General features: G+C 43.5%; 1 protein-coding gene and 1 pseudogene across 1 annotated transcript; one reads left to right on the forward strand and one right to left on the reverse strand.

The window, feature by feature from the left end:
* Positions 1-8473: 8473 nt before the first annotated feature.
* Positions 8474-8653, reverse strand: LOC144498097 (U2 spliceosomal RNA; annotated as a pseudogene).
* Positions 8654-12862: 4209 nt separating this feature from the next.
* On the forward strand, positions 12863-37494 carry LOC144497943 (protein shisa-like-2A). The gene is made up of 3 exons (XM_078219405.1): positions 12863-13691; positions 25130-25269; positions 36293-37494. Exons 1-3 carry the CDS (start codon positions 13510-13512, stop codon positions 36463-36465), a joined length of 495 nt encoding a protein of 164 aa, XP_078075531.1. The 5' UTR covers positions 12863-13509; the 3' UTR covers positions 36466-37494.
* The last annotated feature ends 18154 nt before the right edge of the window (positions 37495-55648 follow it).

Consider the following 55648-nt stretch of genomic DNA (forward strand, 5'->3'; position numbering starts at 1 on the left):
GATTTGGCCCTATCCTCATTGGTGTTCAGAAGAATGAGAGGTGATCTTATGTAGGCGCTGAGAGAATGTTTTCCCTTGTGGGGGAAACTAGAACTGGGAGGTCCAGTTTCAAAATAAGAGGTCTCCCATTAAAATGGGGAGGAGGAGCAATGTTTTCTCTCAGTAGGCCACTAATCTTTGGAATTCTGCACACCTGGAGAGCAATGGATCATTGAATTTATTCAAGACTGAGTTGGACAGATTTTGATGTACAAAGGAGTCAAGAGTTATCGTGGGCAGATGGCCGAGTGGAATTGAGGCCACCATTAGACCAACATCATCGTGTCGAGTGGTGGAGCAGGCTTGAAGGCGAAATGGCCTACTTCTGCTGCTAGTCATTATGTTTTTATGCATTCTGTGAAAAGTTCCAGTAGAATTACGAGGTACCCAGCAAGAATGTTTAGTGTTAAATATTTAACAAACCTAAAATAGAAAAAATAAATGCCTGTGTTGGACTTAAAAACCTAAGTCCTGTCATTGACAAGTGAGGAAAGATGAAACATTTTGTCAATGAGTTAAAGATGACCAAATAAATTCCAATCTTGCAGTAATTTGGAATAATGAATATATTGCTTTCTGATCAGGCAGCATTGTTTTTATTTTGACTCTTGTTATCTTTCCATTTTGTTCATTTATTAACGAAGATGTAGCTGATTGTGAATTCATTACAATTTTCATCCTTTCACTTTATTTTCTGATGTACACCTCATCAAAATGAAAGATTTCTGGTTAACCAATAACATATATTTTTATTAACAACTAATTTGAATGAATACACCACCTTCAACGTAGGGTTTATTTGCTTTGCAGCAAAACCTACTGCTGGGAGAAGTGTGCCACAAGATCATTATGTATAATCTTGTGATGCCCTCTTAATTTGTCCAACCAGAGAAATCCTAATGTCTCCCCATTGTAGATGTGATATTAGAAGACATTAGTTGCTCAAATTATTCCAGCTTTGTGCCTCCATTACTCAACACATAAGCTTATTTCATTCAGTCATTATTAACCTTTGTGTGAAGAATTTGCTGACACAATTCCTGAAATTACCTTTGACAAGTTTGAGCCTAATGCCCTAATTCTATTTCCATGGCTTAAAGTCAACTTTTTCTATTCCCTTAATGATCTTGCACACCTCTTTAAGGTCACTTCTCTGGCTTCTCATAGGTTGGAGGGGTCAAATCTCACCATCCTTTGCTCGTAGCTCAGACTCCTGATGCCGGGGATGGTTTCAAGGTCCTTCTCTAACTTGCCTGTAGCACTCGACTGTCTTGTTCAATTAACTGGTTATTGATTTAATTCACCACGGTGGACCATTTAAATTTTAAACCCCCTCCACCAGCCTTGATGAAGCTGGACACAAGTAAAATGATGGTGTCGTCCGAGGAGCCAATGCTACTAAGGTGGTAAATGTGGAAAATGTGACGTATGTCTCTGCGTCATTACTGCCTTACTGGGAATATCTGACTTTACTTGGGTATGTACTTTCAATGCCCAATGGAAGCAATTCTCGAAGATTAGTATGGACACAGAAATAGTGGAAGCTTGGTGGCATTGACTTAAGTGCACTTTTTCTGTCCTTACCTGAAAAAGTAATGACCTGGATGTTGCAGTTGTAATTATGGTGAAACTGTCAGAATTTGTTCACATTATTCCTCTGAAACTGACTGCAGTTTTTGGAGTCGGCTTGTGTGCAGTTAAATGCAGAAATCCAGTTGCTGTCAGTGATTCTATGTTTTTCACTGTTGAAATCCCTGCAGAGTGCAATCGAATAAAAATGGTTGAACTGATGAGAGCTTGCTCTTTTACACTGTTAGTCTTGCTTTAAAAACCCTTGAAAAAGTTACACCTTGTTGAATGATGGATAATCTTGGCTACGATTAATAGTTTTGCTCTCATCACAACTGCAAAATTTGGGCCAATTTTAAAAAAAAATATTTGTTTATGGATATTTCAACTTCCACCTTAATCTTGTGCATCTCTTAATCATGAATTTCACTCTCTGTAAAATATAGTTCAAAAAAATCTAATATTGTTTGTACTTGTATTTAACATCTAGGTTAGGTTGATTGGCTATGCTAAATTTACCCAAGTGTCAGGGGGATTAGCAGAGTAAATATGTGGGGTTATGGGAATAGGGCCTGGGTGGGACTGTGGTCATGCAGTCTCAATGGGCTGAATGTCTCATTCTGCACTGTAGGGATTCTATTCTATGATTCTATTTAACTGCAAGTACTGTTTAATTTCTAAGCCTCATCCAGGAGCCACAGTAGGGGGAGAGAAGCTATTTACTGGCAGCAGCTGAAAGAGCTAATTAATGAAGGAAACTAGCTTGAACTGTCTCTGCTGTACCTGGACTCATCTAGTTCCTTTGTTCAGAACATAGACATTCAGACATTCTCTATGCAACTAGCCCGAAGTGTACTTCAAACGGAGTGTGGAAGTTTGGTGAGAAGAGGGAGGTACTCCTTTGCTTTTTCTAACTTTTTCACCCTGTAGGAATTGGTCTCTGCTGTACTTCACTCGGTTGATCCCGGGTATGGAGAGATTTTCTTATTTATTACTGTCATAAGTAGACTTATATTAACACTGCAATGAAGTTACTGTGAAAATCCCCTAGTCGCCACACTCCGGCGCCTGTTAGGGTACACTGAGGGAGAATTTAGCACGGCCAATGCATCTCACCAGTACATCTTTTGGACTGTAGGAGGAAACCGGTGCACCCGGAGGAAACCCATGCAGACATGGGAGAACGTGCAGACTCTGCATAGGCAGTAAGCCAAGCTGGCAATCGAACCCAGGTCCATGGCGCCTTGAAGTGGCAGTGCTAACCACTGTGCCACCGTGCCGCCCAATGAGCAGAGGTTTAACACTTCAAAGACACTCAAGCTCTCCTCGAAGTGCAGCAGCAATGACATTAATGATTGGGAGCAGTTTGCTATCAATCATTCAAAATGGTGACAACTTTCCATCAAGCTGCATCACACTTTTGAATCACAATGTCTTAATGAAGAGGCAGAGAAGAAAAGGAAGTAAATCATAATTCCAGATCCCACTACCTTGTGGGACATCTTGCCCATGTGCCCAAAGTTGTGTGAATTGAGAATCAGTCTGTTCACTCACATGAAGTCCCATGGCAACACCTTGTGATCCTGAGTGGATGTCAACAATAATGAATGGTGCGTGAAGAGGAAAGGAATTGTTGCAATTGGTTCACTTGAATGTTCAAGGTCCTGCATGCACACTCATAAAATGCTATGGATTATATATAACCATTGTGACCAATATACACAGGATTTCCTTTATTCTTTCTGCCTCACAGAAATCTTCCCCTTTATCTTTATTAAACAAAACCAAACTAATTTTTTAAAAAATCACATGCCGCATTGCAACTGAAGTCTGTGCCATCCTGATACACTTTCCAGTAAAAAAAAATCAGAAAATACTGGGAACCTACATCAGATCTGGAAGCATCTGCAAAGCAAAATGAAAGATTAATATTTTTATTTAGAATTCCAACATTGGTAGGTTTCATTTTTTAAGAATCTGTATAACACCATTTATCAATCACTTTATAAATCTTGCTTAAGATGCAAAATGTTTTGCTTCTTCTTCCTTCAATAAAGCATCTTATTCTGTTATTTAAATTCTGAAGTATATTTTTGCTCTATCTCCTACAATTGCCTTACGCCCATTTATTTCTCAAGATAAATTTTTATTTCTGACTTATTCTATCACTGACGTCCAACTGAGTGTTTTTAATAATCAGGGCCTGGTTGGTTGATCGCAAAATCAAACCAACTGCAAAATCTCAGTTTAGTATCAAAATGCTTCATAAACTATCTGCTGTGTGCTGAGAGCAGCCATTCATCCCTCTTGAGGAACACAAAAAATATAATGGCACAATTGCAATGGGGACTCAGAAAGTATTTTGCGGGTATGTGTTATGTTACAGGCATGGAGAAAGGACCTCAGGAGTTTTCTGACCTCTTCTCATTTTCCTAAAAATGCTAAGTTCTGCTAAGCAGATTGGTTTATGTGGCAAGCAATGGAAACATCAACTTAAAACCATAGATACGACTGCTCTCATAAGAAAGAAACACCAGTAGTTCTGGTTGCAAAGAATTTGTTACTGCACCTTTTTCTCTGAGGTTAATGCAGGTACTTAGAAATTCCCCAAAGAGGAGCACTGAACATTGTGTTCTAGGAGCTAATTCAAAATAATGTTACCACTTCTGGCTCTAAGTAGCCAGTACCATCTGTCAGATCAATGTGAGAAAACAGAAGATGCTGGAAAATCTCGGCATGTCGGGCAGCATCTTGGGAGAGAGAATCATTTCAAGTCTGGATGACTCTTCATCAGAGCACCAACTTCATAATGGTTACACTATGGGCCCTATTTTACCATTTTGATTCTAAGTGCTGGGCGGACTTGAAACTGGGAGTGTTTCAGATCTGACTTTTCGACCCATTCTCAGGTCCCCATATGCACTCTGCCTGCAGAAAGATCAGCAATTCTAAATCATGCTGCAGAAGCCTGTGGACAGGGCTTAACACGCCCAAAGCTCTGATCGGTGCCTCCCACTGTGCATGAAAAAAAATGATAGAATGCGGCTCCTCTGCCACATCGCTCCTGGGCCGGATAATGCCTCCCCCTGGGCCCCACAGACATTGCCCCACCCCCACAACATTACTGACCCCCTTATCCCCCCACCCCCTCCGCCACCCAGACTGATCACGGGCTCCTTCCCCCTTACCCTCCCACCGATCTCAGGCAGAGTGGCAGTGGATCCCCCCTTTCCTCTCACTGATCTCAGGCAGAGTGGCAGCAGACCCCATCTTCCCCCTCACTGATCTCAGGTAGCGTGGCAGCAGAACCCCCTTCCCTCCACCGATCTCAGACAGAATGGCAGCAGATCCCCCCTTCTCCCCACTGATCTCAGGCAGAGTGGCAGCGGACCCCCCCCCCCCCCCCCACTGATCTCAAGCAAAGAGCCGTCAACACTTGGCACTTACCTCCTCACTAACTGGAGCACCCGAATTGGACTTTTGTAAAGCATATCTGTTTCGTGCCGATTCTGGATGGGCAAACACGGTGGTAAAGGGGGATGTACCGGTAAGGTTGGGCGTGCAGCCCATTAAGTCAATTTAAATGCATGCAAATGCATTTGAATGGCCATCGCGCCTGTTTTGGGCGCTGTCCCGATTGTGGCCATTTTCGGGCCTTGGTAAAGGGGAAACCGGCAAGGACGCGAGCGCAGATCACGCTACTTGCATCACGCCCGACTTTACCAAGTTTTCACGCCCAAAAACGGGCGCAACTTGATGGTAAAATTGGGCCCTGTAAGTACAAGATATGTCTATCAGCATTCATAATGTATTGCGCTGAAACGATTCTTTGATTCTGTAATTTTATCAATTGAGAATCAATAAGCTATTAGCTCGCACCATCTCCTGATCTGAGTCAACCGCTTTTTTTGTCTCTCAAACTCACTGCCCAAAAGAGGGGTTGAGGCAAAAACCCTAAGGGCATTTTATAAACACTTGTATATGCACCTGAAGTGTGGCGAGCTAACAAGACAATGGACCAAGTGCTGGAAGGTGAGGTAAAGCCGGATAGCTTTATCGGCTACAGAAACAGAAAATATTGGAAAACCTCAACAGGTCTGACAGCATCTGTGGAGAGGGGGTAGAGCCAATGTTTCGAGTCTGGACGACTCTTTGTATAATGGCTACATTACTTTAAGTACAAGATATGACCTTCAGCACTCATAATGTATTGTGCTGATAAGTATATATATGCTGCTGGAGCTGAAGAGATGTGGGAGTCATGGAATCATAAGATAGTTAAGGTGCAGAAGAAGGCTATTTGACCCACTCCCCTTCCATTCCCCATGGCCCTGCAAGTTTTTTTTCCTCCTCAGATATTTATCCAATTCACTTTTGAAAGCAACAATTGATTCTGCCTGCAGTACACTGCAAACACGAGGAGAAAGTGCAGACAACCACACAGTTACCCAAACCGGGAATCGAACCTGGGTCCCTGGCATTGTGAGGCAGCAGTACTAACCACCGTGCCACTGACATTTATGTTTGGAGTCAACCGATAGAGCGTTGGAGAAGTTGCGGACTCAAAGTAATAAAGACAGAAATGAAATCTTCCTTGGCAATGAGATGAGATGGGCAGATAGTTAATATTTTGGAAAACTAAACATTACTGAACTGATCATGATCATTCTTGTCAGTATAAGTACCGTAACCAGCACTTAATTTGCAGTGACCCTGTGAGCGAACATTTACATTAGACAGGGACTCATTGTGTGTTAAGCAGCAAAGTATGATGCTCCTGAAAAGAAAATTGGCGCATTAGGCATGGGTTCGCTCAGCAACAATGGAATTTAAATCATCACTTATCAAATTGGAGATTCTCAAGGTTTAAAGATCCGAGGAAAATCTATCAGACTGAAACAGAATTGCAAATTAATTAGGTTGCATACTTTCTGATGTGGAATCACCAAGGAGAGAAATCAGAAAGTCAGGATTCACTAAGTTTATTGAAGGTTTCTGACAGGTTTTCTGTTATTTTAATAAGAATCATAGAAAGTTACAGCATGGAAAGTGGCCAATCTTTCAGCCATGGCACAGTAATGGCTTTAATATCATTCTCCCATCTATCCATTTGAAATAACTAACAGAAAAACAGCACAGAATGCACAACCCAGCAACCGAATGGAATATCTGCATTTGTTCTTCCAAGGATTGTAATCAGTTCAATCTCCCACTATTGATTTCAAACCACAGACAGCCCAGCAGAATTGAATCAGGGGCAAGATTTAAAACCAACAAGAGTCCCAAACACTGACCAAATGCCACTAAGGAATAATTATAATGTTGGGAACTGCACAGCGGGTGCTTCAGTAGTATTGATGCGTCATTGGTTTAGAGCAATTGAAACCACTAATAAAAATCCAGTATACTTGGCTCATGTGTAGTTAAATAAAGGTCCAGGATCATGCTACGTTAGTATGCCATTCTCTTTGTTTAATACCGAGGTGTATTTTCTTTTCTGAATTATTGGTATATTCATGGAGTTATTGCTAAACATGAACATTTCTGAATCACAGAAGCACAGAAATGTTACAGCGCAGAGGGAGGTCATTTGGCCCATTGTGTCTGCATCAGCTCTCCGAATGAACCGTTCACACAGTGCCATTCTCCTGTTTTCTCCCCATAACCCTGCACATTCTTCCTTTTCAATTAACAGTCTATGTTCCCTTTTGAATGATTTGATTGAACCTTCTTCCACCACTCTCAAGCAATGCTGTCTAAACTCTAACCACTTGCTGTGTGAAAAAAGTTTTTTCTCATATTACTTTTACTTCTCTTGCTAATTACTTTAAATTGGTGCCCTCCTGTTTCTCCATCCTTTCGCCAGTGGGAACAATTTCTCCCTATGGTTGGCTTCATAGCTCAATGTTCAGAGCACTGGTGATGTTTAAACCAGTGATCGTGAGTTCAATTCTCGCTAGAGGTGAAATTTTAGGTGGGGGGCACGGTGGCACAGTGGTCAGCACTGCTGCCTCACAGCACCAGGGACGTGGGTTCAATTCCCGGCTTGGGTCACTGTCTGCATGGAGTTTGCATGTTCTCCCCATCTCTGCGAAGGTTTCCTCCAGGTGCCCCATTGTCTGAAAGGCGTGCTGGTTAGGTGCATTGACCCGAACAGGCACCAGAGTGTGGTGACTAGGGGAATTTCACAGTAAATTCATTGCAGTGTTAATGTAAGCCTTACTTGTGACATAAATAAATAAACTTAATATCTACTTTGTCAAGATCATGATTTTGAATATCTCTATCTAAACCTCCACGGAGCCTTCTCTTTGCCAAGGAAAACAGTCCCAATTTCTCCAATCTATCTTCATAACTGAAATTCCTCGTCCCTGGAACCAGTCTTGTGAATCTATTCTCCACTCTCTCCAATATCTTCACATCCTTCCTGAATTGCGGTTGCAGCCATTTCTTATTCGGTTCTGCAATTTTTCCTCACAAAACATACTTTATTGATAACATTTATAAAAACACTTAAAAACTATTCGACTTTGCCACTACAAAGTGCAATACAGAACATTTAAAAAAAAAATCAGCACATGCCCTGCCTCATTACACTTGTCATTTTTTAACTTGTCATTGCATGTTGTATTTCCAACTGTTCGCGCAATCTCGATCATCTTTTGTGCCATCAGACAGAGAGGTTCTTCAGAGAGGCTCTTATTTCGATAGTAGTTTTTTTTAATACTTTTCCAATTCAATCAAATCAAATCCAATTCAGAGTCTCAACAAGTTGAGACATTTCAGATCCAGGTTGACAAGACAGGACGGGAGACCAAAACCACCCTGTCCTGGGCCTGATCTACATGAGTCAAGCTGATTGGAGAAGGGGGAGGATCCTCCTCCAAGACTTGAGCTCATTTGCATCTTAGCCAAAAGGCCGAGATGCCGCTTTTAAAAATTGCTTCATATGAAACACATGAAGCCTCAGTGTAACCTAATGACCTCAACCAAGTGCAGGTGATCCATACTACACTTGATCTTAGCCAAAAGGCCGAGAAGCGATAGTAGTGCCACACATTAGAAGCTACTGGATGGATGCCGGGTGACTGCCTGAGGGGTGGGAAATTCCCAGAGGCTTATGTGTCACTCTCGCTGGTGAAAGCTGGGATGGAACATTTGAATTGTCAGAGGGGCAGAGTGCATATTCATCAACTCCATTTCTCTGCCACTGTGGTGTTCAAATGGTGACTTGCACTCCCGACCTCTGACCTCAGCTTTAGCAGAATGGATATAGGAAGGAAGGGGGGTTCCGAAAAGACAAGGAACCTAAAGTAGAGTTGGGAGAAAGAGTTTCCGTTTCATAACAGCGATGGAAGAGCAAGGATAGAAATGTTAAGGAAATATCATAGAATGGAATCATAGAATCCCTACAGTGCAGAAGGAGGCCATTCAGCCCATCGAGCCTGCACTGACAAGAATCCCACCCAGGCCCTGTCCCTGTGACCCCACGTATTTACTCTGTTACTCTTCCTGACACTAATGGTCAATTTATCATGGCTAACCAACCTAACCCATGCATCTTTGGATTGTGGGAGGAAACTGGAGCGCCTGGAGGAAACCCACGCAGACACGGGGAGAATGTGCAAACTCCACACAGACAGTCATCCGAGATCGGAATCGAACCCGGGTCCCTGGCGCTGTGAGGAAGCAGAACTAACCACTGTACCACCGTGTCACCCTAAATATGAAAAACAACAGAAAATATAATTTTTTTAAGAAGCAGAAAATGCTGGAAATACTTATCAGGTTCAGCAGCACATGTGAAAGGGGAACAAGAATTATGTTTCAGGTTGATGCCCTTTCATCAGAAAGTTGACGCCACCAACACATCCATTGACTTGACACCAGACATCCTCTAGTGAACAGAGAAAATCACAGCACAGAGATCCCCAGATCTGGGTGGAAATCTTTCCTTGAAGTCAGCAGCAAGCGACAATATTAGACTAAATAAATCATAGGAGACTTGCCTCCTTTTTTTATGCCATGTGGAGTTTCCTAGAACTTTGGAGCCAATTCATTTAAATTGTCAAAGGACTATCGAGACTTACCCTCTGTCACTCATTAACATTATGACCAATGCTGTGCAAAAAAAATGACTTTCCTGAATTTACTCTAGTTGGGTGCAGCAAGTCTCAAAAGTCATATTTCTGACAGTGTTTTAAGAACTTGTTACCTTTTTATTTCCATGTCTACACTGTATTTTCTGTATTTCAATGGGTTTTTATGGCTTCAGAATGTTACATCAGGAAGTTAAAAGTCTCTATTACCTGATTTTTAAAACATGCTGTGCCTATATTGTGCATAAAGTATGATTTGATGGCTTGTAACTTTACTTTCATATATAAAAGAATGAATGTATCATACATCATGTATTTTTCTCAACTGTCAATTGCTTAACTCTGATTTCTTTCTCTTTTGCATCGATTTTCAAGTTTTAGTGAATGCCAATAAGATGCTCGGAAACCTCGATGTAAATTACCGACAGAAAGATTGACACATAAAAAGACAAATTTTGTCGTCACTTTTAGAAATTCCGAGCCAGTTGCCGAATGCATATGTCTAACTTCTGTATCTTTACCATAGATCTGCCTGGTGTGACGTGATGTTCATTTAACGTGATGTTCATTTAACATGAGTTCAGGTGAGCCACAGAAGATAAACAATTAAAAAAACTGGGATACAAAGACTTTGAGCTGAAATAGACAAGTTGAGTTGCTTGTAACCTGTTGTTCTATATATTAATGCTGGCATTTAATTCTCGTCTCATTCCACAGGCACTGTTATGGACCTGTATCTGGTACTTCTGTAATTCAGAGTCTGGGCCTCTGAATTACAGAAACACAAACTGTTACAGCACAGAAGGAGGCTTTCTGAATGAGCAATTCATTTAGTGGCATCCCTCTACCTTTCCTGTGCAACCCTCCACATTCCTCCTTTTCAGATAATGGTCACATTTATATTTGAATGCCTCCATTGAACTGGCCTCCACCACACTCTCTGGCAGTGCTTTCCAGATGTTTTAACCTGCTCCTTCTCGCCCCTTTCACGAGTGTGAACAGTTTATCTCTATCTACTCTGTCCAGACCCCTCATGATTTGAATACCTCTATCAAATCTCCTCTCAGCCTTTTCTTCTCCAAGGAAATCAGTTCCAACTTCTCCAATCTATCTATCCAACTGAAGTACATTATCCCTTTGCCCATTCTCATGAATCTTTTACTGCACTCTCATTAATGCCTTCACATCTTTCCTAAAGTATGGCCCAGAGCTGAACCCAATAATCCAGTTGTGGCCAAACCAATGTTTTATATAAATTTAACATAGCCTCCTTGCTCTTTCACTCCATAAATAAAGCCTAGGATACCGTATGCTTTATTAACTGCACTCTCAACCTGCCCTGCCACTTTCAATGACTTATGCAAACTTACACCCAGGTCCCTCTGCTCCTGCACTTGCTTTAGATTTGTCTCTTCATTATATATCATCCATCTGTGTTCTTCATACCAAAATGAATCACTTCACATTCCTCCACATTGAACTTCATCTGCCATTTGTCTGTCCATTTCGCCAACTTTTCTATATATTTTTGAAGTTATACATCATCCTCCTAATATTTCACAAGGCTTCCAAATTTCTTATCATCCATAAATGTTGAAATTATCCCCTGTACACTAAGGTCTATATAATTAATATATTTTAGGAAGAGCAAGCATTCCAACGTTGACCCCTGGGGAACTTCACTACAAACCTTCCTCCAGTCACAAAAACATTAATTAACCACTACTCTCTGTGTCCTATCACTCAGCTAATTTCATACTCATGTTGCTGCTGTCCTTTTTATTCCATGAGCCATAACTTTCCTCACACATCTATTGTGTGGCACTGTATCAAATGCATTTGAGAGTCTACGTATATCACATCAACAGCATTGCCCTCATCAACCCTCTCAATTATCACTTTGTGGAACTCCAGCATGTTAGTTAAACACCATTTTCCCTTAACAAATCTGTGCTGCCTTTCCTTAATTAACCCATATTTGTCCATGTGACTATTAATTTTATCCCAAATTATTGTTTCTCATAGCTTCCCCACTACCAAAGTTAAAATGACTGATCTGTAGTTGCTGGGCTTCTAACCTTTATAAGCTTTTATTGAACAAAGGTGCAATTCTTCTGTCCTCTGTCACCACTCCTGAGTCTAAAGAAGATCGAAACTTTAGGTACAGAAAGTCTGTTCAATAGCTCCTCCTTTTCAATTTTACATCTTTTCTAGTGCATAATCACCTCCTCTTTCAGTTGCGTAGCACCAAACAAAAAGATGCAAAATATTAATTGAATGCCTCCCCTGAGTGGCACAGTGGCACGGTGGTTAGCACTGCTGCTTCACAGCGCCAGGGATCCAGGTTCGATTCCCGGTTTGGGTCACTGTCTGTACTGAGTCTGCACGTTCTCCCCGTGTCTGCGTGGGTTTTCTCCGGGTGCTCCGATTTCCTTCCACAGTATGAAAGACATGCTGGTGCATTGGCCATGCTAAATTCTCCCTCAGTGTACCTGAACAGGCGCTGGAGTGTGGTGACTAGGGGATTTTCATAGAATCCTACAGTGCAGAAGGAGGCCATTCGGCCCATCGAGTCTGCACCAATCACAATTCCACCCAGACCCTATTCCCATAACCCCATGCATTTACCTTAACTAGTCCCCCTGACACTAAGGGGCAACTTAGCATGGCCAATCCACCTAACCCGCACGTCTTTGGACTGTGGGAGGAAACTGGAATACCCGGAGGAAATCCACACAGACACGGGGAGATAGTGACCCAAGCTGGGAATTGAACCCGGGTCCCTGGTGCTGTGAGGCAGCAGTGTGCCACCGTACTGCCCCATTTTCACAGCAACTTCATTACTGAATGTAAGCCTACTTGTGACACTAATAAATAAACTATGCCCCCTGCCTCCACGCACAAATCCTCTTTTTCGATCCCTACTTTTACCTCCCATTTCCTATGTATATGCTTATTGAAGACTTTGGGATTTCTTTTTGCTGGTCCAGTAACATTACCATTTTGCTGCCATTAAGATTCTGTCCTGTTGGCTACTGAGGGTCAGGAGGAACAGTATCTTATTTACATTACAGCACCACTGCTGACGTTACTTGGCGGAAGGAGTGTCAAGAAGCCATTAAGGTTGTGCTGTCATGATCACTAATTCTGGCTTCAGGAGTAATCCATTACAACCAAGAAAAGTGCAGGAGACAGAGAAAAACGGACAGGGAAGGGTCAGAGTGAAAGTGTTCTTACTTATTTAGTGGACTCTTGCTTTACTAGCGTTTACTGAGTGGACTCTTATTCTACTTATTATGTTAGCATTTTATTTTACTTATAGAATGCACTTGTTCCACGAATGAGCTGTAAACACAGTTGGGGAGATTTTAGTTTGGACCTTCAGTCAGCTCACTCCAGTGAAGCCATTTCTGGGCTCCCACTGTGAAAGAAGTGGGACACTGTGCTGTGAGGGAGTTAGTTGTTTGGGACAGATAACACTAATAGCTGCCAGACAGTGAGCTGTGGATCTGTGCTGAAGATCTCTCAGTCTGCGGATAGTTCGATGTATGTCGCGCGTCAGCGGGAACCAAGACAGCCTTACTACCTAAAGGCAGGTTTTTAACCAGTTCTCCAGCCACTTTTTGGTTTTGATCATTTTTAGCGGCGATGAGCCGGAGCGGCACTTTCTCTGACTTGGTTTGGGGTCAATGACCGGCTCCCTCCTGAAGCTTTCTCGAACTTCACTCGACTCAAATCTTTCCAGCTTTTGTTTTTGGGACCATCTCCGGGTTTTCGTCGACCTTTCATTCCTGGTCCAGCCATGAGTGCGGACTGCAGCGGCTATTATAACGCCGAAAACGCCTTCGTTCCCAACTTCACCTGTCCCAAACCGGACAGCCAGCTGAGCGCAATCTTCTGCTGTGGTTTCAACGATATCAAATACTGCTGCGATGACCCCAACAGCTTCTTCCCTTACCAATACAGCTACATGTGGTGGTTAAGGTAAGCAAAGTCATCCCTTGTGCTTTAGAATGCCATCGACAAAGGGATACCTTTTCTTATATATAGCAGCAATATTTAATAAACCCTCACTAAGCACATCCTCTATGAGACCAGGGCAAGTGAAGACCAACTCGGTTTTAGTGTTGTTAACACTCCTAAAATAGAGGGTGAATTCAAAGTGAATCAAGCAAAAGGGTGGCACGGTGGCGCAGTGGTTAGCACTGCTGCTTTCACAGCTCCAGGGACCTGGGTTCAATTCCCGGCTTGGCTCACTGTCTGTAAGGAGGTTGCTCCCTGTATCTGCGTGGGTTTCCTCCAGGTGCTCTGGTTTCCTCCCACAGTCCAAAAATGTACGGGTTGGGCGCATTGGCCATGCTAAATTGTCCCTTTGTGTCCTTGGATATATAGGTTAGAGGGAGTAGCAGGGTAAATATGTGGGGTTACAGGGATAGGGGCTGGGTGGGATTGTGGTCGGTGCAGACTTGATGGGCCAAATAGTCTCCTTCTGCACCGTAGGATTCTATGAAATCTGCTGTTATGAGCGTCACAACAGCCACATTTGTGATTTAATTCAAACAAGAGCCAGTGAGAATAAGTCAGTGCCAAAACACAACTGTAACACTGAATCCACTCCATTACTCTCAGAGTGGTGTCAGATTATTTTTACCTGTAAGTTAGAAACTAAGTGTGAACCCCGCAGAAAAACGGCCCATACCCTATGAGCGGCAATGTAAACTCTTGTGAGCTTTGGGAGAAGATGCAGCGTGGAAACGCAGTTTTAGGTTGTCAGTGCCACTCTTGGTGGGTATCTGTAGCTGCCGTCGGCACTCCCACTCTCGCTTGAAGTCACAGCAGTTATTTTACATCGTACGAGACTCACTGCAGGGATTTCCTAGAATTGTGGCTTTCCAAAGGTTTTCTGGAAAAGGACGCACTGTTTTCTTTGGGTCGTTCAATCGGAGCATCGCTGTGAGACATTACTCTGCACTCCAGGTGGTTCCCAGGAACGCATGACTCTTGGACAATTGGCTGCAAGCCCAGAGTAAATTTACCTGGAATCATGCAACTGGCAATAGAAGTTGGGGGAAAGGGGCTTAGCGGGGGTTTATAGCTCAATCAGTCTTACTGAGTCTAGGCAGAGCTCCAAAGCCACATGCATTTCAAGGAAACATGAGTTTTGTAAAAGAGATATATAATACGCACTCCTGTATTTCGACCCAGCCACAAATAAATACAAATGTTCAGGCACATAAATATCCACCTCCACTGAAAACAACTAAACAAATGCACACAATATTCTGCTGGCTTTATTTATGCTCCCCCCCCCCCCCCCCGCAATACATCAGTTGGGAAGGTTCAGTTGTATTATAATATCGAACCACTTTCAAGAAGTAAAAACAGAAAATGTTGGAAAATCTCAGCAGCTCTGACAGCATCTGTGGAGCGAGAATAGAGCCAATAGACGGGATTTTATGGCCTCGCTCATCCCAAAACCATAAAATCCAGCCCGAGGTCAACGGACCTTCCCATTGTCCGCCCCCTTGCCCACTCAGATTTCCCGGGACGGTAAAATTCCGGCCAATGTTTCGAGTCTGGATGAACCTTCGTCAGAGCTGAAGACAATGGAAAATAGAATAAGATTTATACTGTTAAAATGTGGGGATTGACAAAGATGTCATGGACAAAAAGACAAAGGGAATGTAAATGGTGGTGATTATGGCTAAGAAGGGTGCTGATAACGGCCATAAAGAGATCAGAATGTGTAAATCACAGAACAAAGGTAAGCAGAGTGTCAAAGGACAACCAGAGACATGTAGCAGTTGGCCCTCGTGTGGTGGCGGCAGGGGAGACCCTGGTGGGGAAAAGAGATGGAAGGTGAGTTTTTTTTAAAAGTCTAAAAATGCAACAATGGAATTTTTAAAATAAAAAATGTTTTAAAAAATATTTTTAAAAATAATCTTGTCCTATTTTCTATCGTCTTCAGCTCTGACAAAGGGTCATCCAGTCTCGAAATGTTGGCTCTATTCTCTCTCCACGGATGCTATCAGACCTGCTGAGATTTTCCAGCATTTTCTGTTTTTGTTTCGGATTCCAGCATCTGCAGTATTTTGCTTTTATCTTAGTGTTCAACTCACTGCCACTTCTCTTCAGGGATGCCTTCCCTGAAGAAGTACTGCTCTGCTTTCCGACAGAATTTCCAGTTGTCTCTTTCACCCCTGTTCACCTTCATCGCTTTCTATTTCTGTCCTGGTGTTTGGCAAGGTGTTTACCAGAACTTGTTTTCACAGGCATATTTCTGTCTCAGTGACTGTCTCCATTTCTGATTTACCCCACATGGATTCCAATTGAAGTTCCACCCCTCACGTTTCCAATTCACGAGGATTACAGGTGTCTCCAGGGCATACGAAAATTCTCGGACTGCTGTCCTCGTCACAGCCTGAGATCCACACTCAGTGACATGAGTCACCACATGCACACACTCGATATCTCAAATGGTGCTTCGAAAGGTTAATCATGGCACGGTTCAATTCCGGCCTCCCAGATTGCCTGGATCCACTACAGTTTACCTATCACCGCAACAGTTCCACAGCGGATACCATCTCCCTGGCCCTTCACTCAACACTGGAACATCGGGATAACAAAGTCAATTATGTCAGGCTTTATTGACTACAGCTCAGCCTTCAACACCTACAAAACTCATCTCCAAACTATGTAGCCTAGGGCTCAGCTCCTTCCTCTGCAACTGGATCCTAGACTTCCTAACCTATAGACTGCAATCAGTAAGGCAAGGCAACAACACCTCCTCCATGATCATCCTCAACACTGGTGCCCTGCAAGACTATGTCCTCAGCTCCTTACTATACTCCTTTACACCTATGACTGTGTGGCCAAATAACAAAGAACAAAGAACAATACAGCACAGGGACAGGCCCTTCGGCCCTCCAAGCCCGCGCCGCTCCCCGGTCCAGGATTGAATCCTGAATCCAGGATCCCCGCCCAATTTTCCAACCTATCTACATCCTAATATCCTATCCACCGAGCTGTCCCTCACAGCTACGATACTTTGTTCATCACAACCTATTAACTCACCCCCACCCCCCCATTCCAGACCATGTGATCTCCAGGGAGAGGCAAAAACCCAGAGTGAAAACCCCAGGGCCAATATGGGGAAAAAAAAATCTGGGAAATTCCTCTCCGACCCCCTGTGGCGATCGAAACGAGTCCAGGAGATCACACTGGCCCTGATCAGAAAATGCTTCCCAACCCTATTCATTTTCACTTCTGCTTTACGAACACCATCTGAATTCCCTGCCCTCGAGACAAGTTCCCAACTATCCGCAGTCTCGCTCTGTACTGGCACCAGCAAGATGATCATAGAATGAAGCCTTGAAACGAGAAACAAAGAACAATTAGCCCGCGCCGCTCCCTGGTCCAAACTAGACCACTCTTTTGTATCTCTCCATTCCCACTCCGTTCATATAGCTGTCTAGATAAGTCTTAAACGTTCCCAGTGTGTCCGCCTCCACCACCTTGCCCGGCAACACATTCCAGGCCCCCACGACCCTCTGTGTAAAATATGTCTTTCTGATATCTGTGTTAAACCTCCCCCCCTTCACCTTGAACCTATGACCCCTCGTGAACGTCACCACCGACCCGGGGAAAAGCTTCCCACCGTTCACCCTATCTATGCCTTTCATAATTTTATACACCTCTATTAAGTCTCCCCTCATCCTCCGTCTTTCCAAGGAGAACAACCCCAGTTTCCCCAATCTCTCCTCATAACCAAGCCCCTCCATACCAGGCAACATCCTGGTAAACCTCCTCTGTACTCTCTCCAAAGCCTCCACGTCCTTCTGGTAGTGTGGCGACCAGAACTGGATGCAGTATTCCAAATGCGGCCGAACCAACGTTCTATACATCTGCAACATCAGACCCCAACTTTTATACTCTATGCCCCGTCCTATAAAGGCAAGCATGCCATATGCCTTCTTCACCACCTTCTCCACCTGTGACGTCACCTTCAAGGATCTGTGGACTTGCACACCCAGGTCCCTCTGCGTCTCTACACCCTTTATGGTTCTTCCATTTATCGTGTAGCTCCTCCCTACATTATTCCCACCAAAATGCATCACTTCGCATTTATCAGGATTGAACTCCATCTGCCATTTCTTTGCCCAAATTTCCAGCCTATCTATATCCTTCTGTAGCCTCTGACAATGTTCCTCACTATCTGCAAGTCCTGCCAGTTTTGTGTCGTCCGCAAACTTACTGATCACCCCAGTTACTCCTTCTTCCAGATCATTTATATAAATCACAAACAGCAGAGGTCCCAATACAGAGCCCTGCGGAACACCACTAGTCACAGGCCTCCAGCCGGAAAAAGAACCTTCCACTACCACCCTCTGTCTTCTATGACCAAGCCAGTTCTCCACCCATCTAGCCACCTCCCCCTTTATCCCATGAGATCCAACCTTTTTCACTAGCCTACCATGAGGGACTTTGTCAAACGCTTTACTAAAGTCCATATAGACAACATCCACGGCCCTTCCTTCGTCAACCATTTTGGTCACTTCTTCAAAAAACACCACCAGGTTAGTGAGGCATGACCTCCCTCTCACAAAACCATGCTGACTATCGTTAATGAGTTTATTCCTTTCTAAATGCGCATACATCCTATCTCTAAGAATCTTCTCCAACAACTTCCCCACCACGGACGTCAAGCTCACCGGCCTATAATTACCTGGGTTATCCTTCCTACCCTTCTTAAATAACGGGACCACATTAGCTATCCTCCAATCCTCTGGGACCTCACCTGCGTCCAGTGACGAGACAAAGATTTGCGTCAGAGGCCCAACGATTTCACCTCTCGTCTCCCTGAGCAGCCTTGGATAGATTCCATCAGGCCCTGGGGATTTGTCAGTCTTTATATTCTCTAACAAACCTAACACTTCCTCCTTTGTAATGGAGATTTTCTCCAACGGTTCAACACTCCCTTCCGAGACACTCCCAGTCAACACATCCCTCTCCTTTGTGAATACCGACGCAAAGTATTCATTTAGGATCTCCCCTACTTCTTTGGGCTCCAAGCATAAGTCCCCACTTTTGTCCCTGAGAGGTCCGATTTTTTCCCTAACAACCCTTTTGTTCCTAACGTATGAATAAAATGCCTTGGGATTCTCCTTAATCCTGTCTGCCAAGAACATTTCGTGACCCCTTTTTGCTCTTCTAATTCCCCGTTTGAGTACTTTCCTACTTTCTTTGTACTCCTCCAGAGCTCCCTCCGTTTTTAGCTGCTTGGACCTAACATACGCCTCTCTTTTCTTTTTGACCAGTCCCTCAATTTCCCTGGTTATCCACGGTTCTCTAATCCTACCCTTCCTATCCTTCTTTTTACAGGCACATGCTTGTCCTGTAGCCCTAACAACCGTTCCTTAAAAGACTGCCACATACCAGATGTGGATTTACCCTCAAACAGCCTCTCCCAATCAAGAGCTGCCAATTTCTGCCTGATCCCACTAAAGTTAGCCTTCCCCCAATCCAACACCTTACCCTTGGGACACCACTCATCCTTTTCCATCACTATCCTAAAGCTAACAGAATTGTGGTCACTATTTGCCACATGTTCCCCTACCAAAACTTTGAAGACCTGACCGGGCTCATTCCCCAGTACCAGGTCCAGTATAGCCCCCTCTCTAGTCGGGCTGTCTACATATTGTTCCAACGAACCCTCCTGTACACATTTTACAAATTCCTCCCCATCCAGAGTCCCTGCCCTCAGCGATTTCCAGTCTATACCAGGGAAATTGAAGTCTCCCACTACAATAACCCTATTTTTCCTGCACCTATCCAGTATCTCCTGACATATCCATTCTTCCACTTCCCTTGGGCTGTTGAGGGGCCTGTAGTACACCCCCAACATAGTGACTGCGCCTTTCCTGTTTCTAAGCTCCACCCAGAGTGACTCGTTACACGACCCCTCTGAATTGTCCTCCCTCTGCACCGCTGTAATATGCTCTCCAACTAATACCGCTACTTCCCCACCTCTTTTGGCCCCTCCTCTGTCTCGCCTAAAACACTTGTACCCTGGAATATTCAGCTGCCAGTCCTGTCCCTCTTTCAACCAAGTCTCTGTCACCGCAACCACATCCAAATTCCTCGTGCGCATTAAGGCCCCAAGTTCGTCTGTCTTACCTGCTACGCTCCTTGCATTGAAGTATAAGCACTCCAGACCTCCAGGCCCAGTGAGGTCGTCCTCCCCCAGAGTGCTCTTCTTCTTTGCCAGCCTTGTCCCAGCCCCAAGCTCATCCCCGCCTCCACACTTGTAGACCTAATATTTTGATCCCCACCCCCCTGCCATACTAGTTTAAACCCCCCCGAACTGCACTAGCAAAGCTCCCAGCCAGGATATTTGTGCCCTTCCAACTTAGTTGTGACCCCTCCCTCTTGTACAGGTGCCATCCTCTCCTGAAAACTTCCCATTGATCTATGAAAATGAAGCCCTCCCTCCTGGACCAGTCCTTTAGCCAGGCATTCATTTGTACCAACTCCCTATTCTTAGCCTCACTGGCACGAGGCATTGGGAGCAGCCCAATTTGCTGATGACACCACCATAGTGGGTGGGATCTCAAACAATGATGAGATGGAATACAAGAAAGAGGTAGAGAATCTGGTGAATTGGTGCGATGGCAATAATCTCTCCCTCCATATCAGTAAAATGAAGGAGATAGTTATCAACTTCAGGAAGCATAGTGGAGGATGTGCCCCTGTCTACATCAACGGGGATGAAGTGGAAATGGTCAAAGGTTTCTAGTTTCTAGGTGTTCGGATCACCAACAATCTGTCCTTATCCCTTCACGCCGACACTATAGTTAAGAAAGCCCACCAATGCCTCTACTTTCTCAGGAGGCTAAGGAAATTCAGCATGTCCGCTATGACTCTCACCAACTTTTACAGATGCACCATAGAAAGCATTCTTTGTTTGTATCACAGCTTGGTATGGCTCCTGCTCTGTCCAAGACGGCAAGAAACGACAAAGGCTAATGAAGCCCAGCCCATCACGCAAACCAGCCTCTCGTCCATTGACTCTGTCTACACTTCCCGCTGCCTCAGAAAAGCAGCCAGCATAATCAAGGACCCCATGCACCCCGGGTATACTCTCTGCCACCTTCTTCCATCAGGAAAAAGATACAAAAGTCTGAGGTCACATACCAACCTACTCACGAATAGTTTCTTTCCTGCTGCCATCAGACTTTTGAATGGACCTACCTCGTATCAAGTTGAACTTTCTCTACACCCTAGCTATAACTGTAACACTGCATTCTGCACCTTCTTTTTTCCTTCTCTATGACCGGTATCCTTTGTCTGTGTAGCATGCAAGAAACAATACTTTTCACTGTATGCTAATACATGTGACAATAATAAATCAAATCAAATCAAAATCTGTCTCCAGCAGCATTGACTCACCCTATCTCACCTTATTCCCAGTTTCAATTCATTCTTTGTCTCATTCGACGCCTTAATAAGAAAGATTTTCTCTTCCTTTTGGGTGCTAAGGAATGCAAGTTCATTGATACCATTGCCCAACTTGGAAAAATGGTCAGCTTTGCTGAAGCGTCATCCAAACTCAAAACGTTGGCTCTATTCTCTCTCCACAAATGCTGTCCGATTCCAGCATTTTCTGTTTTTGTTTCAGATTCCAGCATCCGCAGTAATTTGCTTTTCACTTTTATGGTGTTTTTTTATGACTATCTGAGTCATGTGGATCTACATTATTATGTATTATGAGCATGGATTCCAAAAAAGCCGGGGCAGCAGCAAGACAACCACACAGTTCACATCTTAATTTCTGGCCTTCAGCTATATGTGTCAGTATTTGACAGAGGTTGAGAGTGGGGGCTGGGGGCTGTTGATAACCATATCATGTCTCAGTATAACAGGTCAACAAGTGAAAAGAAATGTTTTGCAGGCTTGGAAGGGCAGCCAGTAAAGATATTCGCCATCAATGTTAATATTGGCTGACAGGACACTTCTAGAGTCACTGACAGTTTTTTCCCCCCAAAAAATAGACTTTGTTCATAACATTTATAAAAAATACATTACAACCCAAACAACCTGAAAATTATAGAAAGTGCCTGCCTCTGTACAATATGTTTCACTCTTAAGTTCCGCTATACAAATTGTGGTTCTTCTGGTATTTTCAATATGCATTCCACGCCAGACATGCAGCTTGGGAACTAAACATTTCAAATTGAAAAATTACATAAAGTACAATAGAATTCAGCTTTCCTTCATACAACATGTTCCTACCCGACTTGCTTCAATAGAATTTCAATACTTTTGCTTTCATATTCAGTGTTAGGCGTACAGCCCCTCAGTACACTATGGCTGAAAGGCCTTGGACAGCAACCTTTTCCCATTGTGCCTCCACAATGGCTGCCCAAGCTTTAGTGTGTCACTCAGTCTGCAGTCATGAACCTCGGAAGGTGTCAGTCTGCAACACTCGGTTGAGGACAGACCAAGTTTCGGGCAGACCAAAGTAGCAACTTTTTAGGTGGGGCTTGGATTTTTTTAAAGGCACGACACTAGTGCCAATAAAGATTATTTACTCCTTAACAGTGCTGTTGAGACTGGCCTGGCATTATCAAAGGGACCAGTTGAGATATGTTGGTAAAAGTTGCCATATTACGGAGGAGTCACGGGAAGTAACTGTTTCATCATCCATGTTGTATTATAAAGATGGTCATGAATTTATCTCATGTTGTAATATGGAAATAGTAATTAATTATTCTCCTCATTGCAATATATACATGACAATTAATTAGTTTGCCCTGCCTTTTTCTCCAATTTTATATATATATATATATATATATATATATGCAAGTGGGTTTACTTCATTGATAGATGTTTTGTATATGTTAGATGATTGTGTATTTTTTTTGTGTTGTAAGATAGATGGTAGTTAATAACACCCATGTTGTAGCATACAGATGGTAGTGAAGTGTTTTCAGTGCTGTAGTACTTAAACTATAGCAACTAACCCCCCCAGAGTTTTAATATTTAGATGGGGATATGTTTTTCTCCATGTAGTCCACTATCAAAAGTCGCCTATTAAATTTGCACCAACAAATTAATAAGCCTTGAAGTAAAGTTCATTTATTTCTTACAAGTAGGCTTACATTCACACTGCAGTGAAGACACTGTGAAAATCCCTTAGTCGCCACACTCCAGCACCTGTTCGGGTACACTGAGGAAGAATTTAGTATGACCAATTCACCTAACCTGCACATCTTTGGACTATGGGGGGGAAACTGGAGCACCCGGAGGAAACCCACACAGCCACGGGGAGAACATGCAAACTTCACACAGACAGTGACCCAAGCCGGGAATTGAACCCGGGTCCCTGGCACTATGAGGCAGCAGTGCTAACCACTGTGCCACTGAGCCGCCCCTGAAGTCCTGCAATGCAAATTGATGTTTAAAGTGTACCTGACTTCAGTTACACAAACAGGAAAAATGCATCTGACAAGAATAAAGCTACAGCCACAGATTATATTCTAAAAAACATCTCGCTAAATTTAAAGCATTTTTGTCACAACAAGCACTGCATATTTTACCATGCCGGAAATATGTCCTTTGGATCAAAATCCTGAAGCTGTTGAGTACAATTGCTTCATTTCTGTTTTTTCAAATCTGCTCCCAGATGGTTTTCTCAGAGATAATGTTCATGCTTGATAACAAATGACCAGGAACATTTTCTGTATTAGCATCTTTTCATGTTTGTTGTCTTCTATGTATTTCTGGTTCCCTCTCTTTATGTTTTTTGTTTGGCCGTATTCTTCCATTTTCTTGTCTGTGACCACATTATTCCCCTTGTCCTGATCCTCACTGTTTGTGTTATATCTGAAGTTCCCTTTTCCTTTCTTTATGGCCCACTTTCTCCATACATAGAATCATAGAATCCCTACAGTGCAGAAGGCAGCCATTTGGTCCATTTGCACCAACAACAATTCCACCCAGGCCCTATCCCCGTAACCCCATGTATTTACCCTGGTAATGACACTAAGGGGCAATTTAGTATAGCCAATCAACCTATCCACACATCTTTGGACTGTGGGAGGAAACCCACGCAGACAGGCAGAACGTGCAAACTCCACCCAATGCCAGAATTGAACCCGGGTCCCTGGCGCAGTGAGGCAGCAGTACTAACCACTTTGCCACCATGCCACCTATTTGCTCTCAAAAAAGTGGTGGTTGGTCGCTTCTTAAACCGCTGCAGTTCATGTGGCCTAAGTGCATCCACACAGGAGTTAGGGAGGCAGTTCCAGTATTTTGATGCAGGCACAGTCAAGGACTGGCATCAGGTCAGGATATGCAGGGTGGTGTTCTAAGCACCTCCTAACCTTGTCCTTCTGGATGATACAGGTCATGGGTTTGGAAGGTGCTGTCCAAGTTGCCTTGGTGAGTCTATGATCTATGAGTAAATGCTCTATGGCTCTCTCTATCTGTCACCGTGTTTTTCTGTGTTTCTCTTTCTTGGTTCATGTCCCTGTATTTATTTGTGTCTCGCTGTCCCAACTGGGAAGGTCCTGACTGTTATGATGTAATTTTGGTGGGCTAGGCTGTGAAAAAAATTTAGTGGTGTTGAAAGAACTGTATGTCAAGGACTTCTGCATTCTTCCATAACTTGGTCATTGATTCTTTCACTTCTGTTTTCTGAAATCCATCTCCAAGGCTGTTGAATTCAGGAAGACTTCTCGGGTGTGGATGGCAATCTTTCAGAACTATTAGTGGGTCTATTTTTAAATGATCCTGGAACTGTGCATGGTACTCCAATGTCTGAAGTCTCCCATGATACTTTATACAACTGGATGGCATTTTGCAGACCAGTGAATCATTGCCCAGCTGTAAGTCAGTTGTTGACATTATGTTTTAAATTGAGGGTGCCAGTGATTGCTGTGCTTGTTCGTGTTCCTGATGGTGGCTGGCTCCATGAGCTTGGAAGATTAAAGTGACTCAGCTATGCCATGCTTGCACTCAAGTGTAAACTGTGCTCAACCACCACTCCTGGTTCTTACTGTTACAAAACTCAAAATACCTATCTAAATCAGCAGTTGCAGTTTGGGAACTCTGGTTCCCAGTGGGCCTTGGGCCTTTTGCACATTCACCAGCCAGGAAATGGCCACACATTTGCAGTTCGTGTTATTTCTATGTAGTTTGAGATTTTCATGGATGTGCTGATCAGGAAAGGATGTATGCTTGGTCAAATATTTATATTTCATGTTTTCGCATGATCCTATATGTGGAGGAATGTATTTAAATGCAGAGGAGTCTTGACTCAAATTAATCATTTGCTCTTTTTTCAGTATTTTTAACTGCAACATGTATGTAACCTAACATCAAACTTAAAAACAAAACTCTTCTTGTACAATCTGTTTCAGTATTGGGGCTCTGGTGGGACTGTCTATAGCAGCAGTGGTTCTCCTAACCTTTGTCATCACAGTTTGTGTGCTGTGCTATCTTTTCATCTGCACTAAACCACAGTCCAGGCTGGATACTGGGTTAGATTTGCAGACACCAGGTAAGTTAACTTTATTTGAAATTGGTTTTATATATGTTTGACATTGTATGTGCTACTAATATGCTTAGTAGGTGATTATATAACAATCTTACCGGGTCTTTGAAAACCCTTTGAAATGTGGTGGCAATAGGCACCAGTTGATAAATTGTAAATCTGGTAGAATGACATAGCACTCTTTTTTAAATTCATTCATCAGAGGTGAGTGCCGCTGGAAAGGTCAGTGTTTGCTGCCCATTTTCATTGCATTTGAGATGGTGGTGGTGAGCTGCCTTCATGCACTATTGTAGTCATTGTGGTATGCCCACAGTGCTGTGAGGAAGGAAGTTTCAGGATTTTGACCCAATGAAAGTGAAGGAACAGCGATATATTTCAAAGTCAGGATGATGTGTGCCTTGGAGAAGAACTTGCAGGTGGTGGTGTTCCATGCATTTGCTGCCCTTGTCCTTCTAGGTGGTATAAATTGTAGGTTTGGAAGGTGCTGTCGGAGTAGCCTTGGCGAGTTCCTGCTGTGCTTCTTATAGATGGTACACAAGGGTTGCCATTGTGAGCTGATGGTGGAGGGAGTGAATATTCAAGCTGCTGGGTGCTGTGCCAATCAAGCAGGCCGCTTTGTCTTAAATGGTACCAAGTTTCTTGAGTGTTGTTGGAGTTACATTCATCTAGGCAAGCAGAGAGTATTCCATCACACTCCTGATTTGTGCCTTGTCGATGGTAGACATGCTTTGTGGAGTCGGGCAGTGAGTTACTCACCATAGAATTCTCAGCCTTTGACCTGTTCTTGAATCCATTGTATTTATATGTCTGGCCCAGTTCAGTTTCTGGCCAATAATGACCCCAATGTGTTGATGGTGGGAGATTTGGTGAATGTCAAGAGGAGATGGTTAGCTTCTCTCTTGGTGAAGATGGTCATTGCCGGACATGTGTGTTATTTGTCAGAGCTGCCAGCCTGCCAAAACTGCAGACCCACTGATTGGACCGGGCCAAGAAGCCACTGCATAGAAGGTTGCACAGACAGGCAGGTCTCAAAAAACCTCACCACCGGGATATGTATTTGTCCCCAGTGGAAGACGATTTTCAAAGCTGGTAAGGTTCTGCCTAAACCTGAATTTTGGCAAGTCTTGTCACATATGCAAGGTGTGAATTAGATATGAGGAGGTGTTTCTTTTATAGTGAATACTGGACCTGCGGAACAGGCTGTGGTGAACACTGATGCACTGAATTCATCCAAATGAGAACTGGACATAGTTCTAGCCGGACAGGGAACACGTCAAACAATAGGTAGGTAGGTATAGCACTAATCAGGACAAAAGCTGTCTCTAGGATAGTTTCAACCACCTAAAGGGGTACGAGAAGAATTTTCAGGGTTTTTTTTCTAATTGACCTGAGTTTTGATCTGTATTTTTGCCTCACCGATGTTATTTGGCTTTTAATTTAAACAACTTCCAAGCACTCCAGTTTAATGAGACCAACAAGAACAGTTGTTGACTCTTTAATTCATTCAACAATTTCTTTCTTTATTTAACCACTTCAGGTGCCAACTCAAACTTAAGCAATTGCAACTCATTAACTCTTTTACTGAACTTTAACTCTTAACTGAACATCAACTTTAATTGAACCTTAACTTTAATTGTTTAACTGAAAATAGATACTACTGAGTTTAGGAAAACCTTGGCCAAGAAATAGTTCCAATGTAGAATCTATCTTCTCTGAGGAAAATTCCTTCTGGGCATGCTTCTTACATACAATGGTTAATCTCTATTTGTTGTCTTTGGCAAACAAAGGAATGCAATGCCTTTTATCCACAAATTCTTCACATGCTTCCAGAAGACTCTTTGTCATCCAGTCGACCCCAGGTAACCAGAAACCAATCACATGGCTCAAACATCCAACAACATTACTTGTGAACAACATCATTATGCTTACTTCACATGACATGTCCCACACATAACGCCAATAAAATTTGAGGCCATTATATCTGTTCGAAGGTAAACAACTTCCTCATTTAGTAAACACAGGAGGCTTCAGGCCATAGTTCCCAGACCAGAACCCTGAGTCAGTAACTTTATGACCTGCATCTGGTTTTAATTATAAGTTGACCAAAAATCCCAGCATGCTTAACTGTCAGGCAGAACAGCCATTGTAAAGCCATTATTGTTATTATATAATTGTTGTATAATTCTTTCTCCATCTACACTGAGGAGAGAGGCTTTGTGGTAGAGAGAGTTTTAATTGTGATGTACCAACACTGCACCAAATAAATGACAGAATCTTATAAGATCTGTGGAGATGGGTCTGGAGGCAGAACCAGGAGGGAACTAGGAACTGATTTGACGCTCTGCAGCCTCTGGATGATTTTGCCAGAGGTAGGGTCATGCTGGTAATGGCTCCCCGGCCAGCATTGCTGCGTAGCCAATAAATATTGATTAGGAAACTCATTAGAAAGGTCAGTAAGGGCTCAGCTGGAAGTTTCCTGGTATCGGAGGGGCCTCTCACTGAGTGCTGAGCCTGGTAGCAGCCTCCAGGTGGGGTAGCTAATGGGGACAGAGACCACACTTCATTGATGGAGCCGCAAAGAGGAAGCTCCAGACCTGCCACCCTGACACTTCTCTCCACCAGGGATTCTGTCTGCTCCGAGCGGCCAGCTACCAGCCTTGGACCGGTACATCATTTTAAAATTGGACGCCTGCCTCTGGAGTTGTCTCCATATTGACATGCCCTCACGCTCTTTGCTGCCTCAGCAGCACCCACTGACCCCGGTAGAGTTGTTGACCTGTCAAAGCTGCAGACCCACTGAGTGAACTGGGCATTGGAGGCAGCCTCATGAAGATTGCACAGGTAGACGGGTCTCAAAAATGTTCATGAGCAACATAACATGTATTTGTCACTGATGGAAATATATTTTCAAAGGTGGTGAGATTCTGCCCAAAGCAACCGTTGAATATTTGTGGGGTAGGATGTACCAGACCGTCATGGTACTGAGATGGTCAGTATACCCACTTCTAAAATAATTATCTTAGTTTTTAAAAATTAATTCATGCGATGTTTATTCATTCACATGATGTGGACCAGCATTTACTGACCATCCCTGAGGTCATTTAAGAGTCAACCACATTGCTGTGTGGCAGGAGTGACATCTATGCCAGACCAGGTCATTTCATGGTCATCATTAGACTTTTAATTCCAGGTTTTTTTTAAATTCGAAGTTCTGCATCTGCCATGGTGGACTTCAAGCACAGGTGCCCAGAGCAGTACCCTGGGTCACTGGATTACTAGTCTCGCGACAATACCACTACACTGCTTCCTCTTAACTGTACATTAATGCTGCTGCTAAGCTTTTAGCTTGTGCCAGAGAAGTACAAACAGCAACTCCATAAAGAAGTACATCAAATCTAATCGCCTTTTCTATTGCTTAAACATTATGTGAGAAGGTGCACATGCACTTATCATGAGTGGGAGGTAGTCAGCTGGACTGATATTGATTTTGAATGCACAATTTAATGGGTATTTAATTCTTAACAGCAATTAAATTCAGTATGACATTTTTGCATGACAAATCCTTTTGCAGTAATTTATTAGTTGTGAAGCGATCGCAGCATTGCCGTTGTACTCTTCTTCTTCTTCAGTGATCACTTACTAACAAGTATGATTGTTAATTGAAGCAACTCCATGTCACTGGTCATGGGTTCAGTGGGTCCTTGCGTGGCTGATCCTAGAGCCATCTCTCAGACTGCACACTTGGCAGGTGTTTTGAGGAGGTGGAATTGGTCCTTGTACTCAAGATTGCTAGCATTCCTTTCTCAGGCAGCTTTTCTGGACCTCTTCTTGTTCTCGAAGAATTGTGTCCCTTCAGTTAGGAGGTGCCTCCAGGTAGGTTTCTCCTGAGCAAGAGTCTCTCAGGAGTTGACATCGGTTGTATTTGAAGTGCTTCCTTTGTCCTCCTCTTGTTTAGGTGCCTTCCTAAGCTGGGTGAAGAAGATTTGCTTTGGCAGTCTGGACTTTGGCATCCTAAGCATATAGCTGTCCCAAAAGAGTTGGTTTCGGATGATCATGGCCTTGATGCTGGTCTTGGCTCCTTCAAGGGTGCTGATGTTAGTACGCCTATCCTCCCAGCTGATGCAGAGATGCAATCTCAGTAGCGTTGATGGTATCTGTCCAGGGCCTTCAGGTGGCGCTTGAACATAGTCCAAATTTCTGAGCTGTAGAAAAGAGTTGGGAGAACAACTGCCTTGTGCACAAGGATCTTAATGCCAGCCTAGATGTCATTGCCGTCAAAGACTCTCGCTCTTGGGCGTCCAAAGGTGGCACTTGTGGATTGAATACGATGTTGGATCTCTGTGACAATATCAGCCTTAGATGAGGGGTAGCTCCCCAGGTAGGGGAAATTTTGCATGTTTGGGAGGGTCATTCTAATAACCTTATGATAGTTATCAATTCTGGTGCAATTTATACCCCTAAGTTACAAGTATATGTAATTTAGTTATATACTATTGCCTTTTGTTGAGTGTGTGCAAGTGTACATTTAATGTGCATTGACTGCCAGTTACTGAAAACTGGATATTATTAATTGAACTAATTTTCACATGCTGAAAAATAGAAGAGTCATTGCAACTGAAGGAGGCAGCTTGGAAATTACAAAACAAGCTGGATAACTGGGAAGAAAGAAAGCAGATGACTTTTAATGCACACAAGCACTGCCGTTACAACGCGGAGATTGACCCTCTTTTGAGAAGTAATGCCGAATTCCCCAAAGAGGAATACCTCGTCTTGTAATTTGTTAAAAGTGTGTGGGAAGTTGTGAAATATTCTTCAGTAACATTTAATGGTTAACTAACAGAAATACCTGACACTCACCTTAAGATGAACACTTAACAGCTTACTTATTTAACTAACAGGGAATTTTAACTAAACAAGTAACATACCAAATAAAAGAAGATTTGACTGGAATGCTGTTCAAATAAGTACAATATCCATTCATTAACCAAAAAAAAAGTAATAACAGAATTTAGTCACTCTCAAAAAAATAACCAACCAGGTTTTGTGTCTTTCAGAACCTTTTGGAGTTTCTTGGTTGATTTTTCTGTCTATAAGTTCTTTTCGATTTTTGATAACTTTTGCTGGTTAGATGGTGCGTTCTCTTAAGACGTGTATAAAGCTGGCAGAGTGGAGAGCTGCTCGCTCCCTCTCAAGACTGGAGAGGTGGCAGTTGTTATCCTGTTTGTCCTTCTTGCACTCTTTTGTACCTGTGATGACCTATCAATTTTCTTACAAAGGATTGGTCTGATTTTTTTCAACATTATCAAATTCAAATCTTATAGGTTCTTGGTAGCTGAGTGTCTGCTTTAAATTGATTGGGCAAAATTCAAACAACAACAGGATGTTTTTGTCAAGACTACTGCTTAACTTTTTGATACAAATGTTTCAGCTTGGATTTTGGATGTACTTTGCATTTTAAACCTCCAAGCACTGAAAACAAAACAGCTTTTAAAGGAACTGCACAATGTTTTTTTCCACTAGCATTTTTACAATTTTTTACATCTTTAGCAACATCACATTTCAACTCCACAAACTCAACATTGCACATTGGAAGGGAAACTGGAAAACACATACCTGCTATCAACAGAGGACAGTACAGTTAGGAAGATAGACAGTCTTCTCTGCAGATGAGAGTGTGACTGCCAAAGACTGATGTGTTACCTGCACGATGCCAGGGTTCAGGACAGATGCTCAGGGCTGGAAGGGAACTTTCAGTGGGAGGGAAAGAATTCAGTTGTCACGATCCATGTTGGTAATAATGACAGGTCTAGGAAACAGGTTCGCCTTAGGCATTATGAGCAGTTACAGATTAAGTTTAAAAAGCAGAACCACAAAGGTAATAAACTCTGTTTTACTACCTGAGCCATGAGTAAATTTGCACAGGTTACATAAGATTGGATGTTCACCAGGTTGATACCGGAGATGAGGGGTTTGGATTATGAGGAGAGGCTGAGGAGATTGGGTTTGTACTCGTTGGAGTTTAGAAGGATGAGGGGGGATCTTATGGAGACTTATAAGATAATGCGGGGGCTGGATAGGGTGGAGGCGGAGAGATTCTTTCCACTTAGTAAGGAAGTTAAAACTAGAGGACACAGCCTCAAAATAAAGGGGGGTCGGTTTAAGACAGAGTTGAGGAGGAACTTCTTCTCCCAGAGGGTGGTGAATCTCTGGAATTCTCTGCCCACTGAGGTGGTGGAGGCTACCTCGCTGAATATGTTTAAAGCGCGGATGGATGGATTCCTGAGCGGTAAGGGAATTAAGGGTTATGGGGATCAGGCGGGTAAGTGGTACTGATCCACGTCAGATCAGCCATGATCTTATTGAATGGCGGGGCAGGCTCGAGAGGCTAGATGGCCTACTCCTGCTCCTATTTCTTATCTTATGTATGGTTCAAATATTAGAGGGAGAAATGGGTTTTAATTCATTGGCATTGGCACCAGAATTGGGGAAAGAAGGAGCTGTACCATTGGGGACAGCCTTCAGCTGAACTGTGTTGGGACCAATATCCTGGTATAACTCGGGTTGTAGAGGGGGCTTAAAATAAATGGTGGGGAGGGATCACGTAAGGAGAGATTTGATAAGTTTAAAAGTAAGGACAAGGCAATAGTGCAGAGTAAGGATACAGATAATAATAATCAGGATATGACAGGAAGGGACAAAGTGTACAACCTTGAGAGTGCACCAGCATTTAAGGTCAGAGTGTGAAAGAACAGTAAAAAGGTAGAATTAAAAGCTCTGCAACTGAATGCAAATACCATTCATAAGATGTACAAATTGATATCACAACTAGAAATAAATAAGCATGACCAGATAGCCATTACATAGATATGGTTGCAAGCTGACCAAACCTGGGACCTGAATATTCAAAGGCATTTGCCATTTTGGAAGGACAGGAAGAAAATGATGGGGTAGATCTGTTAATAAAGGATGAAATTAATACACTAGTGAGAGATGACATTGGTTCAGAAGAGCAAAATGTATAATTGACTTGGGTGGAGATCAGAAATAGCAAAGGAAATAATAAGTCAACTGTGGAAGTAGTTTATAGGCCCCTTAACAGTCTTGTTGTTATTAGTGTATCTTCACATCCATACTGTTTTCTTTACCCTTTGGGGAATAGTGGGGGAAGTGCTGGAAGGATTTCAGAGCTGATTATCAGGTCCCTCCGTGGCCAACAAGTGCTGGCACTGAATTTGAACCTGGAGATTCTGGTCCAATGGTAGGGGTGCTACCGCTACCACTGCACCACAAGGTCTCCTTACCATAAACTTGCACAGCGGGACAGAGCATACACAAAAATAATAGGGGCTGACTTGTAAGAAAAGTATAACAATAATCATCGACGATTTTAATTTTCACATAGATTGGACAAATCAAATTGGCAAAGGTGGCAGATGAGTTCATAAAGTGTGTTCAGAGCAATTTCTTAGAGCAACACACTCTACAACCATCCAGGGACCAGATTATTTTAGACTTGGTAATGTGTAATAGAATCATAGAATCCCTATAGTGTAGAAGGAGGTTATTCAGCCTATTGAATCAACACCAACTCTCCAACAGAGCATCTTACCCAAGTCCACCCCCCCCCCCCCCATCCTATCCCTGTAACCACATGCATTTACCCCACTGATCCCCCTAACCTACATGTCTTGGGACACGAAGGGGTAATTTAGCATAGCCAATCCACCTGACCTGCACATCTTTGGACTGTGGGAAGAAACCAGAGCACCTGGAGGACACAAATGCAGAGAGGGGGAGAACGTGCAAACTCCACACAGACAGTCACCCAAAGCTGGAGTTGAACTCGGGACCCTAGTGCTGTGAGGCAGCAATGCTTATCACTGTGCCACTGAGACAGGATTAACTAATGACCTCATAGTAAAGGAGCCTCTAGGCAATAATGATCATAACATGATAGAATTTCACATTCAGTTTGAGGGTGAAAAATACAGGTCTAAGACAAGTGTTTTAAACATAAATAAAGGCAATTACAAGGATATGAAGACAGAGTTGGCTGAAACAGACAGAGAAAATAGGTTAAAATTTAGCATGGCAGAGAAGCAATGGCAGAAATTTAAGGAGATAGAAATCATAGAAACCCTACAGTGCAGAAGGAGGCCATTCAGCCCATCGAGTCTGCACCGACCACAATCCCACCCAGTCCCTACCCCCACATATTTACCCGCTAATCCCTCTAATCTACGCATCTCAGGACTCTAAGGGGCAATTTTTAACCTGGCCAAACAACCTAACCCGCACATCTTTGGACTGTGGTAGGAAACCGGAGCACCCGGAGGAAACCCACGCAGACATGAGGAGAATGTGCAAACTCCACACAGACAGACCTAGTGTTTGATGTGGAGAAGTACCCGGGAATCGAACCCGGGTCCCTGGAGCTGTGAAGCAGCAGTGCTAACCACTGTGCTACAGTGCTGCCCCAATATTTCATTACTTTCCAATATTTATTTTATTTAGATATTTTATTACTCTCAAAAAAGTGGTATTCCATTGAAAAAGAAAGACTATGAGAAGGATGCCAATTCTGTGGCTAATTCTGGAAGTTAAGGATGGTATCAAATCAAAATGCATACAATACTGTGAAGATTAAAACTAGGTCAGAAGATTGGGCATTTAAAAAGAGAAAGCTAGCTAAAAGTATAAAAACAGTTTCTACCAAAAAAAGGAAAAAAATAGTGAAAGTGAATATTGGACCCTTAGAGGATGATTCTGAGGAATTAATCATGGGAGATTAGGAAATAACGGAAGCATTGAACAGGTATTTTGTATCACTCTTCACTGTAAATGGGTAATCAGCAATAGTCCACAAGGGACCATAGTTAGCTCTCTCTTTAAGAGAGAGAGGCAGATGGTTATAAAGCTTGAAGAGTACTTCTCCACATCAAACACTAGGGCAAGTGAGGAGCCAGGTCCCAAGTCTATTTAGGCCAGAACAGGAAATGAACCTGTGCTATGGATAATATTTTGAATAACAGGCTAGCCAGCTGGCTGATACAGCTAACCAGCCCTCAGGCTTCAGGCTAGAAGAGAGAAAAAGCATCTTAAAAATAGTTGAAAGTCAAGAGGGAAAGGAAGGAGGAATTTAAAACAATCATGAACACTTGGGAACAGGTACTAGGGAAATTACTGGGACTAAAGGATGACAAGTATCCTGAATCTTGTGGCCTGCATTCTTAGGTCTTAAAAGAGGAGGCTGTAGGGATTGTGGATGCATTGCTTGCAATCTTCCAAAATTCCCTGGATTCTGGAAAGACCCCAATGGATTGAAAAGCCACAAATAATGCCTTTATTCAAGAAACAAGGGAGACAGAAAGCAGGAAACTATAGGCCAGTTGGTCCATCATAGGGAAAATGCTGGAATTCATTATTAAGGAGTTAAGAGTAGAAAATCATAATACAATCCAGAAGAGTCAACGTGATTTTGGGAAAGGGAAATTGTGTTTGAATAATTTATTGAAGGCCTTTAAAGAAGTAACAGAACTTGGTGGATGAGTTTGGCATTTGATAAGGTGCCACATAAAAGGTACTACACTCATGGTGTTGGGGATAATATTTAAGCATGGATAGAGGTTTGGTTAGCTAATAGGAAGAAGTCTCACAACACCAGGTTAAAGTCCAACAGGTTTATTTGGGAGCAAATACCATAAGCTTTCGGAGCACTGCTCCTTCGTCAGATGGAACTCCATCTGACAAAGGAGCAGTGCTCCGAAAGCTTATGGTATTTGCTACCAAATAAACCTGTTGGACTTTAACCTGGTGTTGTGAGACTTCTTACTGTGTTCACCCCAGTCCAACGCCGGCATCTCCACATAGGAAGCTAATAGGAAGCAGACAGTCAGGATAAGTAGGTAATTTTCGGGTTAGCAAGCCTATGTGCCACAGGGATCAATGCTGTGGCCTCAACTATTTGCAATCCATATTAATGATTTGGATAAATGGACTAAATGTATGGTAACTAAATTTTCTGACAATATGAAGGTGGAGTGTAAAACAAGTTGTGAAAAGGATACAAGGAGTTTGCAAACAGGCAGAGATGGGTTAAGTAACTGGGCAAAAAACTGATAGATACTGGGGGAGATTTTCCCAGCCTGCTGCCCTGCTCGATTGGCACAGTGGGCCGGTAGACACAGCCTCCACGCATCTCCAGGACCAAGTTTGTCAGCATCATCAGCTCCGCACTGGAAATATGATTAGCCAACCCGGGACTGAAGTCTCCAAGCCTGCTAGTGTCTCCCACCTACCGGGAGTGGTTCCCTCCAGCGGGATTTACTCCTGCATCACACTAATGGGGAACAGGCAGCCCGACCCCACTGGAGGGAACAGAGGCTATTGAGGCTGCCCCAGGAGGTCAGTTTGGCTTTCAGATCGGCGCATGTGCAGTGGCCCGCTCAACTCAATGCTGCCGGCCTCTCCAGCGGGATGCGGCCCCGCTCCCCACTTATTGCTGTGAATCCCCCTGAGGCACTCAGTGGAGCACAGCGTGCCGGAGATTTGTGTAACTAAGTACGCCCAAAAAACGGATGGGAAGATCTCCTGTTTCCCTGCCTGTTGGGACTTAGTTTTTGTTGGGGAGAATCCCGACCATTAAGTCTAGATTCTGGTGTCGGTCCACATCTCCTATTGCTTACACTGCTGTCATTCCTTACTGATCATACTCTTTGAGCGGAATTTTATCATCCCACCTGCCATGGGAATTGTAGCGGCTGGGACACGGACCATGCAAGGATCCATTGATCTCAGGAGAGATTTTCCGACCTTGGGGCGAGCGCGGCCGGAATTCCCGCCATTTGTCTCAGCACCTAGGTGTCAGGAAAACTCGTTATTATGAAAGGCAAACCTCTCAAAATGCCCGATTATTGTCTTGACTAATAACTACTGTGTCAACTCCGTAACTTGACACAGAGCTCGTATTGGTCTTCAGGAACAGCTCAAACTATTTAACCATTTATATGGCTGTTTTATTTCTCTGCAGGTGCTGAACACATTTTAGAAATCTCAAATCAGTCCAGTGGGCCAAGTACAATTAGAAAGCAGTTTCAGAGTCGGAAATTAGATTGCGACAATCAGCCACCCGAACCTGACAAACTGTTCCAGAGATGTTTCATGGCTACCGTCACAACCATTAACATACAAGACTCCTCCTGAAGTTCGAATCCAGTTTGAAATTTTCCAAAATAACCCAGTTGTACAAATTGTGTATGTTCAATTGTCTCACAATACAAAACTGTTTCCGACTGTGGTTACAAACAACCTTATTAAAACGTTTTTGAGATTGACTGCTACAGGATTTATGGTTTTATGAGATAGTGGGCTTTAGGCATGAAAGGAAGATGAGGGAGGAGAGACGTCATTTACAGCCCCCAGTTTTCCACTAGCAACTCTCATGGTCCAAGAGTAAAATATTAAAGAGCAGGATAGTAGTTTCTGATTTATAATTTCAGTTATTTACATTTTTCTTTAATTCCCTGCAAAGTTGGCCAAAAGTTCAGATCGGCGTGGGAGCAGGGTGGGCCAAATTCTGATTAAATCTGGAATTTTGTGTCACAATTCCGAACATTAAGAAGTCTATTTTTTAATACTGATTTCTAAAAAAATCTTTCGATTTTTGTTATGACCGAGGGCAGTATTTGAAATATGCCAGACATGATGCATGGCTTTCACATTCATTCAATAGACAGAATATTCTTTATTCTTTTCATGCAAATAGGCTTGAAGGTCACATGTAGTTCCATTGATGGCCATGTCGCAGAATGTCTTGCCTTGTTTTATTAAAGGTCCACGGTGACGCAGGGATTTTGCAGTTAATTAGCAAATGATTTTTGAACCTGATGCCATTGCTCTTTTAAGAGTATAGTCTCTGGAACTTCAGATATTCTGTGTAATTATTTATATGCAGGGTTGAGATATTGAAAAATGTACTGTGATTTACTGTATTTCTGGCTGAATTTACAAAAGATAATAGGGTATAGCTCAGGCAGCACACTCACATTTCATCAATTCTTCTGTGGTTATAAAAAGAAAGCTGGGTCTATTAATAAGAATTATTAATAACAGGTTGTATCTGTGTTAAGTGCTTGTTTTTGTAGAATACCTCAGTAAAATACTGTAATCTGCTGTATTGTATGTTCCAATGCTTACCTATTATTAATAAACCCTTTCCTTAGTTTGTAAGTTAAGCTATGGTCTAATAGAACCTTTCTTCCATCACATTTCCTGGTCCAGGAGGTCACAAGAGAGATTATGACAGATCCATTGAGCTAAATACAATGACAAGAATTTCTAATGGATGCCTGAGATCTCTACATTTTCAGGTATCAGGCATAAAATAGGTCTATAGGCAGTGAGGGCTGATCATTGACATTAAGCATGAGCAAAATATCTAAACCAAAACCTAAAGTTACAACAGTATGAAATCAGCAAATCAAAATCATACAACACGAGGCTACTGAAGCTTCTAAATGTAAAATACATAGTCATCATGAATAGCATTGTTTAGAATGAGTACAAAATATTCATATACAATCTAAGGCTTAGTAGCAATGAAAAGGAACAAATGAAGTATTTATTACTTAGAAATAATTACATTGGATATAGTGAAGGAACAACTGAAAGGACAATAAAACATGCAAGCTTTTAGTTGATGGAAAGCTGCATTGCTGCAAGGTAAGCGTGTAGCCTGATGGGTATTCATATAGACACCAACAAAGTGATGACACCAGCAAAGCCTGATGGTTAAAAGGGGTAACTCTGTATCAGGCTAAGGACTGTGGGAGCAGTAAAGAATAGAATGTGCAGCTATGGAACAAACACGGGAATTGATTGGACAGTGACTATTGGTATGCTTTGAACTGACAGTGATTGAACACAGATCCCTGTGTGTCATGTTCCCAATAGAATTACAACCTCTGGCAGAGTCCAACTCTTCAGCATTCGTGACCAAAAAGACAGTGATTAATTAGTGCCTGTCCTGTGAGTACGAGATAGGAAGCATGGTCAGTGCCACCAGGATCTCTATAAGAAGAAGAGACAAAGAGACATCAGCAACAGTGATGCGCGATTAAATCACTCGGGAGGCTAGATTGTACCCGGGAAATAAAGGCTTTTATTACTGACAAGAATGGAGCACACTATATACAATACAATCCCAGACTAAAGGGTCACCAGGCAGTGCAGTGACCTTTATACTTCCCCTGGTAGGCAGAGCCAACTGGAGTGTCCCACAGAACAATATCAACAGGTAGAACAGCCCAACCCTAACACCAACAGTGACAACAGTAATCATATCTACAAACCCCCATAGTGCTGACCATCCATGGCTCAGCACTCATAGTGGTAACCAACTATGGTTCACCACATTCACCCCTCCTTTAAAACAAAGGCTGGCGGGGCAAAAAAAAACAGAACAACTGTTCATATATTCACAAGTTCAGTCGTATTGGAGGACCGCACCGTCTCTGCGACCTCCTCAACACTGGCGGTAACGCCGGTTCTGGTAACCGTGGTGACCTTCTCTCCAAGGCGGTGTCCAGTGACTCCTCCAGTTCCTCACGGACAGGTGGACCACGAGGTGGTGACAATCTGCTGGACTCGAGCACGCCTCGAGGTGGTGACAATCTCCTGGACTCAGGCAAGCTGTACACGGGAGTAAGAGGATTAAGTGGTGGTCCCGATACTGCCCGCGCCGTGTCAGGAGGGGAGATAAGGGTCGGGGGGTCCCTAACTAGGGGTGTGGAAGCGACTGGGGTTTCCAAGTCCCCTGCAGGCGCCAGATCTCTAATAGAGACCGTGTCCTCTCGCCCGTCAGGATATGCCACATAGGCATATTGAGGGTTGGTGTGGAGGAGATGGACCTGTTCAACCAAAGGGTCGGACTTGCGGGTCCTAACATGCCGTCGCAGGAGGACAGGTCCTGAGTGCGTCAACCAAGATGGTAATGAGGTCCCAGAGGAAGACTTCCTAGGGAAGGAAAACATCCTCTCATGAGGAGTAGCGTTGATTGCCGTACACAGGAGTGAGCGGATAGAATGGAGCGCATCAGAGAGTACCTCTTGCCAACGGGAGACTGGAAGACCTTTAGACCTCAACGCCAGTAAGACAGCCTCCCAGACAGTAGCATTTTCTCGTTCAACCTGTCCGTTACCCCTAGGGTTGTAACTCGTAGTTCTACTTGAGGCAATCCCTTTTGAGAGCAGGTATTGCCTCAAGTCGCCACTCATGAATGACGAGCTCCTATCACTGTGGATATAGCTGGGGTAACCGAACAGGGTGAAAAGATCCCGTAATGCTTTGATAACCGTGGCAGTGGTCGTATCAGAACAGGGAATGACAAAAGGGAATCGTGAGTACTCGTCAATCACATTGAGGAAGTACACGTCCCGACCTGTCGAAGGGAGGGGGCCCTTGAAGTCCACACTCAGTCTTTCGAAAGGGCGAGTGGCTTTAATGAGGTGTGCCCTGTCAGGTCGGTAGAAGTGCGGTTTGCATTCAGCACATACCTGGCAGCTTCGGGTTATGGACCTGACATCCTCCACTGAGTAGGGTAGATTCCGGGCCTTTACGAAATGGAAGAGCCGAGTGACCCCTGGATGGCAGAGATCATTGTGGAGGGCCTGTAATCGATTCTCCTGCACACTTGCACATGTTCCACGTGACAGGGCGTCTGAGGGCTCATTGAGCTTCCCTGGACGGTACATGATATAATTGTAGGTGGAGAGTTCGATTCTCCACCTCAAGATTTTATCATTTTTGATCTTACCCCGTAACGTGTTGTTGAACATGAACGCCACGGACCGCTGGTCCGTGAGCAGGGTGAATCGTTTTCCCGCCAAGTAATGGCGCCAATACCGAACGGCCTCCACAATGGCCTGGGCCTTCTTTTCCACCGCAGAGTGCCGAATTTCGGGGCCTTGGAGGGTGCGAGAGAAAAAGGCGACGGGCCTGCCCGCCTGGTTAAGTGTGGCGGCCAGGGCGAAATCAGATGCATCACTCTCCACCTGAAAAGAGATGGACTCATCAACGGCGTGCATCATGGCTTTCGTGATGTCGGCTTTTATCCCTTCAAAGGCTAAGCGAGCCTCTGTTGCTAGGGGAAAGGAGGTAGACTTGATGAGCGGACGGGCTTTGTCCGCACAATTGGGAACCCACTGTGCGTAGTATGAGAAGAAGCCTAAGCATCTTCTCAGTGCTTTGATGCTAGTGGGCAGGGGAAGTTCCAGGAGGGGACGCATACGGTCTGGATCAGGGCCAAGGACCCCGTTTTCCACCACGTATCCGAGAATTGCTAGGCGGCGCTTGCGAAATATGAACTTCTCCCTGTTGTAGGTCAGATTCAGGCGAGACGCAGTGCGTACAAATCTAAGGATGTTGGCATCGTGGTCCTGCTGATCATGGCCGCAGATAATGACGTTATCCAGGTACGGGAAGGTAGCCCGCAGCCCGTTCTGGTCCACCATTCGGTCCATTGCACGCTGGAAGACTGAGACCCCATTCGTGACACCAAAGGGAACCCTTAAAAAGTGATAAAGACGACCATCCGCCTCAAAGGCCGTGTATTTCCGGTCCTCTGGGCAAATGGGGAGCTGGTGGTAAGCTGACTTCAAGTCAATGGTGGAGAACACCCGGTACTGCGCAATCTGGTTGACCATGTCAGATATGCGCGGGAGAGGATACGCATCCAGCTGCGTATATCTATTAATGGTCTGACTATAGTCTATGACCATCCGGGGTTTGTTTCCAGTTTTAACCACCACTACTTGCGCTCTCCATGGACTAGAGCTAGGTTGGATGATCCCTTCCCTGAGGAGCCGCTGAACTTCAGATCGAATAAAGATCCGATCCTCAGCGCTGTAACGCCTGCTCTTGGTTGCGATGGGCTTGCAGCCTGGCGTGAGATTCTCGAATAAAGATGGTGGGGTGATTCTGAGTGTCGAGAGGCTACACGTGGAGCGCGCTGGGCAATTTGGAGGCTGCTGTGCTCCCACTGAAAGTGGAGGGAGTGGCCCATCGTACTGCAGGGTACACTCCTCAGGTGGACCATAAAGTCTAGTCCCAGGAGCATCGGAGCGCAAAGGTGCAGTAACACAAGGAGCCTGAAGTTCTCGTAAACTGTGCCCCACACTGTCAGGTTGACCACGCAGCTCCCCAGCACGGTAACAGACCGGGACCTCGACGCCATCGAAATTGTCTGTCTGACAGTCCGTACTCGGAGACTGCACCGTTTCACGGTGTCAGGGTGAATGAAGTTCTCCGTGCTCCCGCTGTCAAACAAACAATGAATTTGGCGTCCATTTACCTCTATGCCCATCATGGACTTGTTGAGTCTGTGAGGCTTGGCCTGGTCCAGGATGATTGACGCCACCGTTGGGTCTTGGGTGCCACTGCAGGCAGCTGAGATGGTTGATGATGATGACCCCTGCTGGTCATCTGCGGTCGGTGCTGACCAAAATGGCTGTGCCCATGGATCGCACATGGTCGGTGGCGCTAAAAGTGGCGGCCCCTGCAGGTTGCACGTGTCTTGCGTCTCCGTCGTCAGGAATGGCGGCGCTCTGGAATCGCACGTGGTGGAAGACCTCGAAGACGCTGGAGACAAGGAGACAGGCTCAGGAGAATCACACGCCGCACTGCTATGTTTGGAGAGTGGTTTGGTCCTGCAGACTTTGGCATAATGCCCTTTCTTTCCACACGCGGAGCACAATACCGTTCTAGCTGGACATCGCTGCCGAGGGTGTTTCGCCAATCCACAGAAGTAACACCGTGGGCCTCCTGGAGCTGCCGCCGTCGTCAGGTCCGAGGTTGGAAACACAATCGTGCAGTTTTTCGGAGCCGCTGAATAAAGTAGAGTTGGTGGCTGTACTTGCCACGATGTTTCCACGTGGTCGGTGGGGTACGTTTCTAGACTTCTGGAGGCCGTCTCCATAGCGTCGGCCAATTCTACTGTCTTAGCAAGGTCTAGATTACCTTGCTCTAGCAGCCGAAGGCGAATGTACGACGAGCCGATTCCCGCCACGAACGCATCGCGAATCAAGTCGTTCGTATACTGGGCCGCCGACACTAGCTTGCAGTTGCAGGCTCTGGCTAGCTGCTGGAGTTCACACAGGTACTGTTCTGTTGTTTCGCCGGGCTGCCGCCGTCGAGTGGCTAGAAGGTGTCGAGCATGGATCTCGTTTGGCGGTTTGTTGTACCGTTTATTAAGTAGTTCGATGGCCCCTTTGTAGTCTTGGGCATCGCGGATTGATGAGTATACGGTGTCGCTTACCCTCGCATGGAGGACCCGCAGTCTATCGGCGTCGTTTTGAATGGCTGTTGAGGCATCGATGTAGTCTTGAAAACACTTTAACCAATGGTCGAAAGTGTTCGATGCTCCTCCCGCACGTGGATCTAAAGTAAGCCGATCGGGTTTCAACATTTGTTCCATGGTTTTAAAAAATTTTTGTCAGTAATAAAATTGATGCGTGATTAAATCACTCGGGAGGCTAGATTGTACCCGGGAAATAAAGGCTTTTATTACTGACAAGAATGGAGCACACTATATACAATACAATCCCAGACTAAAGGGTCACCAGGCAGTGCAGTGACCTTTATACTTCCCCTGGTAGGCGGAGCCAACTGGAGTGTACCACAGAACAATATCAACAGGTAGAACAGCCCAACCCTAACACCAACAGTAACTACAGTAACATATCTACAAACACCCATAGTGCTGACCATCCATGGCTCAGCACTCATAGTGGTAACCAACTATGGTTCACCACAAACAGTAACCTGGGATCAATCACTGTAGAAGAAGTAGCAAGACCCCGAGACTGAGACTGAGAGACATTGGAACTAAACCCATCAGGAGGGAATCTGATCAGTTCACCTCACCATGGATAGTTTCTCTAAATCCAAATCCTGAGTCTGGATATTTTGTGAAGTTTTGATACCTTTTAGTTATTTTGTGTATAACAAAGTAAATTTGATTTGCAAAAGATTTACAATTTTAAGAGTATATAAAAAGTCTAGCACATACACTTAACACTTCAAGGAGTCAAGTTTTTTTTTTAAGTAGCCTTCCCTTGGTAACCAGGTCTCTCCCCAAGAATCAAATCTGATTGTAATATTTAATGACATGGATGAAATTTTAGTATTTGAATTTAAAAGGGGATATGAAACTTGGACAGGATGTTGGATCTATCCGATGGAAAAACTATTAGACCTAAAAACTGGCCAGTTGGCCTGCATCCTAGGGTCTTAAAAGAAGTTGCTGGAGAGATAGTGGTGCATCTGATATAATCTTCTGAAATTCCTTAGATCCAGGAAGAGTCTGAGTAGATTGAAAAACTTTGTTCAACAAAAGAAGGGAGACAGAAAGCAGGAATCTAAAGACCAATTAGCTGAACATCTATCATAGGGAAATTGCTAGAGTCCATTAAGTAGGTTATACCAGGATACTTAGAAAATCATGATGTGATCAGGCAAAGTCAACATGGATTTGTGAAAGAAAAATTGTGCTTAACTAATTTATTAGAGAAAGTAACAAACAAGATAGATAAAGGGGACCCTGTAGATGTAGTATACTTGGGATTTCCAGAAGGCAATTTTTAAGGTGCCACATCAAAAGGTACTGCACAAAATAAGATTACATGGTATTGTGGGTAACATACTAACATTGGCAAGGTAACATCGCCATAGCCCCAGATGACCATAGGCTGCTTTCCCTTTTGAAGGGGAGAGTTGACTGGTGGTGATTTAACCTGAGGATCACAACACCTCAGGCAAGGGGCAAAGCTAAGAAGGCAGACCTTCTCAGACTTTAGCCAATACAGGAATTTAATCTGTGCTGTTGGCATCACTGTATCACCAACCAGCCATCTGAACTAAATCAACCCCCTACTAATATTGATAAAGAATTGGTTAGCTAATGGAAAGCAGAGAGTAAGGATTTTTTTTGGATTGGCAAACTGCAATAAGTGGAGTGCCACAGGGATCAGCACTGCTGCATCAACTATTTACAATCTACATCAATTAATTTGATGAAGGAACCAAACGTATGATAACTAAATTTGCTGGTGACATGAAGATAGGTAGAAAATAGTTGTAAAGAGGCGACAGAGTCTACGGATAAGTGACAGGTTAAGTGATTGGGCATAAACTTGACAGTATAATTTGGGAAAATGTGAAATTGTCCACTTCAGCAGAAAGAATAAAAAAGTAGCATACTATTTAAATGGAGAGAGATTGCAGAACTCAGTGGTATGGCGGTATCAGGAGTGTTCAGGTACATGATTCACAAAAAATTAATATGTAGGTACAGCAAGTGTTTAGGAAGGCTAATAGAATTTTGGTATTTATTGCAAGGAGAATGGAATATAAAAGTAGGGATGTTTTAATGCAGCTGTGCAGGGCCTCGATGAGACCACATCTGGAATATTGTGTACAGTTTTGATCTCCTTGTTTGAAAAAAAAAGCATACAATTGCTTTAGAAACAGTTCAGAGAAGGTTGACTTGATTCATTGCTGGGATAAGTGGCTTATTTTATAAAGAAAAGTTGAACATATTGGGCCTATACTTGGTGCTTAGAAGAATCAGAGGTGGTCTTATTGAAACGTATAAGACACTGAGGTGACTTGATAGGAGAGATTCCATGAGGCTGTTTCAACTTGTGAGGGAGATTTCAACCAGGGACACAATTTAAGAACTGTTCAAAACAGAAATGAGGAGAATTTGTTTCTCAAAGTGTTGATAGTATATGCAACTCCTTTCCCAGAAATCATTGGACATTAGGGCCAGAATCTTACCACCATTCATGCTGGCAGTATTTTCCCATCCCGCTGCAGTGGATGGAGATTTGGCTGGCCGCCAAACTTTCCGACCTCGCTGCAGCGGGAGTGTGGCGTGAACGGCAGGTAAGACAGCGCCCTTAATCATTGAATTTATTCAAGGTTGAGTTAGCCAGATTTTTGGTAGATGAGAAGCAAGGACTATGCAAGGGGATAGACAACAAAGTGGAGCTGAGACCACTACCAGGTCAGTCATGATCTTACTGAACGGCGGAGCAGGCTTGAAGGGCTTCTAAGTCCTATGTTATGTGAGGAAAAGTTTTTTTTACCCAACAAATAGTTAGTTGGTACAACAATGTACTGCCCAAGAGTGTGGTGTATACTGATTCAATTGTTGCTTTCAAATGGGAATTGGATGATTATACGAAGTGAAACAAAACTGTGAAGCTATGGTGTAAGGGTGGGGGAGTGGGACAAGTTGAGGTGAACTAATATGGACTCCTGGGGATTTAACATTTGATTCTAATTGTAATCTATTTAGATAGGGTTGGTACTTTTAGCCTTGGTGACCAAGAAGGACACAGTTCAATTAAATGTTTGTGCTGAGTTAGTTGAACTCAGCTGGGACTGTTACAGTTGGCCTCCCCATTCCTGGGCTGGGAAATGGAAAGTTTCCACTAAATGCTATCTGGTGACCCCTAGAAGGTCTAGGCTTATGGTTCAGGTTCAGTTGTGACAATCTTTGACAATCTAACACTGAAGGATCATACATGAGGTGTGACAGTTTAGCCGAATTTCTAATATCACCAGGTACCATCCAGGATAAAGCAGCCTCCTTGATTGGCACCCCATTAACTCCCTCCATCATCAACACACAGTGGCAACAGTGTGAACCAGCTACAAGATGCACTGCAGGAACTCACCAAGACTCCTTAGGCAGCACCTTCCAAACCCACAGACATTACTATCTAGTAGGACATGGACAGTAAATGCATGGGAACACCACCATCTGGAAGTTCCCCTCCAAAACACTCACTATCCTGAGTTGGAAATATATCTCCATTTCTTCACTATCACTGGGGCCCTCCCTACCAGCACTGTGAGTGTACCCACACCACATGGACTGCAGTGGTTCAAGAAGGCAGCTCACCACCAAGGGCCATTAGGGATGGGGAACACATACTGGCTTATCCAGCAATGCCCATGCCCTATGAATAAATAAAGAAGGCAACTTTGGAAGCATTCTCCAGCAAAAAGGCACAACTTTAAAAGAGGTGAGAATGTGACAGGAAATAAATTAAATTCATCCCAAATACGTGGCATTATGTAATGCTAATTTCAAATGGAATAATACAAATTACTCTTTGTTATCCAAATAAACTTAAAAGATTGTGTCTCTATAATTTAGAGAAATTAGATGTAAGGATGATTGCTGATTGAGTTTCACCTGCACATGTAAGGGAGAAGCAGGAGTCGCACTGCCATGTTGTGTTGGGGCAAAACTAAATGATATGTTAGCAGGCTTCTCTTTTCTCAGAGAATAGAGCACCAGTACAATCAAATTGTAGAATGAATGCTGATTCTCCAAATACTCATGGAAGAACTAAAATTGTTTCTTGCTGAGGCAGAGATCTCATACAAGTAGTAAGTACCTGGTGTTGTCGATCAGGTCAGGATGGTTTCCTGGATCATGAAGGCAGAGATCAGAAAGGAATTTTCCAGGTTTTAATCTCCTAATTGACCTGGGATTTTAATATTCTCCTTTCCCAAGGGAATACACAGCTTCTGGGTGGGGTGGGGTAAGGAGGGGAGTGAACATAATTTAATTATGCTAAATAAAATGTATGGGTTATCATAGAATCATAACAGTGCAGAAGGAGACGATTCGGCCCATTGAGCCTGCACTGACAACAATCCCACCCAGGCCCTATCCCCATTACCCCATGTATTTACCCTGCTAATCCCCCTGACACTAAGGGGCAATTTAGCATGGCCAATCAACCTAACCCGCACATCTTTGGACTGTGGGAGGAAACCAGTGCACCCTGTGGAAACCCATGCAGACACAGGGAGAACGTGCAAACTCTACACAGACAGTCACTCAAGGCCTGAATTGAACCCAGGACTGTGGCGCAGTGCGGCAGCAGTGCTAACCCCTGTGCCACCATGCTTGCTTATTACCTTTGATATTTTCAGATAAAATATTTAGCATAAAACACTGTCAGACTAGGTACTTTATTATTTTTGATTTGGAGATTTTCTTTCTGTCCATTGACTAATGAGTGGCAATAAACATAGCCTAATATTTTGAATATTGGCCAATAGCATTTGAGGACAGCCCTTGTTTTTATTAATCAATTCTTATTTGATGGATTCAGAAAATTGATTTGATGTGGAATATAAGGCTTTAGCAGGAGACAGGTTGTTTTGACCCTGAAATCTGAAGAGACTATTATTAGTTGCCATAGCAAAGAGTAAAAATGGGCATGTTGAGCAGGTACTGACTCATGTTAACAGCAGGTTAGCATTATTATAGCTGTGGGTGTATGAATAAGGTTGTTTTTTGTCTGTTAGTCTGATCAATTGTTATATCAAAAGCAAAACAGGGAGCAACGTGTTTACTGTGACTGACTGATTTCAGGGTAGATTTGAACTACTGGGCAGATGAACCAGACAAAACCTTATACAGGATGCCTGGTACATTTCAAAGGTGGGGGTCTCATTAACGTTTATGTGGCAAACTATATGCCTCAAACTGGCATCCCAAAGCACCACTCTGCCTCTGGCCTGGTGCAATATGCGGAGCCCAAAGGTTGGATGCCTATACAAAGAAAGAACCTCAAGATTCTAAAGTTATTTTTTTACTTCCACTGCCTGGGCAGTAGTGTAGCAAAAAGTGTAGCAGTGGACTTGACCTCACTTCCCATTCCCTGTCATATTACTGTGGGTATTATCATGGGTGGCTAAGGCATCCACCTCAATCAGCCTCACTAATTCCAGCAAATGAAAGTCCCAATACTATAAAGAACAAAGAAAATTACAGCACAGGAACAGGCCTTTTGGCCCTCCAAGCCAGCACCGACCATGCTGCCCAACTGAACTAAAGCCCCCTACCCTTCCGGGGACCATATCCCTCTATTCCCATCCTATTCGTGTATTTGTCCAGAAGCCTCTTGTAACTCACTATCGTATCTGCTTCCACTACCTCCCCCGTCAGCGAGTTCCAGGCACCCACGACCCTCTGTGTAAAAAATCTGCCTCGTACATCTGCCGTAAACCTTGCCCCTTGCACTATGCCCCCTAGTAATTGATTCTTCCACCCTGGGAAAAAGCTTCTGACTATCCACTCTGTCCATGCCCTTCACTATCTTGTAGACTTCCATCAGGTCGTCCCTCAACCTCTGTTGTTCTAGTGAGAACAAACCAAGTTTCTCCAACCTCTCCTTATAACTAATGCCCTCCATACCAGGCAACATCCTGGTAAATCTTTTCTGTACTCTCTCCAAAGCCTCCACATCTTTCTGGTAGTGTGGTGACCAGAATTGAACACCATATTCCAAGTGCGGCCTAACTTGGGTTCAATAAAGCTGCAACATGACTTGCCAATTTTTATTCTCAATGCCCCGGCCGATGAAGGCAAGCGTGCCATATGCCTTCTTGACTACCTTCCCCATCTGTGTTGCCACTTTCAGTGACCTGTGTACATGTACACCCAGATCCCTCTGTCTATCAATACTCTTAAGGTTCTGCCATTTACTGTATATTTCCTATCCAAATTAGACCTTCCAAAATGCATTACCTCACATTTGTCCGGATTAAACTCCATCTGCTATCTCTCCGCCCAAGCCTCCAACCGATCTATATCCTGCTGAATCTTCTGATGGTCCTCATCGCTATCCGCAAATCCACCAACCTTTGTGTCATCCGCAAACTTACTAATCAATCCAGTTACATTTTCCTCCAAATCATTTATATATATTACAAACAGCAAAGGTCCCAGCACTGATCCCTGAGGAACACCACTTGTCACAGCCCTCCATTCAGAAATGCACCCTTCCACCGCTACCCTCTGTCTTCTATGACCGAGCCAGTTCTGTATCCACCTTGCCAGCTCACCTCTGATCCCATGTGACTTCATCTTCTGCACCAGTCTGCCATGAGGGACCTTGTCAAAGGCCTTACTGAAGTCCATGTAGACAACATCCACAGCCCTACCCTCAATCATCTTCATCACTTCCTCGAAAAACTTGATCAAGTTAGTGAGACATGACCTCCCCTTCACAAAACCATGAGAGAGCCCAATCCAATTTAATGGCCTCTTTCACCAAAGACAAACCATGGATGCTGCATCGGGTAAAACTTGGTGGTGCAGCAGATGAGATTCACAAGGGTAAATGCTAAAATCATTTTTGTGGAAATCTTCAAGAATAATGTGGCCCACTGCCATTTTAGACTCCTTCCCTTCCTCTACTCCCACCTGTTTCTGGAACTTTCCCACTTGTCCACATTTCCTCTGGCCTGGGAAAAGTTTAGTGATCGAAATATGGAATAGTTCATGAAATAATCAAAGGGCGAGGGGGTCAGTGGGGGGCAGGGGGGGCTGGTAGCTGTTGTGGGGGCAGGGGTAAGAGGGGGGTGCTAATGCAGATTTGTGGCAGAAGCTAAGAGGGATAAGTACCAACTCCTCAGTAATAATCCTGGGTGTTCTATTTCAGAAAGCCAATTGGTGAAGGATAGAACTGGAGCCAATCTTTATACACTTGAATATGTATTTACAGAATTACACATTAGAAGCATGGTTCTATTTTATGTTTATTTATGTGAGTTCAAGTGAAACCACAGTTATTGCCCACCACATGCGGACAATTAAACACAATTAACATATCCCCCTGCTCTCTTTTTAACTGAAAATTAATGTTCATTTGGATAATCAAAATTGTACTCAGTGCAAAGCTGATTAAGCTGATCTCTTTCCTCACCCTATCGGCAACTGCAACACCATATTCTACCCCCTATCTTTTCCTTCTCCCTTATGTACTCTATGAATGGTACGTTTTGTCTGCATAGCTCGCAAGAAACAATACTTTTCACTGTATCCCAATACACGTGACAATAATAAATCAAATCAATTCAAGTCAAAGCATTACATTGGGCCACACCCCTCCTCTGGAATCCCTAACAATTTTTTTAACACAATTTCTTTTGTAACACATCAGACAAGACTTGCATCCATCCAGTTAATTTTAGAGATTTCCTTCCCCTCCAGCATATCTTTCAAGTCAGCAAGATCAACCAATCTGATTGCTCACTTACATTGTTCATAGGATATATGTTACCCCACAAAGGATGATAATCTATATCGCCCCTCTTCCAGTCCCCAGTCTGGGACTCTTTTTCAATGGCACTCAATTCCTCATCACCAAACCTGGGTTTTTGTGCTATTTTCCTTTATTTTCTATGTGCATTGGTGCGCAGGGACTGAAGAACTTACACTGCAGAACTGGGTATGCTCCCGGTCTGTGCATGTATGGGAAATCCGAAGTCCATCGGGAGCTGAAGTTCCTGACCTCTGCTTTCAATACCCTGTTACTTCATCAAGAAATTATATCAAATCTCTGTTAATTTTTCCCTGATTATTGCTTCAGAACTTTACCCACCATTGAGTGTAAACCAACTGGTCTGTAGTTACCAGGAATATTCTTACATCCTTTCTTGAATAACTATGTCACGTTTACCACGTTCCAACCCTCTAGTATCACTCCCCCACTCTGGATCTTCGAACACCTAGTTCCATTGAAATATTCAACCCACACTTCCCTCAGCAACCTGCGATGCAAGTCTTCTGGATAAGGCGGCTTATCCACTTTAGGCATAGCCAGCCCTTACACAGCTAAAGAAACAAAACTTGTGTTTATGTCTCGGCATTTTATAGTTCTTTTGAAGTCCAATCACTGCTCCCCTTTGGCTGAATGCAGTTGCTAATTTACACAGAAACACATGGGGTGGGATTTTTTGCGCTCCTCACACCCCCCTCCCCCACTCCCCCCACCCCACCTGGTCGTGTGTTTCATGGCAGAGAAGGCCCACCATTTTGCCGGTGATGGGATCTTCTGATTTCTCGTTCTCAATGGGGTTTCTTGTTATATGGACCTCCACTGTTGGGAAACCTACAGCAGGTTTGGTTACTGCTTGAGGTAATCTGACATGTGTGGCATATACAGTAAAATTCTACTACATCCTTATGCAGTCCAGGCCAATCAAATGTTTTTGTATTTTCGCTTGAGTTTTCCTTACTCCTAAATAACCTCCTACTGGAACCTCATGTGCTACCCGCAACACTTCCTTTCTATAACTCATCAGTAATAAAACTTGATGAACTTCTGGCCATTTTTCATCTGCCTGAGTATGTAAAGGTCTCCACTTACTCATTAAGACATCAGTTTTAATGTAATAATACTCTGGTATACACTCAGATTCTCCATCTGTGTGTGCTTTTTTGATACAACTGTTTTATCTCTACATCTTTCTGTTGTAATTCCGCCAACTTTCCTGAACTAAAGACACCCAATTCATCCCCCACCTGTTCTTCTTTCTCAACTATCTGGTCAAAAATGGTTTCTGATAACTGAACCTCAAATCTTACCTTTATTCTATGATTTCTCCTCCTGTCTTAATCTATGGCTTTGTGATCTTGTCACCACACAGTCAGGAAATATCCCAGGATATGCTTCCTGCAACACCTCAATTTGATTTTCCACTGGCTTTTCAAACAAAGTAGGGCTTCACTCCCACCTGTGATACAGCTATATCATTACCCAGGATGAACTGTATTCCTGAAAAAGATCCTTTCTTTATTACTTCTACCACTACTTCACCACTTTTCACCAGACTCTCTAACCCTACCTTACATAATGGAACAAATAGATCTGGCACTCACTTATCATGTGGAGATGCCGGCGTTGGACTGGGGTAAGCACAGTAAGAAGTCTCACAACACCAGGTTAAAGTCCCAACAGGCTTATTTCTGTTAAACCTGTTGGACTTTAACCTGGTGTTGTGAGACTTCTTACTGTACTCACTTATCAACCAACCCCTGAACAGGTTGTACATCCTTTTTCACACCGTTAGCTTCAACCATGGTTTCCTTTACCACTTTGACAAACCCCACTGGCTTATCCCATTTTACCATGTCTGTCTTCCCAGTGCTCTTCTTAAGCCACCAACACTTCGACGTTGTGTCCAGCTTTATTACAATGAAAACATCTAAGATTTTTTATTTCTCTTCTACTCTCATATGATTCAAAGAACAAAGAACAGTACAGCACAGGAAACAGGCCCTTCGGCCCTCCAAGCCTGTGCCGCTCCTTGGTCCAACTAGACCAATCGTGTGTATCCCTCCATTCCCAGGCTGCTCATGTGACTATCCAGGTAAGTCTTAAACGATGTCAGCGTTCCTTTTTAACCTGTCCATACTATCTCCAACGAGATCTCCTTTGTCTTTACCACCTGAGGAACTCTCTTTTCCCCAGTTTCTATCCCTCAGATTGAAATTGATATCGAAACCCAAACCTCGATTTATGAACTAACTCATAATCATCTGTGATTTCTGCTGCCAATCTTGCAGTTTTAACCCTTTGCACTTCTAACATTTCAAGTTCAAATTTTTTTCCAGTTCCTGGAGTTCTAATTCGTTCTCTTTTTCTCTTTGTTCTGCCAGTGCTATTCTTTCTTTCTCTGTTTCTTCGGATTTTAAGCACAGTTCAAACTAATTCATTTATTTTTTCTGTTCAAACTGTTTTAATTCTTTTGCTCTTTGTTCTGCTGCAATTACCCCCCCCCCCCTCTCTTTTGCTTTTCTCTCTCTTTCTTTCTCCCTTGCCATTGCCTCCAATTCAAGCTGTTTCATTTGTAATTGAATTCCAACCAATTCCAATGCATCTGGCCATGTTTCTGGTAATTGTGAATGCTGAGCTATCACTGTAATTATCTCCACTTTCCTCGCTGCTTCAGGTATAGTCAACTGCAGCTTGTTTGCCAATTCCAAAAGCTTTGCTTTAACCATCTTTTGTAAACCACTCTGAGTGATTTATTTCACATCCAGAAAATCCTTAGCTACTGAAAGAACCATAATTCCACAAGGCACTCCCTATTTAAACTAACTGAATGCAACACCTGCAAAAGAAAAACAATTGCTCAACACCTACTGTCTTTGAGTTCAATAATCTTAAGCCAAACAAGGAATTATAGTTTTTAAGCCTGTAAGAGCCCACAATTTTGTTAAGATACAGATCAGAAACCCCAAAGTATGTTATGAAGCCCAACTAGACCCCAGCAGTTTTTCTGTTTTGGTATTAGAGTGAGGATAAGGTGTTTCACTCCAGGTGTGATTCTATCGACACACTGGGAAGCTTTTATCAAAACAAACTTTATTTAACAATACAGTTTAACTATAACAAATAATTTAACTTAACTTTTACCGATTGAAACACTTAAAGATGATAAGATACAATTCTTAACTGCTAATCTATCTCTATTGGTTCCAATTCAAGCAATATTCCTCTTATAAATTAAACTCCTCTTCAAAATCAGTTAGCAACACATAGGCTTACATGCTTACTTGGGCTGCCAGTCCTCGAGCCTCCAGCACACCTCTGGAGAGAAAGACAGGGAGAGACCTTTTTCTCCTAGCAGATCCCAAACAACAGCCTCCAGAGAGATAGAGAACACTTACTTCTTTCAGAACACGGCAGTAATTGCCTGCTTTTCTCTGTAAGCTTAGCTCCTCCCCTTAAGTATATGACTCTGTCAATCAACCTAATCAAAACCCTACTCTGAAACCCCAGGGAAAAAAAACAAATAAACAAAAATGCATTCAATTAGATTAAAACAAATGCCCCATTAGCCAAAGCCAATTATTCTCCTGCATTCTCCTGCATGGAGCTGCCTGGTTTGCTGACAAATTGGCACCAGATAAAACAGAGCTGAATTTTAAACACACCCCTCACAAGAAATATGATATAAATACATTTCTTAAAGGCACAGTATCATCACAGTTTCCTTCCAGGAGATATATTTTGTCACAATTTGTCATTTTTGCATAAGGGAGGTCACTGAAGCTCACTATTCAAAGAAAGCTGAATTCATTTAATTTTCTCTGACTAGAAACAAGCAGGTGGCATGAACACATGCCTCCAGGATTGTAGGGTGCTATAGACTGCACACATGTTACATGTCAACTCTACCCTATTCAAGAATTGAAACTGCTTCTGCTGCCTTAATGTCCAAACGATGTGTGACCCAGGCAGAGAAGCATGCAGGTCAATGTTCAATATCCTGACAATGATCATGATACTTTCATTCTGCAGAGCTCCTCTGTGCCAGCTGCATTTGTGCCACCATAGCAAGCCAAAGGTGGGCACTGGGCAACTAGGACTATCCACTGATAATATGCATGATAATGATGGACTGGTGAGGTGGACAGAAAAGTGGCAAATGGAATTCAACCCAGAGAAGTGTGAGATGATGCATTTGTGGACATGAACAGCACACAGTACTCAAGTTGTGGCCTAACTCTAGGGCGGCATGGTGGCACAGTGTTTAGCACTGCTGCATCACAGCGTCAGGGACCCATGTTCGATTCCCGGCTTGGATCACTGTTTGTGAGGAGTTTGCATGTTCTCTACCTGCGTGGGTTTCCTCCGGGTGCTCTGGTTTCCTCCCACAGTCCAAAGATGTGCTGGTTAGGTGCATTGGCCATGCTAAATTCTCCCTCAGTGTACCCAGAATAGGTGCCGGAGTGTGGCAACTAAGGGATTTTCACAGGAACTTCATTGTAGTGTTAATGTAAGCCTACTTGTGACTAATAAGCTTTAATTTTAATGTTTTATATAGTACCGGCATAACCTTCCTGCTCTTATATTCTATGCCTTGGTTAATAAATGAAAGGAAGTGAGGGACCTTGGAGTGAATGTCCACAGATCCCTGAAGATGGCAGGACAGGGCAACAAGGTGGTTAAGAAGGCATATGGAATCCTTTCATTTGTGCTGGAATTATATAAAGTGCTAGTTCATCCACAACTTGAGTACTGTGTGCAGTTCCGGCCACCTCATTATAGAAAGGATGTTAATTGCGCTAGAGAGGGTACAGAGGAGATTTTACAAGGTTCTTTCCAGGACTGGAAAATTGCAACTATGAGGAAACATTGGATAGGTGGAGTTGTTCTTCTTGGAACAGAGAAGAGTGAGGGGAGATTTGATTGAGATGTACAAAATTGTGAGGAACCCGGATAGAGTAGATGGGAAGGGTATATTTACCTTAGCTGAGAGGTCAGTGACTGGGGACATAGATTTAAAGTGATTGGTAGAAAGATTAGAGGGGAGATGAGGATTTTCTTTTCACCCAGGTGGCTGTGGGGAGTTTGGAACTCACTGCCTGTGAGGCAGAAACCCTCAACTCATTGAAAAGGTATCTGGTTATGCACCTGAAGTGCTGTAACCTGCACGGACCAAATGCTGTAAAGTGGGATTAGGCTGGGTGGCTTGTTTTTCGACCGAGCAGACATGATGGGCC

This window comes from Mustelus asterias, chromosome 8, assembly GCF_964213995.1.
Source record: "Mustelus asterias chromosome 8, sMusAst1.hap1.1, whole genome shotgun sequence".
Classification (NCBI taxonomy): Eukaryota; Metazoa; Chordata; class Chondrichthyes; order Carcharhiniformes; family Triakidae; genus Mustelus; species Mustelus asterias.

Excerpts from the sequence above, each read along its gene's own strand:
- LOC144497943 (XM_078219405.1), top strand. The coding sequence starts at position 13,510 with ATGAGTGCGGACTGCAGCGGCTATTATAACGCCGAAAACGCCTTCGTT. Across the intron at positions 13,692-25,129 it reads AGCTACATGTGGTGGTTAAG|TATTGGGGCTCTGGTGGGAC; the intron begins GTAAGCAAAGTC and ends AATCTGTTTCAG. Across the intron at positions 25,270-36,292 it reads GTTAGATTTGCAGACACCAG|GTGCTGAACACATTTTAGAA; the intron begins GTAAGTTAACTT and ends ATTTCTCTGCAG.